The sequence below is a fragment of the Microcaecilia unicolor genome, chromosome 2, assembly GCF_901765095.1.
Source record: "Microcaecilia unicolor chromosome 2, aMicUni1.1, whole genome shotgun sequence".
Taxonomy (NCBI): Eukaryota; Metazoa; Chordata; class Amphibia; order Gymnophiona; family Siphonopidae; genus Microcaecilia; species Microcaecilia unicolor.
The window spans coordinates 221,335,078-221,407,166 of record NC_044032.1 but is presented as its reverse complement, the minus strand read 5'-3'; the positions used below and the strand labels follow the sequence as shown (position 1 = coordinate 221,407,166).

At 43.0% G+C, this 72,089-nt stretch overlaps 1 protein-coding gene across 1 annotated transcript; it reads left to right on the top strand.

Moving 5' to 3' along the window:
- Positions 1 to 22,219: 22,219 nt before the first annotated feature.
- On the top strand, positions 22,220 to 68,996 carry GCNT1 (glucosaminyl (N-acetyl) transferase 1). Its single transcript, XM_030193722.1, is given in 2 exon segments — positions 22,220 to 22,387; positions 66,525 to 68,996. A coding segment is annotated over 1 exon segment (1,281 nt). The 5' UTR covers positions 22,220 to 22,387; positions 66,525 to 66,628; the 3' UTR covers positions 67,910 to 68,996.
- The last annotated feature ends 3,093 nt before the right edge of the window (positions 68,997 to 72,089 follow it).

The following is a 72,089-nucleotide window of genomic DNA, read 5'->3' as shown; positions in this document are numbered from 1 at the left end:
TGGCATTCCTGGAAACTAGCTGTAATTTTTACTACTGGGTGTTACCCGGTGATAATCAGGTAGCGCCAACAGGTTAGCGCAGGAGCCCTTACTGCCACCTCACTGGGTCATGGTAAGGGCTCCCCTGGAAATGGCCACACTGCAAGTGTTTACTTAGTGTACAGCCATGTCCTTTTTTGGGCTTTTTACCCGCTGCAGTAAAAGGGGACTCGGCGTGCAGCAAATCCATGCACCAACCTACTGCAGGGCTCCTTTTACTGCAGCATGGTAAAAGGGGCCCTGAATGAGAATAATGACCTAATTCTTGGAAGCTGATAAAACCTCCCTTAGAAGAGAAACTATTAATTACTCAACATGGAAATGCAAACAAGACAATATGGAAATTAAAAAACCTGAACATCTAATCTCTGATTTGGAACACAAACATATAATTAAACCAAATCATAGTAATTATAAAAGCCTTCTTGAGGCAAAATAATCATAAAATAGACTGATGAGTACTAAAGCAGGACTTGATATTTTCATGAAAAAATCAGGTCAATAGTAGGAAACAATAAAGCAAATTATCTCAAAGATAAACTATCGAAAGAACTCATAACTTCTATCCACAATAATAGCAAGCATTTTCCATTTTCTATACCTTACTCTTCAAATCAGAATGTTTAAATACAGAATCTGATTTGGACACTTTTCTAAGTAATCTTAATTGTCCTAATATTTCAATTAAGAAAAAAAAAGAATTAGGCAAACCCATCACAGATTTTTAAAAAAAAACTTTTTTTATTAATTAAATCACTTTCCCTTAACAAAGCTCTGGGACCTGACGGGTTCTTTGGAATTTTATGAACCCTTTCAAACAATACTTACACCCTTGTTCCTAATTATTTTTCAAACTTTATATGAACATCCTGAAAAACAAAGAAATTTCATTGAATCAGACATAATTGTAATCTCAAAACTAGATAAAGATCCAACAAAAATAGATAATTACAGGCCCATCTCTCTTCTCAACATTGACTACAAGAATCTTACTCAGGGGTCCTTTAACAAAGGCATGCTAGCATTTTTAGCATGCGCTAAACATTAGAGACGCCCATATATTCCTATTGGTGTATCTAGTGTTTAGTACACGCTAATCATTAGCGTGCACTAAAAACGCTAGCACGCCTTTGTAAAAGACACCCTAAGCTTTTAACAATGTGTTTAAACAAATAATTCAGTTCTTTAATTGATATGAATCAAGTGGGCTTTATGAAAGGAAGATTTATAGGTGACATTAGACTTTTCTATAACCTAAATCGTATTGCAAGGCACTACAAAACACCTATGATAGTATAGCGCCCCTTAGGTTTCAGCAAAGCTTTGTTTCTTGGCAATAGTGAAGCCTGCTGGTCACAGTGGTCAGGGGTAGGATGGTTTTCCCTGAAACAAAGAACACTTCCACCCTTTGCCCCACAGCCACTAAAATAAACCACTGTTGATTCCAGATTGAGGGTGACACCACCTTGCAGTAGATCAAACTTGTTAAAGTAACAAAGGTTTGTTTTATAGCACAATGATTTAAAAAAACACACCTTGAAATGTTTCCAATAACGTTGCAAGATGCTGTATAAAGTGTTTCTCAAGTTTAAAAACACCAGTCTAAGGGCCCTGTTTACTAAGGCGCACTAGCATTTTTAATATGCGCTAAAATTGAGTGCATGCTAATGCTAGACATCCATATATTCCTATATATTCACCATTTAGGTGGTGATAAGGGCTCCAGTACTATCCCAGTGGTACTGCCTGATTACTGCTGGGTACACACCAGCACTACAAAAATTGAAATATTTTTTGCAGTGTCGGAAATGGCGCGCACTGGGGGGAGGGAACTACCGCCAGGTTGCTGTGGTAGCCTGGCAGTACTTTCATTTTAATGAGCAGAAAGCCCATGTTGGGCTTACCGCTGCTTTGTAAAAGAGCTCCTAAATCCCTTTTAAAACAGTTAAACACTTTAAGACACAGTTAAAAACCCACAGCTACGTCTTGCTAAAGTGCAATTCTAGTTAAAACAATTATTTCTCCATTTACAGGTACTGCTCCAGTTTTTGACAGGTAAGTTTTATTCCTATATCACTAATCCAGCTTTCCTTCTCAAATTGTACTTGGTACTTGTCACAGTCTGTCACAAAGTCCAGAGTAGTGAGCCCGTGGGTCACTGCCAGTGACCGGCAGCAGCAGGTGAACCACCCAACAGGAAGCGAGGCTGAACACAGATAGGCTGGTACAAGCAGGACCGGAACTAGCAGGATGGGGACTGAAGCTATAGATTAGCAGGACTGGAATAAGCAGGACTGGAACAACTGGATTCTGGAATGGGCTTGGCTGGAACAGGATTCAGGATTCTGGAACAGGATTCAGGATTCTCAGACAGGCTTGGCTGGAACAGGATTCAGGATTCTGAGACAGGATTCTCAGACAGGCTTGGCTGGAACAAGATTCAGGATTCTCAAACAGGCTTGGGAACTGAAGCTGAAGACAAACAGGGCAGACACAAGCAGGATGGGAACTGAAGCTGAAGACAAACAGGGCAGACACAAGAAGGATTAGAACTGAGGCTGAAGACAAACAGGGCAGACACAAGCAGGAAGGGAACTGAAGTTGAAGACAAACAGGCCAGACACAAGAAGGATTAGAACTGAGGCTGAAGACAAACAGGGCAGACACAAGCAGGAAGGGAACTGAAGCTGAAGGCTTACAAGACAAGAACTAGTAGGGCAGGAACAGCAACAAACGCACACAGACGAAAACGTACACAGACAAAAACAGAAGAACTCTGTTGCAAAGGCAAGTCTGAAAGTTCTCAGGTGCTTAATAAAAGCAATTACAGATGAGGTCACAGGTGAGACTTGGCAGCAGGAACACCTGGGCAAGTCTGGAGTGCTGGAACATCAGGACTGGAATGAACTCTGGAACGTGTTTGGGAAACAGAAAGAAGACAGTCCACAGCAGCCATAGGGCCCTGTCACCAGGAGGCGAGGTGAGTATAGGCATGGGATACAGTCACAACTGTGACAGTACTGAACTCTGTTTTTCCTTTTCAGGTTCCACTCTCTTGCGTTAGATACCGTGCAGCAGATGGCTCTCCACCCAGGAACCAGACAATGTCTCTGTCCAGGACAGGAACTCTGGAACACCTACTAGCCTCTCTTTAAAAAATCAATAAAAACAAAACCCTGTCTCCCTGATGTATGCTTAATAGGTCAGTGACTTCTTGGGGGGGGGGGGGGGCAGACCATGGTTTTCTAACTACTTTTAAAAAACTTTTAAAAACTTGCAGGAACACCTCAACGCAGTCCTGCTTTACAGACCACCAGGCAACTGGGAAGACTCCCAAACACACTTCATGGACTTTATCTCGAACACTTGTGTCTCCACCACAAATCGTATCATAATAGGAGACATCAACCTACACCTTGAAGATCTCAACTCAACAAACACCCAAGAATGCGAAGAATTCCTACAACTATGGGATCTCCAAAGAATAAACACACAACCAACTCACATCAAAGGACACACACTAGACATTGTTACATACAAATTTGCAAACCTTATACTAACAGACACAAAATGGACACCCACACCATGGTCTGACCACTATAAAGCAAACATCTCCCTCCAATGGCGAACGAAAAACGCACCAAACAAACAAGAACAAAAACCCTATACTACGAGAGGAAAAATAGACCCGGCAATATTCCGGCAACAGATCTACAATAATGAATGGACAATAAAAACAGATACAATCCAATTCCTCTCAGAATGGGACAACAGATGTAAATACATATTAGACAACATAGCCCCAATCTAAACTAGAACCTCACACAGGAAGAATTCAATACCATGGTTCAATGAAGAGCTGAAAAAACTCAAAACACAAGTTAGAAGGTTAGAACGCGCATGGAACAAAAAGAAAGATGACCCCACACTTAACGCCTGGAAACGACTTCAAAGGAAATACAAGACAAACCAAAAGATTATATTACAAAACTATAATTGGACTAAACTACAAGGACACACACAAACTTTTCCAACTCATGAATAAACTACTAGATACTACACCAGTCACAACAAACAGCAAAGACGCACCAGGAGCAGATAATCTCGCGAGATACTTCAACGAGAAAATCATATAACTGCGATGTAAGATACCTGTCAGTACCATCGACTATGATGACATCCTTGACTGTCTTGACCCTGACCCTGGCATCTACCCAGCAGACAGAACCTGGACCAACTTCGAGACACTATCAGAGGATATCATCTCACAAACGCTTAAAAAATTTGCCAAATCTCACTGCAAACTAGACATATGCCCAAACAACCTTATGACATTCACTCCCCAACAATTTATAACAGACATTACGAACTGCTTGAATTATATGTTTCTCCCGAGGGAGAAAGGAAACATCCTACTCACCCCCATACCCAAAGACGCAAAGAAAAGTGCCAGTGAACTAACCAACTACAGACCAGTAGCATCCATTCCCTTAATAACCAAAATAATGGAAGGACTAGTGACCAAACAACTCACAAACTATTTAAATAAACACTCAATACTCCACGACTCCCAGTCAGGATTCCGGTCTAACCACAGTACTGAAACAGCACTAGTCACTCTCATGACCAAACTCAAACAAATGATCGCAACGGGAAAGAACATACTACTCCTACAATTTGATATGTCAAGCGCCTTTGACATGGTCGATCACGGAATATTACTACATATCCTTGAGTACTTCAGAATTGGAGGCTGTTGGATTATTTGTAGTAAATAATTAGCAGATTTTAGTACACACAGCTTCAGCTTTAGAAATGTTAATTTCTTTCTTCATCTCTCTCTCATTCACCCCTGAATAATTCACTGCTGAGTCACTTTAAAGTTGAAGTAACAAAACATCTGTTTACTCACAGTTTGTAGTTAGATTATAATCAGACAGGCTTATATTTACATATTACTATACATTTGTATTATCAGCTCCTTCCATGTGCTTAGATGGTAATGGATGCTCACACCACCATAGATCCTCTCAGGTTAGGAGAGATCATGAGCTCCATGTGCTCCATGTGCTGCATGTGCTGCATGTGCTGTGTCTAAACCCCCACAGGAAGTTGCATAGCTATGTGACCTCTCTAAGTAATTCACATCAGAGGTCACAGAGTAATCACAGAGAAATAATAGGTGACAGGCAATGCATGTAAAATACAATTACATTCCAACAAACCCCTTCTCATGCATAACTGTCATGCAATTATTTATTCATACAAAGTCCAAGCTTTATACGCAGATTCACAAAATGTTCTCTGGGTAACGGTTTGGTCATGATGTCAGCTGTCATCTCACTGGTGTGACAATAGTGTAGACTGATGACCCCTTCTTTTGCCAACTCTCGCACGTTGTGGTATTTCGTTGCGATGTGCTTGGTGCGTGACTGAACCTTGTCATTCTGTGACAGTCGGATGCAGCTCTGATTATCTTCCATTAACTGGATTGGTCTCTTTTCAGCTATTCCGAAATCCAGCAAAAGTTTTTCAATCCACATCAGTTCTCTGCACGCTTCCGATACGGCCACGTATTCAGCTTCTGTAGAAGACAGACTCACAATACTTTGTTTATGACTGGCCCATGAAATTTGTACATTTCCATACATAAACACATATCCACTTGTGGATTTATAATCAGAATGATCCCCTGCCCAATCTGAATCACAGTAACATATTAGTTTTGGATTACTATTGGCTGAAATCTTTAATTTACAATCAATGGTACCCTTTAAATACCTTACCATCCTTTTAACTGCAGTCCAATCTGATTTGGTAGGTGAGCTGACCCTTCTGCTCAAAATTCCTACTGCATTTGCTATATCAGCCCTGTATGTGGTAGCTAGATATAAAAGCTTACCTATGGCTGATCTATATTGGATGTTATCTGGTAAAGGTTCTCTTACTGTTTCATCCTTCAGAAAATCAGTGATCATGGGAGTGCTTACAACTTGGGCATCTTGCATACCTAAACTTTCAATAAGCTCATTTATTTTCTGCTTCTGGCTTAGAAGATAAGAACCATCATTTTGTTTCTCAATTTCTATACCAAGATAGTATGACACATTACCCAGTTCTTTTATCTCAACATTCAGGTTTAAACACTTTACAATGTCCTTGTACTCTTGCTCACTTTTGCTTGCAATGAGCAGATCATCAACAAAAGCTAAAATGTATGCATATTGTCCATTTGTGCACCTAGTGTACAAACATTTATCTGCTTCACCTTGCTTAAATCCTAAATTTGTCAATATTTCATGCAATTTTTCATTCCAACATTTTGCACTTTGCTTTAATCCATAAAGACCTTTGTTTAATTTACACACTAGCTGTCTTTGTTTTGTATTTATGAAACCTGTTGGCTGTTCCATGTACAAGTCTTCAGTTATATCTCCGTGAAGAAACGCTGTTTTCACATCAATGTGTTTGACTTGCATGCCTTTTGAGACTGCAATGCTCAGAAGTGTTCTTATTGTCGTGTGTTTCACTACAGGTGCAAACACTTCATCAAAATCTTCTCCATATTTTTGAAGATATCCCTTTGCCACTAATCTGGCTTTATACCTTTCCACTTTTCCTTGTGCATTCCTTTTTAACTTGAATACCCATTTGCATCCTATAGCTTTCTTGCCAGGAGGTAATTTTGTAAGAATCCAAGTATTATTTTTATCCAATGCATCAATTTCTTCTTGTGCAGCTTTATGCCATTCAGCAGCTTCTTCTGCTGGCATTTTCTCAATCTCATCCCATGTTAAGGGCTCTTGAGCTTCTGCTGACTTTGTTAGGTAAGACAGTCTTGGGGGTGGAACACCTTTGTTTTCCCTGGATGAGCGTCTGACAATAGGTTGGTCTGACCTTTCCGCATCCTCTAAATCTGAGAGTTCTTCTCCAATTGATTCCCCTTCTCCAACTGTACTGTCTTCTTCAATGATCCTTTCTGTGTCTGCTTCCTCTGCCTGTTCCTCGTTAGATACAGATGAGTTGCTTTCAGACATCTGCCTTGGTATGGCATTTATATACACTGGCATGTCTATTATGGTTCTAGTTTCATATTCTGGATGATAAGGCTCATCTGGGATAATCCAGCCTTTATCAACCCTTTTGTTTTCATCAAAATATGTAACATGTCTTATGCCAACAATGCCAGTTTTCAGATTCAAAATTCTATATCCTTTGTGTCCTGGAGCATAGCCAACTAAAATGCCCCTTTCTGTTGTGGAATCCAGCTTATGCCTTCTTTGCTTTGGTATATGAGCATATGCTGTACTTCCAAATGTTCTTATGTGTGACAGGTTTGGCTTCCTACCATGCCATGTCTCATGTGGTGTGCGCTCAGCGCCTTTAGTTGGCATTCTGTTTTGTAGGTACACTGCTGTGAGAATGGCTTCTCCCCATAGTCTTTTAGGGAGATTGCTATCTGACAGCATACATCTGGTCATTTCCACAAGTGACCTAAATTTTCTCTCTGCAACAGAATTTTGCTCTGGTGTGTAAGCTACTGTTGTGATATGCTGAATGCCTTCTTGTTCTAGAAATGTGCGCATGCTTTGTGAAGTGAACTCACCACCATTGTCGGTCTGAAGAACCTTTGGTTTTCTTTCAAATTTATTGCTCACCATGGTTACGTATTTCTTCAGCATGTCTGTGACTTGACTTTTTTCTTTCAGCAAATAGGCCACACAATATCTAGAGAAATCATCCAAGAATATTAGCACAAATCTGTTATTTCCCAATGATGGGATATTAAACGGTCCACATAAGTCACTGTGTATTAAGTCCAGCACTTTATTACTCCTATTTCCTGTGTATGCAGGAAATGAGGGTCTCACACCTTTTTGAGTAACACAGTCTATGCATTTCTCAATTTTACCAGCATCTGCACTTATCTGAATGCCGGTGGCCAGTTGCTTACTGTAAAGATCCTGGATCACCTTAGAATCACGATGTCCCAGGCGGCGGTGCCAGATTTCCAGACTACATTTACCATCATTCTTCCTTACTTGCGCCATATGTGAGGCTTCACCTGAAATGTTCAGCTTATAAACATCATTATGCATAAAAGCTTCAGCATACACTTCATCATTTTTAGAGATTGTGCACTTACTGTTTTCAAAATGAATCACAAATCCCTTCTTATCTAATGTAGATACACTAAGCATATTGCAAACTGCTTGGGGAATATACAAGACATCACTTACAGGAATTTCTTTAACTTCATTAGACACTTTGCATTTTAAGAATCCAATACCTTTTGCTTGGATCTTAGCAGTCCCTGCGTTTGCAGTTTTAAGAATACCTTCCTCTGGACACATTTCCTGAAAGAAATCTTTACAATTGGTTAAATGGCATGTACTCCCTGAATCCAAAATCCAAGTACTTTCATTTGAATTATTATTTACCATAGTCAAAGATTTTTCTGCCATTAGAAAGCCCTTGTGTTTATCTTTGTCCTTCATACATTTCCTGGTTTGAAAATTCTTTAGTTCCATTGGCTTAGGTGAGCTAGAGGGAGTGTTTTGTGTTTCCTTACACCATTTAGATACATGTCCCTCCTTTCCACATGAGTAGCAAATCAGCTTGCCCTTGGGTGGAGTTTTCCCATAGCTCCGCCTTCCTCTGTTCTTTGCCAAGAAATTTGTTTCATTTCTCTCTGACTTGCTTTGAGAACACATCTCCTCAGAATCATTTATTATGCATTCCTGCCTTAGTTTTGATGTTGCCTGTTCAAAAGATTGCCCTTCAATGGCCTCATTTACAGACCTAAAACATCAAACTTCTTTGATAGTGAGGTAAAAAGAAATGCTCTTTTCAATGCATCACACATGGGAATTCCAGAAAGTTCTAGCTTTTGAAATGAAGACATAAGATGCATAATGTGATCATTACATTTACTTTTATCCCTTAATTTGGTTTCATTCAACTCTGCCAACCAAATTGGTTGCTGCTTTGCATATGTAGTTGCATACATAGTTCTCAGTTTATATAAAATGTCCTTTGGTGTATCTTTTCCCTCCACTAATATGGCTTGTTTCTCTGAGAGAGCTTCCAAAAGCATGCACTTCACATAATAGTTTGCATTGTCCCATTCAGCCATATTTTCAGCTGTTCTGTCTTGATCTAAGCATATATTTAATCTTTTTGCTCGAAGGAGACATATGAATCTTAATTCCCACTGCCGATAATTAAACTCAGTTAATTTAGGCACCTTGAGAGAATAGAACAATGGTGAATTTCTTCCCTCAGCCATTTTCTTAGCCTTCTGTCTGCTGTGTGGGGGGAGAGAGAGACAGACTGAATCTTTCCTTTAAAACTTAAGAGAAAAATGTGGCCTTTTTTTTTTTTTTGCCTGGTAATATTTCTCTTCTTTTTCAATTCCTGAGCCCTGGGCCCATAACCCTTTTGTTGGATTATTTGTAGTAAATAATTAGCAGATTTTAGTACACACAGCTTCAGCTTTAGAAATGTTAATTTCTTTCTTCATCTCTCTCTCATTCACCCCTGAATAATTCACTGCTGAGTCACTTTAAAGTTGAAGTAACAAAACATCTGTTTACTCACAGTTTGTAGTTAGATTATAATCAGACAGGCTTATATTTACATATTACTATACATTTGTATTATCAGCTCCTTCCATGTGCTTAGATGGTAATGGATGCTCACACCACCATAGATCCTCTCAGGTTAGGAGAGATCATGAGCTCCATGTGCTCCATGTGCTGCATGTGCTGCATGTGCTGTGTCTAAACCCCCACAGGAAGTTGCATAGCTATGTGACCTCTCTAAGTAATTCACATCAGAGGTCACAGAGTAATCACAGAGAAATAATAGGTGACAGGCAATGCATGTAAAATACAATTACATTCCAACAAATATATGTTTCTCCCGAGGGAGAAAGGAAACATCTTACTCACCCCCATACCCAAAGACGCAAAGAAAAGTGCCAGTGAACTAACCAACTACAGACCAGTAGCATCCATTCCCTTAATAACCAAAATAATGGAAGGACTAGTGACCAAACAACTCACAAACTATTTAAATAAACACTCAATACTCCACGACTCCCAGTCAGGATTCCGGTCTAACCACAGTACTGAAACAGCACTAGTCACTCTCATGACCAAACTCAAACAAATGATCGCAACGGGAAAGAACATACTACTCCTACAATTTGATATGTCAAGCGCCTTTGACATGGTCGATCACGGAATATTACTACATATCCTTGAGTACTTCAGAATTGGAGGCAACGTTCTCAATTGGTTCAAGGGATTCCTAATCACACGATTAAACCAAGTGACATCTAACTCGACCACCTCAGCCACATGGATACCTGAATGCGGAGTCCCACAAGGATCCCCCCTCTCGCCAACTCTGTTCAACCTAATGATGATACCCTTAGCCAAACTACTATCAAAATAAAACCTTAACCCATACATATACGCAGACGACGTAACGATTTACATCCCATTTAAACAAGACCTAACGGAAATCTCCAATGACATCAACCAAAGTCTCTAGATTATGCATTCATGGGCGGACGCATTTTGGCTGAAACTTAATGCAGAAAAAACCCAATGCCTAATACTCACCTCTCAACATAACAAGAACAAATTCACTGCCATCAACACACCAAATCTGAACCTTCCTATTTCGGACACCCTAAAAATTCTTGGAGTTACCATCGATCGACACCTAACACTCGAGAGCCACGCGAAAAACACAACCAAGAAGATGTTCCATTCAATGTGAAAATTAAAAAGAGTAAGACCTTTCTTCCCAAGGACTGTTTTCCGTAATCTAATACAATCAATGGTGCTCAGTCACCTAGACTACTGCAACGCACTACACGCCGGCTGCAAAGAGCAAATAATCAAGAAACTTCAAACACCCCAGAACACTGCAGCAAGGCTCATATTTGGTAAAACAAAATATGAAAGTGCGAAACCTCTACGAGAAAAACTGCATTGGCTCCCATTTAAAGAACACATCGCATTCAAAATATGCTCCCTAGTCCACAAAATCATTCAATGAGAAGCACCAGCCTACATGTCAAACTTAATAGACCTACCACCCAGGAATGCCAAAAGATCATCCCGCACATTCCTCAATCTGCACTTCCCTAACTGCAAAGGTCTAAAATACAAACTAATGCACGCGTCAAACTTTACCTACTTGAGCACACAGTTATGGAATGCATTACCGCGCAACTTAAAAACGATTGACGAACTAATGAACTTCTGCAAACTGCTGAAGACCTATCTCTTTAACAAGGCATACCACAAAGATCAACCAATGTAAACATACACAACTCCTCCACATATATTCAGCATTGTCTTATAATATCTGATTGTTATACTACTATCATGTTTCTTTATTATAATTTTGCCAAATGATCTTTCTGTAACACTAAATGTCTATTCTCTATGTAATTCCACTATTCATAATGGAGCCTGCAAAGAGGTGGGAAAATGTGGGATACAAATTCAATAAATAAATAAATAAATAAACAAATACATAAATAAATAATAAATATCCCTATGCTAGCTCTCCCATTAATAAGGGTCTAGCAATCTCAGTCAGCCTACTTTCATTCAAGACAGGAACCCAGTTACTCTCCACTATCAGCTTTAACAGCCTCTCACTTTTCATAGGCTCAGCCCCTTCTCTGCTTACTGCTCCTGAAGATTCCAAGCTGCTTCTTCACTGAGCCACACTGCAGCTGAAAATTATAAATCAGCTTTCTAATTTTTAACACCCCCAGCTCTCTGCCAAAGTCACTACAACTTAATAAAAAGGCAGGGCTTGCATTCCAGTGAACTCTTTTCCTAATCGAGATCTTTGTCCAAAGGCTCCCTCAGGACTCAGCCGAAAAGAATTTTTTTTTCACTTCTCTGTAGACTTCAAACAAAATAATTAAACTTTAGAGAGGTTTCATCAAACTCCATCAAGAACTTGGTTTTCAAGAAGTCCTTACTAGTCTTATCAGATTCTCCGGCTCTGGCTTTAACCTGAGTTCCCCTTAAGAAACAAACGTTCTTCTGTAAAATAGAAATCTGTTTTTTTTTTCTCTCTCTCACACACCTAACAACAGGGTCTCCCAGCTTCCAGATCAATTATTCTCTCAAAATTAGGAACTTTTTCCCAATTTCCCCCTGAATCTAACCCAGACTCGGGCACACTACCTTCACACATCACTGCCTTCTCAGTTCAGATCTAACTGCGAAAACGTCTTTTTCTTGCCCAGTGACCTCATCCATTCCAGATCCTGCACTCACCAGCACAGGATTCCATTCCAGCACATTTCTCCTGAACTGAAATAAAAACTCTTTTTCTGCACACACACTTATGCATACACACATATACAGAGCTCTACCATGCAATCACACACTTTACACATACATAGCAGCCACTCAGTAGCCACATGTTTTTCTCTGCTTACTTTTTAAAATGTATTAAATTTATTTATGATATTTATATCGCACATTAGCCCGAGTAGAACTCAGGTTCAATGTGGCTACATAACAATTAGAAAAGCATGAACATGTTCAAAATATATTAACAGAAAGTAAAATACATCATATACGGGCCCTTGCACCAAGCTTTGGGAAAAAGGGCCCTACGCTGGCGGTGGGGACGATTTTTCCCACATGCCAGGGCCTTTTTTTCTGCAGCAGGTAAAAAGACCCCAGGCACATATGACCATGTGGTAAGAGAACTCTTACCGCATGGCCATGCGACGGGAAACCCTTACCACCACCCATTAGGCAACATGCGGTGATATTCAATTACCGCTGGGTTATCACCGTGCAAGCCATTTCCGGGGATTTTCTTTTTCCCCCATGAAATGGTGTGCACTCGGGGCAGGACTACCGACAGCGGCCCCGTTGGGCCGGTGATAGTCCAAAAAGAGCCAGCAGTAAGCCCACATTGGGCTTACCGCCACTCTGTAAAAGGGCCCCATAATGTTATGAGTTAGGAACAGATAAAAAACAACTTAAGCTAGATAATTGAATTATGGAGGGAAAAAGTAAAGGGCTAGGATTAACTGGCATAGACAGGAGTAGTGGGAGGTGGGATGAGGTAAAAATTAATGCCATGAGTTTGTTTGAGAAGAGTGCTTATATCCTTCAAGGCTAGACTGAAGAAGTGAGTTTTCAATAGACTTTGGAATAACAAATAATCATCGGTACATTTGATGGTTTTAGGTAAGGAGTTTCAAATTGTAGGTAACTGGAAAAATTCAAGTATGTTGAAATTTGGGACGCAAACAAACTGGGCAACACAATAATAATGGGTGATTTCAATTACCCCAATAATGACTGGGTAAATGTATCATCGGGGCATGCTAGGGAGGTAAAATTCCTTGATGAAATCAAGGACAACTTTATGGAGCAGCTGGTACAGAGACAAGAGAAGGAAAAATTCTAGACCTAGTCCTTAGTGGAGCGCATGATCTGGTGCGGGAGGTAATGGTGCTGGGGCCGCTTGATAAGTGATCATTATATGATCGGATTTGATATTAGCTTTGAAGTAAGTATACATAGGAAATCAAATACATTAGCGTTTAACTTTAAAAAAGGAGACTATGATAAAATGAGAAGACCGGTGAAAAAAAAACTTAGAGGAGCGACTGTGAGGGTCAAAAATTTACATCAGGCGTGGATGCTGTTCAAAAACACCATCCTGGAAGCCCAGGCCAAATATATCCCGTGTATTAAAAAAGGAGGACGGAAGACCAAGCGACAGCCGGCGTGGTTAAAAAGTGAGGTGAAGGAAGCTATTAGAGCTAAAATAAAATCCTTCAGAAAATAGAAGAAAGAACTGACTGAAAATAATAAGAAACAGCATAAGGAATGTCAAGTCAAATGCAAAGCGCTGATAAGGAAGGCTAAGAGGGACTTTGAAAAAAAGATTGCGTTGGAGGAAAAAACACATAGTAAATTTTTTTTTTTTAGGTATATTAAAAGCAGGAAGCTGTCAAAAGAATCGGTTGAACCGCTAGATGACCGAGGAGTAAAAGGAGCGATCAGGGAAGACAAAGCCGTAGCGGAGAGATTAAATGAATTCTTTGCTTCGGTCTTCACCAAGGAAGATTTGGGTGGGATACCAGTGCCAGAAATGGTATTCGAAGCTGACGAGTTGGAGAAACTTAATGAATTCTCTCTAAACCTCGAGGATGTAATGGGGCAGTTCTACAAACTGAAAAGTAGCGAATCTCCCGGACCGGATGGTATTCATCCCAGAGTACTGATAGAACTGAAAAATGAGCTTGCGGAGCTATTGTTAGTAATATGTAATTTATCCTTTAAATCGAGTGTGGTACCGGAAGATTGGAGGGTGGCCAATGTAACGCCGAATTTAAAAAAGGTTCCAGAGGAGATCCGGGAAATTATAGATCGGTGAGTCTGACGTTGGTGCCGGGCAAAATGGTAGAGACTATTATTAAAAACAAAATTACAGAGCATATTCAAAAGCATGGATTAATGAGACAAAAGTCAATGTGGATTTAGTGAAGGGAAATATTGCCTCACCAATCTACTACATTTCTTTGAAGGGGTGAATACATATGTGGATAAAGGTGAGCTGGTTGATATTCCAGCTTATAATTGAAAAAGAAAAACGCCTATATTGCGACCCAAATCGGGAGATAGACGTTTATCTCACAAAAACGAATAAAGTGGTATAATCGAAAGCCGAATTTGGACGTTTTCAACTGCACTCCGTCGCGGATGCGGACAAAGTTGATGGGGGCGTGTCGAAGACGTGGTGAAGGCGGGACTGTGGCGTGGTTATCGGGCGATCAGAGATGGGTGCCTTTCGCCGATAATGGAAGAAAAATATGCGTTTTTAGCGAGAATTTATGGCACTTTTCCTGGACCCTGTTTTTCCATGAATAAGGCCCCAAAAAGTGCCCTAAATGACCAGATGACCACTGGAGGGAATCGGGGATGACCTCCCCTGACTCCCCCAGTGGTCACAAACCCCCTCCCACCACAAAATATGCCGTTTCACAACTTTTTATTTTCACCCTCAAATGTCATACCCACCTCCCTGGCAGCAGTATGCAGGTCACTGGAGCAGTTATTAGGGAGTGCAGTGGACTTCAGGCAGGTGGACCCAGGCCCATCCCCCCCCCCACCTGTTACAATTGTGCTGCTTAATGCTTAGTCGTCCAACCCCCCCAAACCCACTGTACCCACATGTAGGTGCCCCCCTTCACCCCTTAGGGCTATAGTAATGGTGTAGACTTGTGGGCAGTGGGTTTTGAGGGGGATTTGGGGGGGCTCAACACACAAGGGAAGGGTGCTATGCACCTGGGAACTCTTTTACCTTTTTTTTTGGTTTTTGTAAAAGTGCCCCCTAGGGTGCCCGGTTGGTGTCCTGGCATGTGAGGGGGACCAGTACACTACGACTCCTGGCCCCTCCCACGAACAAATGCCTTGGATTTATTCATTTTTGAGCTGGGCGCTTTCATTTTCCATTATCACTGAAAAACAAAAACGCCCAGCTCACAAATTGTCGAATAAAACATGGACGTCTATTTTTTCGAAAATACGGTTCGGTCCGCCCCTTCACGGACCCGTTCTCGGAGATAAACGCCCACGGAGATAGATGTTTTTGTTCAATTATGCCCCTCCACATGTATCTGGATTTTCAGAAGGCGTTTGACAAAGTACCTCATGAAAGTCTACAGAGGAAATTGGAGAGTCATGGGATTGGAGGTAGTGTTCTATTGTGGATTAAAAACTGGTTAAAAGATAGAAAACAGAGAGTAGGGTTAAATGGTCAGTATTCTCAATGGAGAAGGGTAGTTAGTGGGGTTCCCCAGGGGTCTGTGCTGGGACCACTGCTTTTTAACATATATATAAATGACCTAGAGATGAGAGTAACTAGTGAGGTAATTAAATTTGCTGATGACATAAAGTTATTCAAAGTCATTAAATCGTGGGAGGATTGTGAAAAATCACAAGAGGATCTTACAAGACTGGAAGACTGGGCATCTAAATGGCAGATGACGTTTAATGTGAGCAAGTGCAAAGTGATGCATGTGGGAAAGAGGAACCCGAATTATAGCTACGTCATGCAAGGTTTGTGATTTATTTTCTCCCTTCCTTAGCCCTCGCAGGGAGGGGAAAACACAAAAAATAATAAGACAGAGAACTTAGGCTCAGTTAGGCGCAATCAGTTATTATCTTTATTGATATCTTACAGAGCCAAATACAAAAAATAGTTCTCTCCCTGGAGCAGGTTGCCAATCAGCAGAGCACATCCTGAAAGACAAGGTCTGCTCAGCTAATACTGCCCCTGACATCACATATGTACTGTTACAAGTTACATTTTCCCAGAAATCATGTGATTTCAGCATAAACCAGAACCATTAGGTAGCCTTATACCATATATGGATTGATCATGTATTCTATCAGTCTCTCCTGATGTGTTTGCATGTGAACAGTCAGTGGCCATTGGTTAATTACTTATGAGTTCTGTGTCAGTTCTGCGTGCACAGCCAGAACAATACCCTTGTGTCCTCTCTCTATCTCCCTTAGCCCTCAAACTGTGTCCTTAGCCTGTCAGCAACTGCCAAGGTTACATCCACCTTATATGAAAAACATACTCAGCTGCAAACTAAATGTTATGAAGTGTCAGTTCTCAGTTCCTGAGAAAGCAATGATTGTTACACAGGATGCTGAGTTAGTAGGCTAACATGTGAGTGAGAACCAAACTGAGCAAAGTACAGGCCTTAGGCCTAGCCCTTAGGAACAGGCCTAAGCATAGGAAGCCATATATAGGTTCCATGTTAGGAATCACGGACCAAGAAAGGGATCTAGGTGTCATCGTTGATGATACGTTGAAACCTTTTGCTCAGTATGCTGCTGCGGCTAAGAAAGCAAATAGAATGTTAGGTATTATTAGGAAAGGAATAGAAAACAAAAATGAGGATGTTATAATGCCTTTGTATTGCTCCATGGTGCGACCGCACCTCAAATATTGTGTTCAAGTCTGGTCACCGTATCTCAAAAACGATATAGTGGAATTAGAAAAGGTGCAGAGAAGGGCGACGAAAATGATAAAGGGGATGGGACGACTTCTCTATGAGGAAAGGCTAAAGTGGCTAGGGCTCTTCAGCTTGGAGAAAAGGCAGCTGAGGGGAGATATAATAGAGGAGTGGAGTTTAACGGGTAGATGTGAAGCGTCTGTTTACGCTTTCCAAAAATACTAGGACTAGGGGGCATGCAATGAAGCTACAATAGAGTAAATTTAAAACAAATCGGAGAAAATGTTTCTTCACTCAACATGTAATTAAACTCTGGAATTTGTTGCCAGAGAATGTGGTAAAGGCGGTTAGCTTAGCGGAGTTTAAAAAGGTTTGTACGGCTTCCTAAAGGAAAAGTCCATAGACTGTTATTGAATGGACTTGGGGGGAAATCCACTATTTCTGGGATAAGCAGTATAAAATGTTCTGTACTTTTTTTTGGGATCTTGCCAGGTATATTGTGACCTGGATTGGCCACTGTTGGAAACAGGATGCTGGGTTTGATGGACCTTTGGTCTTTCCCAGTATGGCAATACTTATGTACTTATGTATGTATGGTCTGCCCTTTGACAGCCTTGCCTTAGTTATAGTAGGTTCCTGAAATGTGTTTAATGCATTACTGCAGATTTGTCTGTAAGTTAGAGGAGCAATGCATTATGTGTAATATAGTTCACAGCTAGTGCAGACACACTTGTTTGTTTAAATGTAATGTTGCCTGAACCTCTTCTCCTTCTCAGCCTAGCTTGACTGCCTTGCTACCTGATGGCTCTGTCTCATTGGTCTTTATGCTCTTGTTCTTTGGGCTTGGGAGCCCCCCTGCTTTTCCCCTTGTTCTAGCTTTGAAACTTTCTCCATCTTGTTTTCTATCAGTACTTGGTCTGATAAACTCCCCGAAGAGGACTTGGTTTTTTACCTTGTAAAATATACCTTGTTAATAAGATAAAGCACGTTCCAGGCATCCATTTCTGAGCTGTCTCTGCCTGTTCACCTGTTTTCTACCTCAACAGTAGAATTGTTTTCCCTCAGACTTCTACCTCCAAGCATTGTTTCAGCCCAGAATAACGAAGTCCCTGTGCTATGAAGCATCCCTTCTGACTGTGAGTACATTGATGTGTTTATGCAATAAAGAAAATATCAGAAAAAGAAAGAGGCTTCAGGGTGTGCTGGTGTGCCAAGGTTTATGCTTCAGCATATTAAGATTTTGTTAGTTTCAAGTCTTAAGAGAACTGAATAATGTAGTACCTTTTGGTGGAATACTGTATGTCTGATATATAAATATGAAATCAAAGCTGCTGAAAAACTATCAAACACAAAACCATACAACGTATCTGGAGCCAACTGAAAGCTATCTTAAAAATAATAATTCTTAGCTTTAACATTCAGTATTCTTACTGGTTAATCCCCTGTACTCAGGGCTTTATGTTATTGATATTTCTGATTCGTATATCTAGTGAAAGTAATTTTCTTTCTATTTGATACAATAGCATCCTCCTCTGTTGCTAGTTATGAATTGTTAATTATTTTATAATTTATTATTTGTTACATCTTTTTATGTATTACTCAGTTTGAAAAACTTTCAATAAAATATATGAACTAAAAAAAACATTTTCCACTGTATTTTCTGCTCCTCTTTCAGCCATGCTGGCAAGATCAAATTACTTTTTCCTCTACTCTGAAGACAGGGGGGGGGGGGGGGGGAGGGGGGGCAGGATCTGCTCTGCCCCTCCTGTAGAGTTAAACAGTGTGCCTTAGTAGGTGCTCAAATCTGCTGTTTACCTGATACAAATTCCATGTTACTTTGCCCTTTGTGAATACGGTTTCTACATAAAAGTTTGTTTCATGATAGGCTTGCTAAAAAATTCTTAAGTGTCACTTTCAGAGTGTGTTTAAGCTATTAGGAAATTAATTGGTCCACATTCCAGTATGATTAAGTTTGTTTTTTACATGATGATAGGACAAATGTGGTTCCATCCCTTTTTGTAGGGAGCCTTTCAGTTTTAAAATTAGACTAACAGGATAACAGAAATTAATTGACACTAAGCGTTTTTTTCTTAAAAACAAAGTAAGATCTGTAGATTTCTGCAAATAGCAAGCAGCCCTGACACTTAAATGTTAAAATAAAGTGTTTATACCAACAGCTAGGAGCCAGAGAAGTTAATGCTACATTTCAGCTTATTTTATATTTATTGTGACCTCTTGTCAGGCAGGTTTTGTGTCTTTTCAGACCACAGATAGGGGTACTTTGTGAAAAACTAAGGGGAACCAACTGAATAATTTGTTGCTCAGTCATCAGACTTGTGCGGCTTGTTTTTTTTATTTCTAGTTCACAGGTATTTCTGCATACTGCTGTTCATGTACCAACCTTGGAAGAAATGGTGGTTTCCCTGCTTGCTCAGAGAAAGTATGAAGGAATCTATGAATGAGGGTCTTAGGAATGAAATAGCTAGAACAGTGGAGATATGTGACCTTAGAAAGCACTTTGGGAGGCTAAGTTCCATAGGTTTCTATGGAACTTTGGGAGGCTAAGTGCTTTGAAAATGAGCTTGCCTGTGAATTAATTTCTGAGTGTCTTTTTTCTCTTTCAGACTGCAAATTACAAATTTAGGATTTATTTTTATGGAATCAGGGTTTCATTCATACATGCCATCCAGATAATTTATAAAGAAATATTTTCTGACTTTTAATTTTATTTGAATGCGCTCCAAAGAGCTTCTCTTACCAGCTGCAGAGGTAAAAGATTCTCTAAAAGAGCATTTAAGAGCATTTAAATGTACCTTCTCTATTTCTGGAATGGCTATGCTATGCTTTTATTCATTTGTGCACATATGAGCTCACAGAAACTGTTATGGTATCCACTTGGATACCATACATAATTTTAGTTTCAATAATACTCTGTTCACTTGCAGATTAAGTCCACTCCTGAATCCAACAAGACAGATCTGACATATGGCCTCTTCAAACTTTGTCTTTTGTCTGTTTGTGTGTGTTTTGTGGGACCCATCAGATACATTCAGTATAAGTGACCATTTCTGATTTTTTTTAATTTTGTGGATAGTACAATCAGTATGTAGAAGTAGTTTCTCTCCTGAATACATATTGGTTGTGTGTGAAATTTAACTAAAGTGTTCTCTTCTGAATGTCCTACTAAACACATTAACTACTTGTGTTCTGCCACTAATCAACAGTTTTAGTGAACACAGGCAGGCTGTAAAGTTTCCTTTCTCACCCTCTGTACAGAAAAAGTCTCTCTCTCCCTCTCAGAAGTATATCTGTAGCTGACACTACCTTTTACCTGGATAATATCTTTGCCCCATTTTTTCTTTATCTATCTCCCAGAATACTGATGATGTCTCTTTATTTCTCAATAATACCTAGAACCAGAATTGCCATTGGTGCCAATTTGTCCCTACCAACTTGCGGATCGGGCCTACCTGAGAAACCACAGATCCCGCCTATGAACTAGCCTTGATTTAAGAGTCAACTGAAAGTCTGCAAGTCCACACCTTTTGCTGTCCAGAATCAGAACTCTGATGCTTGCTACCACCTCTCCACGCTGCACTGCCTGCACCAGACTGATCTTTCGCTTTGAACATCTATACACTACTGCTGCAGAATGTTATTTGCTTTTTGTGGACTTAATGGACTCATTCAAATGACCACTGCCCTTTTCCTTCTCAGTACTATTTTGCCTGATGTTGTATTTCTTAAGCTACAGTATTTTGTGAATCAGTCGAAGTTTTATTTTCTGGTAGCTGCATCCCTTTTTCATGCCCCTGTTGCTCTGAGTTTTATTTATTTCTGTGTGGACCTCCCTTGCACAGCCCTCATGCTACATTTACATTTCTGGACACTCACTGGTTTTACATTTTGGTTTTCTGGGAAAGTTATGTTTGCCTGCAAATTACTGAATTACCTCTAATGTGGGAAACAAAAATTCAAATTATCCCCCCCCCTCTCTACCCCTGCCAGGTATTTACCTTTCACTTTTGCTATCTTTCCTTTGCTGCCCTACCTTTTGGAATAAAATGACCTGTAAATCCCATGCCTAGCCAGTCCTGCACATCTATCTGATTGTGTGGGCTGTGCACCCTTTGTGCCTAGTTCTAACTTGGCCATCCCCCTGCCTCCTAGTCCATTACTGGTAATTTAATTGTTTTCTCTCTAAAGATGTTTTCCCTACTTACACTCTGTCATGTCATAGTGGTTCTGTATATGTACATGCTCAGTTCTGATCTTTCCTTTAATTTGTTCTTTTGCTTTTTTTCCTTTTCTGCTTACCAACAATGGCTCAGGCCCTGCTCTGGGCAATACTGATACTTCTGTCTGTATGATGCACCTTCTTCCTAATGGTGCATGGCAGTCTCAGCCATTTCTTAATTACTCTGCTTTCTTTTCCAGCTACCTAGACCCCCTTACTGCCTGCTTGGCAGCATCTAATATGCACTATGTCTGCACTGGTAATCCTGGCCTTTCTATGGTCAAATAATTGGAGGCCTGCCCTATACCTCCTCCAACAGGGCTCACACTCTAAGTTTGTACCTGAGGCAATGGAGGGTTAAGTGACTTGCCCAAGATTGCAAGGAGCAGCAGTGGGATTTGAAGGGGCCACTTCTGGATTGCAAGACTGGTGCTAACCACTGGGCCATTACTCCACTCGTCCTGGCCTTGCCCTCAGCTGGTTTAGGCTTACAAACCAGATATACTGAAAACCCTGACTGGCTGAGTGTGTGCCCCAAGGACTGGGTTGAAAACCTCTGAAAGTGCCTGCAATGCGTGGGTAAATCCCATGAATCGTCTCTGTCGTGCGAATCTAGCGCTCAGCCTAGGGGGGCTCCGTTGCGTAGTAGGTCCTTTCACTGTTGTACGAGGCCAATTTTAGGCAGGGGGTTTCCGGCTCTGTTATTTTGCACAGCACCCTCCTCCTCCTCCCAGCTTGCATCTATCTGCTTGAGAGAACGGCAAGCGAGCAGCAGGAGGTTGCGGGGCTTGCGCTTCCTGTGCGAGTCCGTGGGGTGGCGCGCGCGTCCTCTGGCTCCCGGGCACTGGTTTGTACGTGTGTGGCGCGTGGACGCGCTTTCTAGTTTCCAGGGTTGTGTAGTAGTGGGGACGGTGCAAGTGCGACGCGTCTTCTCGTCTCTCCGGCGTCATTCTCCTTTTTCCCCCACCCGATCTGCTGCTCACCTTGTATAAATATCTGTGCCCGCCCGGGGATTCACTTGTTACTCCAGCGATAAGAAGATGCGTGCCTCAAATTAATGACTGCAGTTCCAGGTACAGAAATTTGGTGGGTCCTGTTGTCTCACTTAACGGCGGCGATCTCTCCTAATAACGGGGGGGTAAAGCTAAAGTTTTGCCTTTTTCGTGAGGTGCTACTTCCTGTTCACGTACGAAATGGGTCTTTCGGAGTTCTTTTTTTTTTTCTCTCTATTATTTTTATTTGTTTAAATAGTAACTAAAGAGGAAAAAAATGCTGCGTTCAGATGATTTACGGAAGCAATTGCTTCCGTTATCGGCGTGATCCTCATCTCACAGCATGTTTTTTTTTTTTTAAACAGTTCTGTATAAAGTATCTGTAGCGAAGGCTTGCAGGATGTTACTGGAGTCTGACTATTTTTAGCTCTGGTATCTGGGTGAGATGACTTTTCCTCGGGTCTCTTTAAAACACGGATCCTCTGGATGTTTTAGCCAGATCCCTCAGATGATTGGATCTGGGCTCATTTGGACTGTGCCGCGGTTCAGTTTTTCTGCTTATAAGGGCTGAGTTGCTCTGTAGTTCGGTGGCCCCTGTGACAGCCTAAACGACTTCCTTCCGTGGAAAGCTTTTCGTTTTTTTTTTTATGTCTATATATAAAATAGTTTCAAGCAGTTACTTGAGTGTATCGACGGCATTTATGTTTTTTCGTTTCGAGTGTGACTCCAGCCCTAGGCGAACATTCAACGTTAACCACCCCGCCCCCCCCCCCCACACACAATAATCTTTCTGCACCTTCTTCCCCTACTTGCCCAAGTTTTTGGTAGCTAAACGCAACAGTACACCCAGCATCGCCCTCACAGAAAGGTTCTGTAGAAACGCATAACTTGAGATCACACAAGCATTAAACTTTTTTGTTTCAAATGGTTTGCTATTATGTACATAATGATGTTACTATCCAAACGGCCATGTACCTGCATATTTGAAAATGTGCTCTAAATGACTCTTTTGAGATTGTGTCAGGACTTATTATTTAGTTTTGCTTGTGCTGTACAGATTGCCCCTATATGTGACCCCCCCCCCCCAAACTGCCTAATGATTAAACCGGCTGTAGGGGTTACAGCGCTTTACTTTGTATGCGGTGGTGAAACTGTGGTTTAGGGACATTGCTTGCATAGTTACACAAGATTATTATTGGGATTTATTAACCACCTTTATGAAGAGATTTACCCAAGGCGGTGTACAGTAGGTGTAGTTCCATATGTGACTAACCAATTCATACTTTTTTTTTTCCCCCTAGCAACAGTTGGCCAAGTAGTTTTCACATTTTGTAAGAGGAAGAAGCAGAACCAGTGCAAGGGTTTTGAGCATTCCAGGCAAACTTTCAGCTTTATGCTTCCCCCTTCCCCTAAGTACCCTTAAGGCCCCTAATCAACCCCTCTCCTTAATACATTATGGACTAGATTCTATATATGGCATCTGAAAAATCGGCACCCAACAGGAAGTTTTGGTAGTGGATGTACCATCAGATAGCCTGGACTTGATGGGGATTTAGGAGAGCTCAAAAGAGCTACCCTTTTAATCTCTCTCGTTTGTCTGCAGGATAAGGAAGGGAAAGGGGACTTGATATACCACCTTTCTGAGGTTTTTGCAGGTACATTCAAAGCGGTTTACATATATTCAGGTACTTATTTTGTACCAGGGGCAATGGAGGGTTAAGTGACTTGCCCAGAGTCACAAGAAGCTGCCTGTGCCTGCAGTGGGAATTGAACCCAGTTCCCCAGGACCAAAGTCCACCACTTTAACCACTAGGCCACTCCTCCACTCCATTTTAAGATTTGCAAGTTGGAATTAAAAAGAAAGGGGGGAAAGGAAATGGGACTTGATATACTGCCTTTCTGAGGTTTTTGCAACTACATTCAAAGTGGTTTACATATATTCAGGTACTTCTTTTGTACCAGGGGCAATGGAGGGTTAAGTGACTTGACCAGAGTCACAAGGAGCTGCAGTGGGAATCGAACTCAGTTCCCCCAGGATCAGAGTCCACTGCACTAACCACTAGGCTACTCCTCCACTATTAAGGAGGCTATTATGTATATATTTTAAGTCTCAGAATGTTTCTTTTCTGGGAAAATTCAGATATTTCTTGATGTTGATAGGTGGACTGAAGAGAGGTGAAACCAGTTGTAGCTTTGTGCCAGGAGGTAAACTCTATTGGTCTTAGACCTCTTTTTAAGATTTCCTTGAGAATGTGTGAGCTGGCTTGAAAAGGTGTTTGTTGTTGTTTTTTTTTTTAATCTCTTGTTTGAGGCTTTTCCTAGATGGAAGAGGTGTAGTGAAGCTGTCCGTTGGCCAGTCCTCTGGTCACATTTTGTATTTAGGATGAGAGTTCTGCTTCAAAGAGGAGGGGGGGAGGAGAGAAAAAGCTGATGTGGAGGAGTGGCCTAGTGGTTAGGGTGGTGGACTTTGGTCCTGGGGAACTGAGGAACCAAGTTCGATTCCCACTTCAGGCACAGGCAGTTGTGACTCTGGGCAAATCACTTAACCCTCAATTGCTCCATGTAAGCCGCATTGAGCCTGCCATGAGTGGGAAAGCGCGGGGTACAAATGTAATAAAAAAAAATCTGCCTTCCTATGTTTTTGGTTCTTGCTCTTCTTTAAGGAGGGGGGGGGGGGAGTCATGAACCAGTCCTAATGATAACACAAGTCGTGCTGTTTTAGCACAGGGTCTTTATGCATAAAATGGGATCTTCTGCTAAAATAGCATGATTTGTGGTAAAATAACTCGAATAACCCATGATGATAACATCCTGTAGAGGCCAACCGAAACTGCTTTTTCCAGTTTCAACTGAAACTACTACTGAAAATGGCAGCTGGTTTTTGACAGTTCTAAAACTGAAACCAGAACTAGGGGGGGGGGGGGGGGGCCCACTGGGGATTGTCAGAGCCTGCAGTCAGCAGCCCTCTGCTAAATCCATAGATTACCCTCTAGTTGCAGGAACTGCAATCACATGCTGACAACCAGGAGAACCATTTTAACAAGGGCTTCTCAACGAGTCTGGTGCATTTAGGTTCCCAATTCACTGCAGATGAAGTAAAATATCCACTGAGACAGGAACTTTGTGAGAATGTGTTTTTTTTTTTTTACACACAATCATAATTACCAGCTTTTTATGCTTACCCAAACTGCACGGGTAACTAAAGAAAATAGCATTGACATATCCTTTAATCAGTTTTATAACTAAATACAAAATGGGGAACAAGCGTGATAAAGATTCTTACTAAAATAGGGTACAGGAGTCAAGACACTGGTCTACTCTGTGGACATTATAGCAGCCTGATGCACAATCCAGACTGAAAAAGCACATGGATGTTACTGAATTTGAGGACTGTGGCGCAGATGCACAAAGAATCTGTCTGGATTTCTGATTTGGAAATACAGAGGGATTCCCAAAGAGAATTGTATGCAAATGAGCTGCTTGTTGCTTCTGTGAGCCCCATCATTTGCATGCGATATGGAGGAAGCCATATGGAGGAAGCCAGTCGGCAAGCTGAGCATGCTCAGAACAGCCAGTCACTAAGTGTGGCTGCTCTGCGCATGCTACAGATGACTGTCATACACACAGACAAGCTGTGTGTATGAAAGCTGTCGTAACATTTTTGTTTTGTTTTTTCAATAATTGCTGTGGTCTTCTGATGCCGGGAGCCTGTACTCTCCTGTGGGGGGTGCCACGGTCTGCTGATGCTAGGAGCCTGCACTCTCACCAGAGGCGGGCGACGGGCCGCGGTCCGCTGATGCTAGGAGTTTGCTCTCTCCTGCCCGGAGGGCGGAGTGGCAGATCCTGAAGCTCCATAGAGCAGATCCCCAAACTCCACAGAGCAAATGAAGGAAACTTTTTTGTTTCTCTCAAGACTGGAGCCCCTCACCCCCGGGTTCTCGCTTGTGCTCTGGGCAGGGTTCTCTTCTCTCCTGTGCTGCCCCTGCTTCCTAGCCAGGGGGCAGGACAGGGCAGCGTCAGCACAAGAACCCCTCCTGCAGCCCTCCCTCCCTTCGCAATTCATACTACTTCCAGAGCTTCTGGCGAGGAGCACCTCAGCCTAGCTGCTGGAGGGCATTTCCCAGGCAGGAGCTCTGCAGCAGGTCCTTTTCTTCTTGCAGGAGTGGCAGAGGTTGGAGTACTTGATTATGAAGAGCTGTCAGGACCGACAGATCCAGACCTCCTGTTAAAATTTCCAGGGTAAAGGTAGGGGCTGCTTGTGCGCATCGCTCGGAAAACAGTTGTGCATTGCTTTGAATGCAAATTTGTATAGTAATTAGCTTATTTTAATACCTTTTCATTCCATTTTCGTTAGCTGCTACAGTGACAGGGAAAGAGCCCAGAGAACCCTTTTGTGCATGTCTCGCTGTACTGCTCGCTAAACCAGCTAGAACCAGTTTAAAAACCACATTGCTGACTCATTAGTTTTGTGCATCTGGGCCTATATCCTCTGAAAAAATTACAATCAAGAGCAATACATTTCTCAAATTATGTTCTAATATATAAACTTCATTTCTTTGTAATTTGCCTACAACAGTATAAGCTGACCAGTACATGTGCTTGAAAACAATCACTGCAGGTTCCTTTCTCATAGAATCTAGTTTCTGCATGCCACAAGTTTTTGATTAAAACGCTGCATCTTTATCATACCCAACAGTGCCTGGAAATTCTTTAGAATTACCCAAATACCCCTGGATTCTATAAATGGTGACTAAGTTCCACATACATATCAGCATGCATAGCCGATTCGCGTGTGGAACTTAATTGGTTAATAAGCCAGTTGGCGCTGATAATTGGATGTTAAGCAATTTTTGCTACTAATTGGCAATGATTAGGATTTGCACACATAGCTCGCTCAGTGTATTCTATAAATTGATGCGCATAAAGTGGACCTCACGGGTCTCAAAAGTTGTGACTATGGGAGGGTCATGGGCGTTCTGAAAATTTACATACACTGTTACAGAATATGCCCGATCTGCGCCTAAATAAGACGTGCATTTACAACAGGTTTTAGTTGGCATAAATGCCTGCACCTAAATTTTAGTTGTGGGACGGCTGCTAACGCGTATTCTGTAAACTGCACCTAACATGAGGCGAGGTTTATAGAATAATGCTAGGCACAGTTTTTTTTCAGTGCTGATTTTTTTTTTTTTAGGTGCTATATATAGATTCTAGCCTATAGTATCAAAGCTAGAATATCTCTCAATATAAAAGGCAACCCCAACATTCTGAAGCCTCCACGGAAGTTGAGGCACCCGAGATATCCGGTGTGCCCTGGAGTGTCTGCACCGCCCTCACGTCAAAACGTCATGACGTCGAGGGCAGAGCTATAACACTCGAGGGCCGAAACACGAGGCGAACGCGAACCCCAAACAAGTAACGCAAGTAGCTCCGAGGGACGGAGGGAGGGGGCCCCTTGCTAGCGCCCGTTTCATTGCACTCAGAAACGGGCATTTTTTCCTAGTATATATAATAATTTAAATAATGAAACACCATATTTTACCTCCAAGCAAAACAGCCTCTGCACACATGTATCTTAGCTAATGAAAACTGAAACTAAAAGCCACAGTGCTTTTACAGTGGCTGACTTTGCGCCACATTTGGAGTGACAGCTGATGCAATAGCTACACAGAGAGGCTAATTCAATTAGCCTATCATCCCAAATTTACGGACTTAAATTCCTGTTAAACTTTTGTATCAAAAGCATTTATTTGGAGCACTCTAGTTGCCATATAAAATACTATGCAAGGTTATAACTGCATTACTTGAAAAAGCATTGCGCACACACAAAAATATAAAGAATAGCACCCTCCCCCTGTCAGTGGTCTAGTAGTGTAGTCAGGGTAGAAGTGATTCCCAGTGGCTCTTGCCTATGTCAGCTGTACTCTTAATGGCTGCCATGACCTCTTGGGACAGTCTTGCATACTTGCCACTAGAGGTCATGGCAGCCATTTAGAAACTAGAGCCTGTATAGCCAGGAGTGACTGGGGATCACTTCTTCCCTGAATATACCCCTAGACTGCCAGGGATTGTAAAATAAGCCTGAGAATCTGCAGACAGCCCCTGTTTGGAGGGTAGGGATGGAGACACAGGATAAAGCACCAATTTTTGGTTTCCACCAAAAACACGTGGAGGGGCATAATCGAACGCGAACGCCTATCTCCATGGGCGTCTATGTCCGAAAACGGGTACGTGAAGAGGCAGGACAGACCGTATTTTCGAAAAAATGGACGTTTTTCAGTTGGGCTTGGCTTTTTTTTTTTAGCAATAATGGAAACTAAAAACGTCCTAATCCGAGCCATTTGGTTGTGGGAGGGGCCACGATTCGTAGTACACTCGCCCCCCTGACATGCCAGGACACCAACTGGGCACCCTAGAGGTCAGTGCAGTGGACTTCAGACAACGCTCCCACATGCGTAGCTCCCTTACCACGGGTGCTGAGCACCCAACCCCCCTCCCCCAAAACCCACTACCCACAAATGTACAACACTACCATAGCTCTTAGGGGTGAAGGGGGCACCTATATGTGGGTACAGTGGGTTTTGGAGGCCTCCCATTTACCAGCACAAGTGTTACAGGTAGGGGGGATGGGCCTGGGTCCACCTGGCTGAAGTGCACTGCGGTACCCACTAAAAGTGCTCCAGGGACCTGCATACACGCAAGCCTCTAGGACTTGTTGCTGCTATATAACATTGGCACACCAGTTGACACCTGAAGACTAATCTCTCCAAAAACGTCCTTTATTGGAATAAGCACGCTTACTCACAGTTAACTGCAGATCAGAGGTTGTGCCCCACTGGCAACGAGTCTCCCTGGTACTGAGATGAGCAGTAGGTCCAAGCTGGCAGAATGGTGTACAATGCCCTCTTTCAGCCACATTCAAGGTAAGAACTAAGTTCTGTAACGTGGCTAACACGTGAAAGGGATCTAAAACTGGTTTACAAAAATGGCCACTACCTCATGGACTACCGGAAACAAAACAGGGCACACTCTGACCCAGTAAGCTCCTTGAGCAGGGACTGTCCTTCCATGTTAAATTGTACAGCGCTGCGTAACCCTAGTAGCGCTTTAGAAATGTTAAGTAGTAGTAAGCAGGGGGAAAAGCACCATGGGAGTAGAGTCTACCAACTACCAACATTGTGAGCATTTGCCACAAGCTACTGGAATCACAGAGCCCAATACCCTACACCCACCATTGTTGATGTGACTCTGCAGTGCGCATAACAGAAAAAGTGTCACACTTCACCTATCCTATATAATAATTCTCACCTCCAACGTTCTGTGCTTGGGACCGTGGCTCCTTGGCTGGAGGTGGTCTGTGAGGCAGACACGCACTGACTGACGTCAAAACAGCTGATTGCAAGGCGCGTGTTTCCCTACTCCTACTGCCTCGGAATCAGCGGTCACCCCCCCCCCGCGCTATGGCCCCCTCGAAACCCACCCCCTCCCGCGAACCTGTCGATTTCCCCCCCCCCCGGAACGCCGAAAACTGCCGCCGCCGTTGTTGTACTACCTTCCCTTCCCTTCGGTTGTTCAATCATCTTCTTAGAAAGTTTAACTCCATGCGTCTGACGTCAGACGCACGGAGTTAAACTTTCTAAGATGATTCAACAACCTACGGGAAGGGAAGGTAGTACAACAACGGCGGCGGCAGTTTTCGGCGTTCCGGCGGGGGGGGGGGGGGGGGATCGACAGGTTCGCGGGAGGGGGTGGAAGAAAAAAAAAACGCATGTTGGGGGGGGGGAGAAGAGGGTGGCCAACAACAGCATGGATGCGAGCGGGGGGGGGGGGGGGGGGGGGGGGGGGTGGGAGAGGCCGGCCCAGGCTGGCACATGGGAGAGAGAGGAGCATGGATGCGAGGGGGGGGGGGGTCATGGAAGGGAGAGAGGGGACTTGCTGGAAAAGGATGAATGGAGGCGGCAGGGGACAGAGGAGCATGGATGGCAATGGATTGGGAGGGCAGGCCTCAGGCAGAGAGGGCAATTGCTGGATAGGGAAAATGGAGGGGCCAGGTGACAGATGAGCATGGATGGGCATGGATTGGAAGGGCAGGACTCAGGGAGAGGGGAATTGCTGGATAGGGATGAATGGAGGGGACAGATGGGCATGGATGGATATGGATTGCAGGGCAGGCCTCAGGCAGAGAGGGGAAATGCTGGATAGGGAAAAATGGAGGGGCCAGGTGACAGATGAGCATGGATTGGAAGGGCAGGACTCAGGGAGAGGGGAATTGCTGGATAGAGATGAATGGAGGGGACAGATGGGCATGGATGGATATGGATTGCAGGGCAGGCCTCAGGCAGAGAGGGGAAATGCTGGATAGGGAAAAATGGAGGGGCCAGGTGACAGAGGAGCATGGATGGGCATGGATTGGGAGGGCAGGACTCAGGGAGAGGGGAATTGCTGCATAGGGATGAATGGAGGGGACAGATGGGCATGGATGGATATGGATTGCAGGGCAGGCCTCAGGCAGAGAGGGGAAATGCTGGATAGGGAAAAATGGAGGGGCCAGGTGACAGAGGAGCATGGATTGGACTCACACTTTCACTCTGACTCTCAAACAGTCACTCTCACATACACTCTCCCAAACATACACACTCCGAGGAAAACCTTGCTAGCGCCCGTTTCATTTGTGTCAGAAACGGGCCTTTTTTACTAGTTCACAATAAATATCATTGTTTTAACTAATCCATACGTCTCCCCCATTGTTTGAATAGAGCCTATTTTCCCCACCCCTTCTCTTGTTTTCTCCCTTTTGTCCTGTGGGGATCAAGTGCACCTCCACACTCCCTGTGGTTTTTCTTTGACACTCACCCGAGAGCCACATCTGACCCAGGGAAAGGCTGTCACAGGATAGAACACGTTCTGCTGTCATGGAGGTGGGTATGGCATTTGAGGCTGGCATACAGGCTGGGAAAAAAGTTTTTAAAGTGGGGTTTTTTTTGGTGAGAGGGGGTTAGTGACCACTGGGGGAGTTCGGGGAGGTCATCCCCGATTCCCTCCAGTGGTCATCTGGTTAGTTGGGGCACTTTTTTGGGATCTGTTCGTGAAAAAAAGGGTCCAAAAAAGTGACCCAAAATTGCGGTAAAAATGCCTTTTTTTTTCCGATTATCAGCTAAAGACGCCCATCTCTCCTCGGCTGATAACCACGCCCCAGTTCCACCTTCACCACGCCTCCAACACGCCCCTGTCAACTTTACCCGTTTCCGCGATGGATTGCAGTTGGAAACGCCCAAAATCGGCTTTCGATTATACCGATTTGGGCGCCCACGGGAGAAAGACGCCCATCTCCCAATTTGGGTCACAATATAGGTGTTTTTCTCTTTCGATTATAAGCAGGATAGTCAGTTTATGCAAAAACTGAAACCATGGCATTAGCCTTTTGGCCGAACCCCAAACCTGGGCAGAAAAAAGGATTTTGGGCCACTTTCAGCATGTAACTAAAACCGAAGTTGAGTTGGCCTCTAATGTCCTCCCTTAGTGGGCTGTGCATCGCAAATTACCATAATTTTGTTTTCTTTTTATATTTAGATATTAACAATTTTCTAGTTTTGTGGAATTTATGAATTTGCTCAAAGGTATTTTTGATGTTTTACATTTGATATATCTTGGTGGGTTACAATTAAGTCCAAGGAGTTAGTACCAGAAAAAAATTAAAAAATGATAAATAGACAGCAGCAATGGTTTAAAAAAAAAAAATAGAGAAAAATTAAAAGCTAAAGTCCAGATAGTTACAACAAGTAGAAGGGATTTTAAAAAATCTGTAGGAGTAACAAAATATTATATTGAAAGCAACTAGGGGTGTGTGTCTGGGGGTGGGGTGGGGTAATGACTGCAATTTGCAGCAGTGGGGGTGTGCATGGTTTTACTGCATGAAAATAAGAACCTGCTTTACAGTCTCCAGGGTAAAAGGTGTGTTTTGTATAGCAGTGCACTGATCTGCAGATAAGTGGGGTTCTGTGTCTACACTGAATAAATAGCAGTGAGTAGAAGCTACAACCTCAATACACCTGTGGAGTTTGGATGTCATTCGGAGTTCTAGTTTGGCATCAGTGCACTCTGTTGACTTTTTTTTTTTTGATACTTTAGGAAAATGTGCTGTTTTATTATTTTGGTTGGAAATAGTTTTCTTCTCTTTGCTTTCTTTTTATTTTTTTATTTTTCCTTTTCTTAAATTGGACACAAGGTAGAAACAGAGAAACATGATCGCAGGTAAAGGCCAAATAGCCCATCCAGTCTGCCCGTCCTCTGTAACCCCTAACGTCGGAGGCTCGGAGGAGGTGATCAGCTGTTCTTGCCCGTGCAGCGCCTTCACACAGAGGTGAGAGGTGCTGCACGGGCCCGGTTTCAGACGGAGGGGGGAGCGGCGGGGCACAGGGGCGGAGGATGGCGGGAGCTGTTTTTTTCTAAAAAAGCAGAAGGAGAGGAAGGGAGGGGGGGGCCGGGGCTGTCTAAAAAAAGTCACAATTTTACTGCAGCGGGGAGCAGCGTCGATCTCGGGCGGAGGGGGGGGGGGCAAGGCCGTCAATAAGGGACGTGTTTGTGTTTGTTTTGGGTTTTTTTTATGTTTTTGGCATGCGCAGAGCAGCCAGCATAATGCTTGGCTGCTCTGCGCTTGCTTTACGGGCCAATTATCGACGGTTTTAACGAAGGGTTAGAGAATGCAAGTGACCTGCAATGAGCAGCTCATTTGCATTCCCTATCCTTCATGCATAGCCGTTCCGTACCGATTCGTTATGGAATTTGGTACGGAACGGCTCTAACGAGGACTTTTCTGCATCTTGCCCATAATTCAGTAATCAGATGCTCCAAAAACACCATCAGATTAGGGTTTTTCAGTCCATGTAACAATGGTTAACACAAAGCAATCTAATTATACATGTAAAATACGACGGGGTCACATCTTTAGATGGGAAGGGCTGTTAAGGATATAGTGTAATTGATGTCCAAAGTATTTACCATATCTAATATACATAATGAAACACAATGTAGCGATGTGTTGCTTGTCACTGTAACAGACGGTGTATACAAATCAAGTTCATGCCTGTTCATTGTGGATGTCCTGAGAACCTGACATTCCGGGACTGGACTTGGGAAACACTGCGGTAGATTATGGCAGGAACTGCAAAATAAATGCCAGCTGAGGGAAAACAAAACCATTTATTTTGCAGGAGAAAAGAGACAGAATGCACTTTGCAATATCCAGAAGATAAAGAAATTTCAGGTGTACATGCTAGGAAGTGTGATGACTAGAAGCAGGCTCATTTTAGCCAGGGTTCACATTTCTCCACTCCCTTTTCCTCCCACCCCTCTCCTTTCCTACAGCCCTGTACCCCAGCTGTACTCATACTCTGTAAGGGTTATTATCATTGTGGCACATCCCTGCATGGTGAATGCTGGGCCTGGGAGATTGTCAATCATTGCCTGTGCTAGAGTATCTCTCTCTGACCAAGGGGAGGGATGGGGATCAGCTCTCTTCGGGTCTTTGCAACCCGCCTATGATAAGCCCTATCAGCTCCCTTTGCTAGTGCAAGAGGCTAAATGCTTGCAGGACCAGAAAGACATTAGGAAGAGAGAGAGAGAGGAACTGCCTGTACCGTGTGCAGTAAGTGGGGCTCAGCTCAGTTCTAGCCATACAGACTTAACATCTATGGTCTGTGTCCCAGAAATGCCAAAGAGACAATGATCAAGTATTTTATGTCACATTCATTGTTGGTTTAATCATGATTTGATAAGGAGTATGACTGTTGGACAGACTGGATGGACTGTTTAAGTCTTTATCTGCCGTCATTTACTATGCTACCTGAAGGCAAGAAAAAATCTATTCGTTGTCAGCTTAACCACTGGACCAGGTGAGGCACTGGCTCAGGGTGCCAGCGGATAAAGCGTACCAAAATCCTCAGCCTCTGACATCTCCACCAATGCCTCACTTGGTCTAAAAGTTAAGCCTTCTCCTCCCCCCCCCCCCCCCCCCCCCCCACAGTGAGTGTAGCTCCTCTGCCCGGTCTGGTGTCTTTCTCCCTCCCTCTTCTACCAAAGTCCTGTATATTTTAGCCCGTCTGTGATGCAGTTTCCGGTGGGTGAGATGCAACAGAGGGAAAATACAGGGGTGGGCCAAAAAACTGCTTGTTCATTTTGCTGCTGCCAGCAACCAAGGTAAAATATATAGGACCCTGGTGGAGGCGGGAGGGAGGGACCAGAACAGGAAGTTGTGGAGAAAAAGGGAGAAATGCTAGAATGCGTGAGTGAGGGAGAGATGCTGAATCTGTGGGGGCACCGGGGACAGAAGCAATGTGGGGAGGGGAGGCATCATAATTCCTGGATCTGGTCCTGTATCTGTTAATGCCAACAATGGGCAAATATTTAGCTTTAAAAAACCTCTAGCTTCCCTATGTTTAAACACCTCTGCACTTTTTACTGTATAAGAAGGCAACCCCCCCCCCCCCAAAAAAAAAAAAAAAAAAAGTTAGAAGCTCTGTTCTCTTTTGCAGAAAGCAAAGCAAGATATAGTGTTTATGTAGATGTGATTTGGTTGGACAATAAGTAGTTCAGGGGCAGAGATAAGGAGCAAAAAATCTAAAAGCCAAAGCCCCAGTCACACACTGAAACACAGAGAAAGCAGCCAGAAACAGCCTGCAGTGTTCACCTGTGAGTTAACTGATCAAGCAGAAAGGGGGAACACCTCTCTTAAGAAAAGCTAAACAGATTAGGGCGTGATTGAAATTCTTTCAGCTGACACCTCTTTTCCAGGTGGAGAGAAGAAATACTTAGAAATCACTGATCAGGTCTTTTGTTTGACTCTAACTTGCTGTCTGGATTTTGCATGTAATGTAAGTAACCCAGTTGTAAGGGGGAGGGACCAGTGAAGCATTTTGGAGCTGCTTGTTTTATCTAGAAGTTTCCTCCCTCCTTCAGACCTCACCTCTGTTGGAGCTCAACTCCTGTTAGATTCAAGCATTTCCATCCTTAACAATTGTTTCTGGGTGTCTTCTCCCTCCCCCTCCCCTAAGAGTTTGCTTTCAGTCATTGCAGCTAGGACTGCCTCCGAAACCCTGGCAATCCTGGACTCTAAATTCAGCCACTAGGTGTTAAGTTGCAGGGGTATTGAGACTTCTTTGCCCTCCCTCCCTCCCTCCTCCCAGCATTCACAGCTCTGGTTCATGCAGAGAACAAAAGGTCTGACCCAGAATTTGAACCCTGGTATTTTTACATGGCAGGGCACAACACTTACTGCTCAACTGGCCCCTTTTTGGAGTTTATTTATTTATTGCATTTGTATCCCACATTTTCCCACCTCTTTGCGGGCTCAGTGTGGCTTACAATAAGATATGAATAATGGAAATACATTTGTTACAATTTGGTTATGGGTTACATTGTACAAGTTATGCGAGATCATCGAAGTATCGTTAGGAATATAACAATGGGACATCAACATTGATACCTTGGAAGGAGACAATGGGAAGCATAAAGGGCAGTATTAAGACACAAAGACATATGGTGTATATATTTCTGTGAGTAAATGTATGAGTGATGTGGAATTACGGGGGTTGAGAGATCAGAAGTGGATGTATGATGCATTGATGAACAGTGAATGTGGACTCTATGTGTTTTGGCTCTTTCCGTAAATTGTTTCAAACAGATGGGTCTTCAATAATTTGCGGAAGGAAGCTTGTTCGTTAATCGTTCTTAAGTTGTGCGGCAGTGTATTCCAAAGCTGCGTGCTCACGTGAGAAAAGGTTGACGCGTGCAGCGTCTTGTATTTCACGCCCTTGCAATTAGGGAAGTGGCGGTTGAGGTATGTTCGGGATGATCTTTTAGCATTTCTGGGTGGTAGGTCTATCAACTCGGACATGTAGGCTGGGGCTTCGCCATGAATGATCTTGTGGACTAATGTGCATACTTTAAAAGTGACGAGTTCCTTAAGTGGAAGCCAGTGTAGTTTCTCTCGTAGTGGTGTTGCCCTTTCATATTTTGGTTTTCCGAAGATGAGTCTGGCTGCTGTGTTCTGGGCTGTTTGAAGTTTCCTCAGTATTTGCTCTTTGCAGCCTGCGTATAGTGAATTGCAGTAATCCAGATGGCTGAGGACGAGGGATTGCACTAGGTTGCGAAAGACGAATCTTGGGAAGAATGGTCTTATCCTCTTCAATTTCCACATGCAGTAGAACATCTTCTTAGTTGTGTTGTTTGCGTGGGTTTCGAGTGTTAGGTGGCGGTCGACAGTGACTCCAAGGATTTTTAGCGTTTCTGAGATTGGAAGGTTTAGGCTTGGTGTGTTTATCGCATTGAACTCATTTGTGTTGTATTGGGAGGTGAGTATCAGGCATTGAGTTTTTTCTGCATTTAATTTCAGACGAAATGCATCTGCCCATGTGTTCATGATGTATAAACTCTGATTGATTTCGTTGGAGATTTCTTTGATGTCTTGTTTGAAAGGGATGTATATTGTCACATCATCGGCGTATATATATGGGTTGAGGCTATGGTTTGATAGGAGTTTTGCTAAAGGGAACATCATTAGGTTGAAGATAGTTGGTGAGAGAGGTGATCCTTGTGGAACTCCACATTCAGGTGTCCATGCCTTGGACGTGGTTGAATTTGATGTGACTTGATACGAACGCAGGGTTAGGAATCCCTTGAACCAGTTCAGGACGTTTCCTCCAATGCCGAAGTATTCAAGTATGTGTAGTAGGATTCCGTGGTCGACCATGTCGAAGGCGCTTGACATGTCAAATTGTAGTAGGAATATATTGTTACCAGTTGCTATTATTTGTTTAAATTTGGACATAAGGGTGACTAATACTGTTTCTGTGCTATGGTTCGACCGGAATCCTGATTGGGCATCATGCAGTATTGAATGTTTGTTTAGATAGTTTGTGAGTTGTTTAGTTACCATTCCTTCGGTTATCTTGGTTATTAGTGGTACGGATGCTACTGGCCTGTAGTTGGTTATGTCGCTCGTGTTTTTCTTTATATCTTTAGGAATTGGGGTGAGTAAGATTTTTCCTTTTTCTTTTGGGAAGAGTCCGTTTTGTAACATAATTTACATGGTTCGTTAGGTCTATTATGAATTGTTGAGGAGCAGATTTCATGAGGCTATTTGGGCATGTGTCTAGTTTGCAGTTAGATTTGGCATATCTTTTGAGAGTTTTAGAGATGAGGTCTTCTGATAGTAGTTCGAATTCGGTCCAGGTTCTGTCTGCTGGGTGTGTTCCTTCTTCTGGATCTAGACAGTCTAGAAGAGTGGCGTATTCTATAGGACTAGCGGGTATTTTGTGTCGTAATAGTATAATTTTCTCCTTGAAGTATTTCGCAGGGTTGTCGACATCTGGTATATCTTTGCCGTTATTTGTAACTGGTGTGGTGTCTAGCAGTTTGCTCATGAGGTTGAATAGTTTATGTGTGTCTTTGTAGTTTGGTCCTATTATTGTTTTGTAATGTAGTCTTTTTGTCTGTTTTATGGTGTATTTGTATTTTCTCTGAAGTAATTTCCAGTCGTTTAGTGTTTGTTCGTCTTTCTTTTTGTTCCAAGCTCGTTCTAGTTTCCTGACTTGTGTGTTAAGTTTTTTCAGCTCTTCAGTGAACCATGGGTTTGCTTTTTTCCTATGTGATGTTCTGGTTTGGATTGGGGCGATTTTGTCTAATGTTGTACATAAATCGTCCCATTCTTGGAGGAATTGGGTGGTGTCAGCGTTTATTGTCCATTCGTTCTGGTAGATCTGTTGCCAGAATGTTGTGGGGTCTATTTTTCCTCTCGTTGTGTATGTTGTTCGCTCATGTTTATTGGTGTTTAGATGTGTTTTTCGCCAGTAAAGAGTGACATTTGCTTTATGGTGGTCTGACCATAACGTAGGTGTCCATCTTGTGTCAGTGAGTATAATAGTTGAGTCCGATTCGAATTTGTTTGTTATGATATCTAGTGTGTGTCCTTTTTCGTGAGTTGGTTGCATAGTGGGTGCTTGCAGATCCCAGAGTTTTAGGAATTCTTTGAACTCGTGTGCTTGGTAAGGTGTCATCTTCTAGGTGTAGGTTGATGTCTCCTAGTATAAGGATGTTTGAGGCAGATACGCAGGAGTTCGAGATGAAATCCATGAGTTGTGTATGGGAGTCTTGCCATTTTCCTGGTGGCCTGTAGAATAGGATTGTGTTAAGGTGTCCTGTTAGGTTTGGATGGTTGATTCTTGTCGATGCAATTTCGAGTTGTGGGGAGGTAGATTCGCCCGTGATTGTGATGGTGAATTCGGGTTTGTAAATTATAGCTATTCCGCCTTCTCTTTTTTTCCCATTTCTTGTCCAGTGGGTGATTTTGTATTCTGGTGGGCACGTTTCTAAGATGGCGGGATCTGTGGGACTATGGAACCAGGTTTCTGTGATAAATAGGAGGTCTAGTTTGTCTGCGATTATACAATCTAGTATGTCTACTGAGTTGCTTACTGCTGATCTTGCATTGATGTATCCTAGTTGGATTGAGTGATATGGTTCCAAGGGAGGGTTTGATGTGTTTATTTTTATTAGTTGTCTATTTCTTTGGTGGTTGAATTTGTTGTTGTCGTTGTTTTCCTCATTTTGTCGGTGGTGTTCATATCCGGAGATTATTCCTTTTGGTTGGTTATTGTGTCTTTGATTTGGTGGGTTGTTAGAAGGTTGTGCCTAGGATTGGTGAGTTGTGGGTGAGTCGTTATGGATGCTGTTTAGGGTGCGCATTGTGTGTGTGTGAGTGCTGTGTGATTTGTGGGTGATGGGGTTGTTGTCTAGGTTGTAAGTTATGTTTGCATGTAAGAGTAGGGTGAGACAATGGATGATTAGGAGTGTATTGCTGGTGTTCATATCTATGTCTGAGGCGCTTTGGCAGATATTCAGCTGATGTGCATTCAAGCGAATCAAAGCTTACATTTGTATTTAAGCTTGGCAGTTCAGCGCGGGCAGTCTAAATTTGCATATGGACTTGGCTACAGTTCAGGCGAGGTAGTGCTTACATTTGCGTTAAAACTTGGCAGCAATTTAATTTAGTTTAAAGCTTAGCGACAATTCAATTCTAGGCAAACGAGGTAATGCTTACATTTGCCTTTTAGCTTGGCAACAATTTAATTTAAAGCTTGGCAACAGTTCAGTGCTAGGCAAGTCTACATTTGCTTTTACATTTAAAATAAGCAGAGCAAAGCAAGCGAAGAGTTTAAATCAAGCTGAAAGCAGTGCATGCATGCAGTTAAGTTGAGCAAGCATTTATTTATTTTGTTTAGTTACGGTAGTGTTGTTCTTGTTGCTCTGTCTGTTCCCCATCCAACGGCGGCCATTGGAGCAAGCAGCTGATCTGGGGCTTGCTGGTTCCTGATCCTCGATATGAGGTCTCCGTAGGCTGCTTAAAATTCCTCGGGTCCGGTGCTGCGCTCTCGCCAACCGCAAGGCTGCTCGATCGCAGCGGCTCTCCTCGGGTCCTTAGGAAGGCGCGTGGCTCCCCTCTCGGTCGGCCACAACCACAGTCCTTCAGCCGGTCAGCGGGTTCGGCTGCGGTTCAGTGCCTGGCCAGAAGGAGAGCTCGACCTGCTCTCAGCGATCCTCCGATCCCGCTCGTCTTGTGTCCCAACTGGCCGTCGGCGCCGCGTGGCCTCAAAGCTGCTGGCTGATCAGAAGTAAGGCAGCTAAAGCAAGGCCGAACTCGCTCAGCTCCAACGTGCAGCAGGTCACATTCGTGTGGGTCTCCAAGTAGATGGGCTCTGAGCTTCGGTTCGTTCAGCAGGGTGATGTTGCGGGCAGCGTCGCGACTGCGGGTAGGTGGGAGCTTTGGTTGGCTCTCGGCGGTGGCTACTTGATCAGCTCCAGGATTCAGGGAAGCCGCGGATCTTAGCAATTCCTGCGACTCACTTGCTGCTGAGTGATTTCTCAAGATAAACTTTAAGTTATTAGGTCAATTCAGCTGCAGTTTGGTTGTTCCCTTTATTCCTGCCTCTCCTCTCCCGCCCCGAGATTCTGTCTACCTGGAGGGCTGTTTGGTCAGGCTTCCAAGAGGCTACGCGGTCCAGCAGTTACGGGCTGGTAGGGTTTGTGCTCGTGGGTGCCTCCGACCGGCTCAGCCTTGGTTCCGATAATCTGCTCCGCTGCGATTGCGGTGTCCGCTTCGCTTTTCTGTCCTGAATTCAGATTCATGATGGAGTGATTCAGTTGTCCTGTTCACAAAGTGTTATACCTGAGTTTCCTCTGTCATTCAGTTCTTTAGAAGTTTGTGGATTCAGCCTATTTAAATACAACACAACTTTTATTTTATTTTGGTCTTCTCTTGAGGCATTAACACATTCATATTGATGTGTAAACATGTCCAATTTCATTATATCCAATGTTACTTTATTTTAGCTCTTCTTGCCCCATTCCATCTCCAGTTTACAGCCAGATAATTCTCAAGAATTCCACACATTCTGAAAGTCCTACAGACTGGAAGGAGCCCAGTGGTTAGAGACATGGACTGAGAACTAGGAAAGTAAGGGTTCAAATCCTCTTTCTGCCACTGACAAAACTTGTGAGCTTGGTAAGAGACATGATGGCAGATAAGGGCCGACTAGCCCATCCAGTCTGCTCATCCTCAGTAACCACTAACTCTTCCTTTTCCTAAGAGATCCTACGTCTGTCCCACGCCTTCTTAAATTCTGACACAGTCCTCGTATCCGTGACCTCCACCGGGAGTCCATTCCAAATCGACCACCCTTTCCATGAAAGAGTGTTTTCTCAGATTCCTACACCGGGACTTACCAATTTTGTAGCCACCCTCTGGACTGAATCCATCCTTTTTATATCTTTCCTGAGGTGCGTACTCCAGAATTTCACACAGTATTCTGAATGGGGCCTCACCAGAGACTTGTACAGAAATGTTAAAGGAAATTATGGATGCAAACAAAACTGAGCAACACAATAATAATGGGTGTTTTCAATTACCTCGATATTGACTGGGTAAATGTAACTTCGGGGCACTCTAGGGAGGTAAAATTCCTTGATGAAATCAAGGACTGCTTTATGGAGCAGCTGGTACAGGAGCCGACGAGAGAAGGAAAAATTCTAGACCTAGTCCTTAGTAGAGTGCATGATCTGGTGCGGGAGGTAATGGTGCTGGGGTTCGATAACAGTGATCATAATATGATCGGATTTGATATTAGCTTTGAAGTAAGTATACATACATAGGAGATCAAATACATTAGCGTTTAACTTTAAAAAAGGAGACTATGATAAAATGAGAACGGTGAAAAAAAAGTTAGAGGAGTGGCTGCGAGGGTCAAAAATTTACATCAGGCGTGGATGCTGTTCAAATACACCATCCTGGAAGCCCAGGCCAAATATATTTCACATATTAAAAAAGGAGGACAGAAGACCAAACGACAGCCGGCATGGTTAAAAAGTGAGGTGAAGGAAGCTATTAGAGCTAAAAGAAAATCCTTCAGAAAATGGAAGAAGAAACCGACTAAAAATAATAAGAAACAGCATAAGGAATGTCAAGTCAAATGCAAAGCACTGATAAGAAGGCTAAGAGGGACTTTGAAAAAAAAAGATTATATTGGAGGCTAAAACACATAGTAAAAAATTTTTTTAGGTATATTAAAAGCAGGAAGCTGGCAAAAGAATCAGTTGGACTGCTAGATGACCGAGGAGTAAAAGGGGCGATCAGGGAAGACTGCAAGAGATTAAATTAATTCTTTGCTTCGGTCTTTCCATGCTTTATTAAAAACCCACCTTTTCCAACAGGCTTTTGCAGTCTAGGATTGGACTGATTCTGCAATGAGAGCTGTGGCATCTCTAGAAATCCCCCCACACTCGCCAATCATGCAGACACGCAGCCCTTTACTCTCTCTCCTTCACCTCGCTCTCCCTTGCCTTCCCTCCCTGCCTGCTTGTAAAGTTGACACCGGCTCCCTGGCTGTACTGCTGCCGAGGGTCAGATCAGGCAGGTCTGACTGCATGCCAAGGAAAGTGAATGCTGCTTACACCAGAGGAGACAGTTGTGGTGACATTTAAAAAAAAAAAAAAAAAAATGAAAACAACAACAAAAAAGCTACACGCTGCTTTCATACATGCAGCTTGTATGCATGCATGATAGACATCTGTAGCATGTGCAGAGCAACCACGCTTACCAATTGGCTGTTGTGCGCATGCTCAGATGACCAATTGGGTCCTCCCCCCGCTGAGCTACTCTATGCTTTTACAAGCAGCTCATTTGCATCCCGTTTCTTTTGAGCAGGTGGAAATAACGATCGGTGCTTTACGGGGCTTTGGTGCATCTGCCCCTCAGCCTGGAGTGTTCCATTTATTTTAGAGGGTGACCTTAACATATGTTTGGACTCTGTACTAGGTAGGTGTCCCACCTGTAGTTATAGAATCTTGAGAGCATGTGGAGTGTTGCAAAATGCTACCCAGAAATTGGATCTGGTTGATGTCTGGCAACTCAGGCACCCTAAGGCATCCAAATTTACTTGTTGCTCTCCATCCCTTGACACATATCCGATAAAGACTATTTTCTGACTTCAGAATCATTATGCCCCCGGGTATTGGATACCAACATAGGGACCATTAATATATCAGGTCATGCGTGTGTCACATTGGCTATAGATTTGAATGTCCCGTGTGTGATTCAGCGCTGCCTGCCTTAAGGAGCAAGGTTTTTTACAATTAACTACTGAAACAGAGGAATTTTTGTTTTAATGATTTGAGTCAGCAGAAATTTCACATACTTTGAGACACATAAAGCCTGCATATGGGGAATAATTGTTAATTAGTCAGGTAGCAAAGCTAAGGATTATATATTGAAAACTTGCCAAGTCGGGATCAAAGTTTGACCCTGTTTTAACATAGCAAGGATACTGTTCCCAACCTCCAAAAGCTTAAATTTCAGTAAATTCAAATCCGTAACAAACAGGCAGGACACAATGTCTTCATAGAGAATGCAGAGTATTATCATCAGAGAAATAGGGCCAATTATTTGAAGGTCAAGCAGAGGGAAAACAGGATCCACGCTATTCAGAAGGCCTTTAAACTTTTGAGTAAAATCAAGGCTAAACAGAAGGCTTTTCTTAGAATACTAGTAAAAAAGGCCCGTTTCAGAGAACAATGAAACGGGCGCTAGCAAGGTTTTCATCGAAGTGTGTGTGTTTGAGAGTGAGTGTGTGAGAGACAGAGTGAATGTGCGACTGTGTGATCGAGAAAGAGAGTGTGCCGCAGGGGTCCCCCCTCCGTGTGTTGGCGTCCTTCCCGCTCCCCCCCGTGTTTCCTTTTCCTATATCCTTCTCGTCCCCCTCCCAGCCTCAGGGTCGTGGCCCCCCCCCCCCCCCCCCCGGCCTGCAGGATTGTGGGCCCTCTGTCTGGCGGCGTTTTTCTGCATCATAGTGTGTATGTTTGAGAGAGTATTTGTGAGTGTGTGAGAGAGAGAGAGTGAATGTGCGAGTGTATGTGTGACAGAGTGAGAGTGTGTGTGTGGAGTATTTGTGAGAGGAAATCCCAGCTTCAGGGTGTTGGGGCCCCCCCCTCCCTTGGCCTTTCAGGATGGTGGTCCCTCCGTCGGCCGGCATTTTTCCCCCTCCCCCCTTCCTGCCCTCCCCCTTCCCTCCTCGCAGGTTCAGGTTCGAGTGCCCCCCCCTTCCAGTGCCTTTCAGGGTTGTGGCGCTCCCTTCCTGGCACGTTCAGGCAGGCAGGCTGGCTCCCTGCGTCTGTCTGACGTTCAGGCTGCCTGCCTGCGTCGCTCCCTCCGTCTCTCCGAGTTTGTGTGGGGCGATGGGAGTCCTGCGGAGTTGGGAAATGGCTGCCAAGGGGCAAGGGGAGTCAGATTGCGTGTCGCCGATGCTTGCGTCCCCGCCTGCCTCCCTCCCTCCGATGTTGTGCGGGCGATGTTAGTCCTCCGGAGGTGGGAAATGGCCGTCGAGGGTCAGAGGGAGATGGCGTTTGGCCGTTTGTCATAGCGCCGCCCTCGACTTCATGACGTTATGATGCGAGGGCGGGCCAGACACTCCTGGCCAAACCGGATATCTCTGGCGCCTCAAGTTTCCGGCTTGAGGCTTCATGGAACGTTGGAGGTGCCTTTTATTATATAGAGATTATTCCCAGTTATATAGGGGCCCTTTTACTAAGGTATGTAGGTGCTTATGCGCATCCAGTATTAGTCAGTTTGGAACTACTTCCCAGTTAGCGCATGCCCTGGGCAGTAATTCCATTTTTTATGTGTATCTGAACATCTTTTATTTTCTACCCGATTACCACCCGGTTAACGCGTGAGACCTTACCATTGTCAATGGGTTGCAGTAAGGTCTCGGGCCCAAAATGAACACGCACCAATTGTTTTGCCGCACATCCATTTTCAGCCAAAAAAAGGCCTTTTTTCTAGGCACGCTGAAAAATGGACCTATGCACGTCCAATATACACGTCTACAACTGTGCAGGCCATTTTTCGGCACACCTTAGTAAAAGGACCGCATAATTCTTGAAGTGCTGACTAACAGTCTGAGCAGTTATTAAGTGGAGGATATTAAATCTTGGTGGTTCATGAAAGTACTTGACGGTTTCACGCCAGTTTAGCTATTATTTGAGAGAGAAATTGCTGCTCCTTTTCAGCTTCATTGGCTGCCTGTGTTGGTCTGTTCAAAGTTTGTGCATAACGCCCCAGCATGGTAAAATATGCATTAGTTGCTTGAGAGAGATGAATTAATCTCTTGACTACCTTAGAACTGTTCCAGCTATGCCCCACAATGGTTCAACACCAACTTAAAAAATTAAGTGGAAGAGTGGCCTAATGGTTAGTGTAGTATGATGTGAACCTGGGGAACTGGGTTCTATTCTCACCGTGGCTCCTTGTTGTCCTGGGCAAGTCACAACCTTCTATTGCCCCAGATATAAAAACTTAATGTGAGCCCACTAGGGATAGAGAAAGTACATGAATATAATAAATGTAAACTGCTTTGGTTTTAACACAGAAGGGTAGTATATCAAATCTTTGACGCTAAATAGTGTTTTGGTAGTTTGGATGTCATGATATGAAGCAGAGGTTGTTGGTTAAGGATGATGGGGATAGTATTTGCAGTATTACAGGATAAGTTCCATTTGCTGCCCACAAACTATTTTTCTTATTGCTAACTTAAAGCTTGTGCTTTTGGGGCAGTGTCTCTAAATGGGTTGTTTTTGTGCATATCATGACAATAGCGAACCTCACTCCTGAGCCAGGGTATATGGAGTATGATCTCTGTTGCAAATTTACTTTAAAAAAAAACAACACAATTTTCCCTAGAGTTACTCTTCCATGAATCAGGTCTTTAAAAGGCTCTCTCTTCTTTAAAACCAGCCTCCCAAAACACCAGCTTCTTTTAAAAATGAAATCATGAAATTAATGACTTTCTTTAATAATCTCCTGTCACATCCTTCAGGAGAATATTGTTTCTCTGAAATGCCAAGCTCTTCAAACTCTTTTCAGAGCTCTGACATCAACTGAAATAAATTTCTAGTTCACAATGTTTTTCTCACTCCCTACAAACAGAAGTTTTCTTTCCACTTTCTCACTAAAACAATACCCTTAGTCTCCCAGACTACTAAAAATCCTGAAATTAGAGACCTATAACCTTTTTTTTTTTTTTTTCTCTTAATTTAATCTAAAACTCAGACTGCAGCCACACTTGCCTCTGTCTCTCTTCAGGTTTTCCAACTGACTCCTACAACTGAATTTTTCCTGGTGACATCACTCATTCTACCAGGCTCAGGCACGTGAAGGTTCCAACCCTGCACATGCCACATCTTCAAACATTGCAAAAATAATCTTATTCTCTTTTAAAAGACACAGACTTCTATTCCTTTATTTAAAACCAAGAATATAATGATAATCAACCTCTCTCATCACAACCATTCTTCTGAGCTCTGATCCATGCACGCAACTAATACATCCATACTTACACACAATACCTTTCCTGCAGCTAAACTGTATAGTTTTCCAGTTCAGCCACACCAGTTCTCAGCACACACATCACTGAAGGATAAATCTGATCCCCAGCACCACAGCATATCAAACAGCTACAGACTGCTCCTGACTGCCCCTGAGCCTGAAAAAGCCTCAGAGGACTAAAAGCCCCTGACTGTGTTAAACAATCTTTCCCCTGCTACTGAGTTCTGGCTCCCTGCGAGATTTCCTGACACTCTCTCCAGCCCCCCCCCCCCCCCCCCCCCCCCCCACTGGTTGCTGGGTGCCTCTGCACCAATCAGAGCCGTTCCTCCAGGTGTTTTTCGTGCCCTTGACATCCGGGGATTTTCTCTTTTCCTGACTCTGCTGCTGGGCATGTGTGAACCAATCAGAGCGCTCTTTGTGCCATTAACATATGGGCGTTGATACCCGATTCTGCTCCTTTGCCCCTCCCCTCGCGGGGACCTCACTCCTCCACCTCTGCGCATGCACGCTGATCGTGCATGCCCTGAAAACATGCCTTCCGCAGCCCTGGCAACCAGGACCACCTTGGCACCAGAACGGCAGCTTCCCCAGGTTCTCCCTGCTACTGAGCAGTAGGATTGAGCCTCTCTCTCCGACGGAGACCGGGGTCCCGCAATCCCAGAGTGCCTCCCTTTACCGGCACGGGAGCACTTCCGGTTTGCGGGTACCCACGACTCCGCCCCCTTGCCGGCTCCTGTCAACCCAGGACTCAACACAAACCCCAGGTAAGTAACTTTTAAATTCTTTGTTTAAAAAAACAAACAAACATGGACCCCTTACACTAGATGTCAGCAGACAAGTCTCCTTATGTAACTGATAGTGGGTCACATGCTAGTTGTTCCCAGGTGGTGGCAGCAGCAGATGTTGGACACTTTGCCAGCAGGAGCAGGAGAGTGGTAGGGAGCCTGCTGTCACAGTAAAAAGTATTCTTGAGAAGCAGCTGTGGCAGGTGATGGCTTTTCTTGGAAAGCAAGGGGCCTCCTGGAACATGTGGTGGTTCGCAAATTCCCTCCTGCCCAGTGTTGACTCTTGTCGTGAGACCATGGATGCTGGCAGCAGCTCGTCTTCCTGGAAAGCAGGGGCCTCCAGGAACATTACTACTACTACTACTATTTAGCATTTCTATAGCGCTACAAGGCGTATGCAGCGCTGCACAAACATAGAAGACAGACAGTCCCTGCTCAAAGAGCTTACAATCTAATAGACAAAAAATAAATAAAGTAATCAAATCAATTAATGTGAACGGGAAGGAAGAGAGGAGGGTAGGTGGAGGCGAGTGGTTATGAGTCAAAAGCAATGTTAAAGAGGTGGGCTTTCAGTCTAGATTTAAAGGTGGCCAAGGATGGGGCAAGACGTAGGGGCTCAGGAAGTTTATTCCAGGCGTAGGGTGCAGCGAGACAGAAGGCGCGAAGTCTGGAGTTGGCAGTAGTGGAGAAGGGAACAGATAAGAAGGATTTATCCATGGAGCGGAGTGCACGGGAAGGGGTGTAGGGAAGGACGAGTGTGGAGAGATACTGGGGAGCAGCAGAGTGAGTACATTTATAGGTTAGTAGAAGAAGTTTGAACAGGATGCGAAAACGGATAGGGAGCCAGTGAAGGGTCTTGAGGAGAGGGGTAGTATGAGTAAAGCGACCCTGGCGGAAGACGAGATGGGCAGCAGAGTTTTGAACCGACTGGAGAGGTGACTAAGTGGGAGGCCAGCAAGAAGCAGATTGCAGTAGTCTAAACGAGAGGTGACAAGGGTGTGGATGAGGGTTTTGGTAGAGTGCTCGGAAAGAAAGGGGCGGATTTTACGGATGTTGTAAAGAAAGAAACGACAGGTCTTGGCAATCTGCTGGATATGAGCAGAGAAGGAGAGAGAATGGCTCACGAATTCCCTCCTGCCCCATGTTGACTCTTGTCGTGAGACCGTGGATGCCAACAGCAAACTGATGATTTATGTATTGCTCACTGCTCCTCCTCCCTCCTGTGAGCATTTTTTTTGTGCTAGATGTGGCCTCTGTAACACTGCCTCGGTCAGGTGTCCTTGTTGCCCTCCTGGCCTGTCATCTGACTCCTGTATCAATGACAAAGGCTGGTTTTCATTTATAGTTGAAAAATATAGATTTATGTTCCAAGGAAGGGTGTGTTTTCTTTCATAACCATAACCAACAGGAAAGAGAGGGAAACTAATGTATAAACGAATATATAGGATAACAAAAAAAGCACCAAGGGCCTCCAGGACTGGGATAGCAAGTGAATCGTTATTATCGAACCCAACATGGGTCGTGTTTTGGCATCTATGCCTACATCAGGAGTTTGTTAAAAAAAAAATACAAATTTGTACGCAAAAGCATTATACACTTTCAAATATGTGTGCCTGTGTCGGGTGATAATAAAGATTCACTTACAATCCCAGTCCTGGAGGCCCTTGGAGCTTTTTTTGTTTTATTTTATTTTTGTTACATTTGTACCCCACGCTTTCCCACTCATGGCAGGCTCAATGCGGCTTTACTTGGGGCAATGGAGGGTTAAGTGACTTGCCCAGGGTCACAAGGAGCTGCCTGTGCCTGCAGTGGGAATTGAACCCAGTTCCCCAGGACCAAAGTCCACCACTCTAACCACTAGGCCACTCCTCCACTCCTAACCATAAATCATAATCCCTAATTGTAATATTTGTATCTGGACCTTGAATGATCAGAATCCAACCTTCCAGTCAGCTAGTGGATTTCATTCTGTTACCCACTGAAGGTCCTCCTCTTAGAAAACAGTTTGGGTTGACTGCCACCTTTAGTGCCACACATTCTTAAGGTACAAATCATAACTACTTCAGGCAGCATATTTGTGCAGGTCAGGCCTCTCCCTAATCACAGCTGCCTCTATTCTAGTGTTGCAGGCAACTGTATGAAGTTCAGATTGCTTTCTAATGAAAGAGCCCTTAGTTCCTAGCTTATAAATACCTACAAATATGCATTTTTTTTTTCTGTCAAAGATTGGTGAGCTTTAGGTATGTATAATTACTCAGGGTTATAGCTGGGACCTTCAGTGGTGCAGGAGAAATAGTTCTGCATTTCCCTGGTCTAATGGCATCATACCTATTATACTTTAGCTAACATTTGAGGTTTAATTACTTGCCTTTCCAAAGTCTCGAGGCAGGGTCAGCATTGAGGGGGAGCGGGTGGCAAACAAGGCAATTGCCCTGGGCTCCCAAGATACAGGGGGCCCCCAATCATGTCAGAAGTTGGAGATATAACCTGGTTGTGGGCTTTAGGACTCAGGCTAAAATTTCTGCCCTGGGCCCCAGCATATTTAACACTGGTCCTGACTCGAGGTCAGCTTAAACTGACTTTAAAAAAGAGATTATTGCTGATAAATATATATATTTTTGTCAGTTGTGTTAGTGCTCTTTATGGAAAATTCCTTTTTGTGTGTGAGTGGGTTTGTTTGTTTGTTTGTTTGTTTGTTTGTTTTTTTTAAATCTTGTTACATGATTGTTTTTTCTCTCCCATGATTTATTTAAATAATGCTGGACACCTTTCACTTACCTGAAGCAGAGCAAATTCTAGGGCATGGAGGGGCCAGGATGAAACACATCAGGAGTATCACCCCCCTCCAAAAAAAAAAAAAAAAATCTAAAAAAGTGTGGGAATCCTGCTGAAACTTAAGTTGAATGGGAGTCTATCTGGACTGTCTCCCATTGTACCACTTGACAGCATTCACGTCTAGCTGCACACCTGCTTTTAAACCCCCTATACAGCTTAATTCAGTTTTGCATGGTGAAATCCAATTAAGATTCTCATCTCTGGAGCCCCCCTAAGCTCCCTGAACCAGCAGCAGGATAAGCAGTAAGCACATGTTATCTGATGATGGCACATATTAGGAGTAGTGGAGAGACAGGAGATAATTTGGGGGGGGGGGGGGAAGAAAGTCATATGCTGGGAATGGGGGGGGATAGGCAGAGGATGGGGGAATGAAGTGGGGCAGGTTCTTAAGGTGGAAGAGTAACATAATATGTAACAATCTCTCTGACCTCATGTGCAATTTTCTTCAAATCAGTCAACTTACTTTCTAACCCTTCCTTCTTTCTTACTCTTCTGTATGTTTGTTTATTTATTTATTGCATTTGTATCCCACATTTTTCCACCTCTTTGCAGGCTCAATGTGGCTCACAATGTGTCGTTATTAGTAGATAGTAGAGTGAGAGATAACAGTTAGTATTACATACTAGAGTAGCAACTTTGCCTTACATTTCACTATCAATTATAATGTTCTACTACGTATTGTGTTGACATTGCAAGTAGTATACTATGCCATACTTTGTATTGTTAGTTGAATATTTTTAATGCTGTAACTGCCTATTGCTCATGTTTGATCTATTCTTACTGTACACCGCCTTGAGTGAATTCCTTCAAAAAGGCGGTAAATAAATCCTAATAAATAATTTAAAAAAGTAACGTAGTAGATGATGGCAGATAGACCTGCATTGTCCATCCAGTCTGCCCAACAAGAGGTAACATATGTATACTTAATCTTGCCATTTTCAGGGCACAGACCCTAGAAATCTGCCCAGCATTAGCTTAATTTTCAACTACTGGAATTGCCATGGAAGCCTTCTCCAGTCCAACTAGATCTATCTATCCATCATCGGGACACAGACTGTAGAAGTCTGCCCGGCACTAGCCTGCCTTCTTAACTGCTGGATTTGCTGCTTAAGCGCAGCTAAGTTGCCTTGATTTCATTCTCTTTCCATACAGGAATCTCCTGTGCTTATCCAAAGGGAAAATGCTGGGGAATGGGTGGAAGAGATAATGGGTAGAGTTAGAGGGAAGTAGAGATGACACAGGAGACAAGCTGGAGAATGTGTGACAGAGGTAAAGAGGTAGATGTTGGGGAAGGGAGGGAAGTACTAAGAGGACGGTAGGCAAGATACAGGATAAATGGAAGGGGGAAAGGGGTTGTAAGCATGAGGATGGATGCTGGGGAACAAAAGTGGAGGGGTGTTGGTAGCAAGGGGGTTAGAATGGAAAAGAAAGCATATAGTTGAAGGGTGATGCGGAGACAAGAGGAGGAAGAGATGGGAGACAAAGAAATGGAAGGTAGAAAATGGAGATCAGGGGTGTAGAGTATGTGGTTGCTGAAAGATGTGAAAATAGATATGGAGGAGAAAAGAGAGAGAGGGTGAATTTTGGTCCTTGATGGACTAGCAACAGTGCTGAGTGGTGGTGCTATGAACTCAGTAGTAGGGTATAACTGCACACTCTCCTGCAAAAATGGAGGGAAAACTGCATCTTGGTCTGCCCCTGATAGCTTGGACTCCCCCCCCCCCCCCCCCAGCACTATTGCCCTGATTCCTCTCCCTCCCTCCAAATACAGTCTTGCCTGGAAGCAAGTTAAATTGTCCATCTGAACATCCTGGAAGGAATTTTGCAATCCTCAGACGTAGTTTTAATTATTTCTGAGGATAAAGTAGTGTGGTTGCTTTGTTAGAAATAAATAAATAAAAGGAAAATAATGGTATCCCACCTTTGAAAGTTTGTCCAAAAATGTATTGTTAGTCCGATAAAGGAAAAAAAAGGTAAAAGTATTGCTTTTTTATTTTCCTTTCCTTTTCTTTTATTTCTAAGGAATACGTAAACTATTGGATTACTTAATTTTATCATGGAAATTGCGCACAATTCTTTGCAGATTAACAGGCACTGAGATCAGTCCAGTCAGAATACTGGCATTCAGTATAGCCTTTGTGTCTGGTGCTCTGATGTTCCATTTGATTTGTGTTGGTTTCTGTATCTATTGGTTTCTATATTTAGCTTCCTTACATGGGAGTTGTAGATAATAGGTGAGGAAGGGTGGTTCCAGGTATTGAAAATGTTAAAGCGGTGAAAGCAGTTACTGGATTTATACAGTGTATGAAAATGTATTATCTTTTGCTCCTCACACAGAGAGGAGTTTTGAAGTTCAGTTCAAACCAGAATACTTTTACCTTATTTTAGCTGATAAATTTCCTATCGTCCTCGTATTTATTAGAAAACTGCGCTTTAGTTCATGTGAATTTGGGAATTCACAGAAATCCATAATAGGGGGTCCTTTTACCAAACAGCAATAAAAGGTGGCCGTGGTGGTGTCAGCACACAGGATTCCCACGTGCTGAGGCCACCTTTTACTGCCATGGGTAAAAGGTATAATTTTCTTTATAGGGCCAGTAAACGTCCATGCGTTAACAAAACACATTGGTTCACAGCCATTTGCTGGAGGTGTCCTTACCACCTTCCTATTTAGGAGTCGGTGAGGGCTCCAGCGCTAACCTGGAGGTAACCGGGCAGTGCCGATTACTGCCAGGCCCAGTGCTAGAAAATAAAAAAAATAAAAAAATTACTAGCTACTTCTGGGCTTTTGAGCGAGCTCGGTGGTAGAGCCAATTTCCCATGTGTAAACCTAGTGGTAATCCTACCACCAAGTAGTAAAAGGTCCCCTAAATTCTTACCAGCAAAACCTTTGGCAAGCTAAACAGCTAGACCTTTGGGTCTGACTTTTTTTTTTATTTATTTAAGGACACCTGATCTACTACGGTCTCTTTTGCAACCTCACTATCAGGATACCCTATCTTCCCTGTTTTGGTGATATCTTGGAAAGATACCTTATCCCGAACCATGCGCTTTTGAGTGACTGTCGGCCTCCTCCCCCCCCCCCCCCCCCCCCCCATTTCTACTTTAAAAGCTGCTCTATCTCCTTTTTAAATGCCGATGCCAGCAGCAGACCCAAATTATTGAAAGTTTGAATTGTGACCTTTTGGTTTAAAATTTCACAATTTTGACTGAGGGAGGCAGGATTGATTTTGAGGTCTGGGGTGTTTTGGTGTCTTTTTTTCTTTTTTTTAATGCCACATGTAGAGTTCTCCAACAATATTTTTTTGTTGTGTCAGTGTGGCTCCCAAATTTTTATTTGCCACTGGCTAAATTCACGATTTTTCCTAACAGTGCTATCCCTCCAATTTCTAACTCTTCTTGTCACAGTCCCCATCTCTCGCAGTCATTTTCTGTATCCTTTGCCTCCCTTGCTTCTTCCTGCTGCTTCTCACCCCACCATCTCTATCTGCCAGCAGCAGCTGTGCTCAACAAAAATATAATTAGAGACTCTGGAAAATGCAAACTAGACATCTGCCCAAGTAACCTCATGAAATCAGCTCCTCATCAATTCATATTAGACTTAACGAACCACCTGAATTTCATGCTACAAAACGGTCTTTTCCCAAAGGAAAAAGGAAAAATCTTACTCACCCCAATACCCAAAGACACAAAGAAAAACGCTAGTGAATTAACTAACTACAGACCAGTTGCATCCATACCACTAATAACTAAAATAACAGAAGGAGTGGTAACCAAGCAACTCACAAGTTATCTCGACAAGTTCTCAATACTGCATGATGCCCAATCAGGATTCCGCTCGAATCACAGCACAGAGACAGTACTAACTACCTTACTGACCAAATTTAAGCAACGGATAGCAACTGGCTCCAATATACTCCTCCTACAATTTGACATGTCAAGTGCCTTCGACATGGTTGACCACGGAATCCTATTACACATTCTTGAATACTTCGGCATCGGAGGCAATGTCCTAAATTGGTTCAAGGGATTCTTAACTTCACGCTCATACCAAGTCACATCAAATTCAACCACATCTGCTGCATGGACACCTGAGTGCGGAGTACCGCAGGGATCTCCCCTCTCACCAACAATTTTCAACCTACTGATGACCCCACTAGCAAAACTTCTATCAAACCACAACCTTAACCCTTACATATATGCCGATGATGTAACGATATCTATCCCTTTTAAACAAAACATCAGCGAAATCTCTAATGAAATCAACCAAAGTCTACACATTATGAACACCTGGGCAGATGCATTCCGACTGAAATTGAACGCAGAAAAAACTCAATGCCTCATACTAACCTCCCAATACAATACAACAAAATTTACTACTATCAATACACCTAAACTAAACTTGCCAATTTCAGAAAATTTAAAAATCCTCGGAGTAACAATCGACCGCCACCTTACACTGGAAACTCACGCGAACAACACAGTAAAAAAGATGTTCTTCTCCATGTGGAAGCTGAAAAGAATAAAACCATTCTTTCCAAGATTTGTCTTCCGCACCTTGGTACAATCACTCGTATTAAGCCATCTGGATTACTGCAACTCATTATACGCAGGCTGCAAATAACAAATAATGAGAAAACTTCAGACAGCCCAGAATACAGCGGCCAGACTCATCTTCGGAAAACCAAAATACGAAAGTGCAGCACCACTACGCAAGAAACTACACTGGCTCCCACTTAAGGAACGTGTCACCTTTAAAATATGCACATTAGTGCATAAAATCATTCACGGTGAAGCCCCAGCATACATGTCCGACTTAGTAGACCTGCCACCCAGAAACGCCAAAAAATCATCCAGAACTTTCCTCAACCTCCACTTCCCTAAGTGCAAAGGCCTAAAGTATAAAGGACTACACGCTTCAACCTTCTCCTACAAGAGCACGCAACTCTGAAACGCACTACCACGCGGCCTGAGAGCGGTCCACGAGTTGACAGACTTCCGCAAACGATTGAAGACCCATCTCTTTGACAAAACATACCGCAAGGAGCAAAACATATAAAACCCATAGATATCATAACAATGCCTCAAGATATTACCCCACGTACTCCACGTCCCCGTACCCTCCCACTCAATATCTACCCACAGATAAAAACTGTCTACCCCATCGCTCACTTGCTATTATTTGATCAGCGTAGCAACTCCCCCACACCACATCCTTTAGTTTCCACGCCCCTAAGGCGACTGATCTGATCTTGTCATCCTTAATTTGCTCACAATGTAACCCATAATCGAATTGTAATGTAATGTAAGAAACTGTATTCCCATCATTTACAATGTATTGTAAGCCACACTGAGCCCGCAAATAGGTGGGAAAATGTGGGATACAAATGCAACTAAATAAATAAATAAACTCCATGTGCACTGTCCAGTGCTCTTGAGAAAGTTTGCTGCACTGGGAAACTTTTGGGTGATTGGTTGTCCTCCGCTTTCAATGGATGGCCAGCATGGGGGTGGTAGAGGTCACTCTGGGCTGGTGATCTCTGTGCAGCAGGAGTCCTTCATCCCCAAAGTCCACCACAGGTAAGCAAGCTTACAAAGGGAGGAGAAGGAACTGCTGGAGCCCTGGAGGGGAGGGGGGGGGGGGTTTGGTAGCTCAGATTGCAAGGCAAGCAGGACATCCAGGATCCCCCAAATGACTAGCATTATGTGAAGGGAGGGAGCATGTAAGTGAACAGTGCCTTTTGCTTCACAGTGGTGTGAGCACTGGGAGCTCTGATGGGAAGTTTTGGGTTTTTTCGTGTACGCCATAGGGGATTGTGGCACATTACCGTTGTGCTTCCAGCCCTCGCCCAGGACCCCAGACTGGAGTTATTTATTTTATTTAGTTATTTTAGTTATATTTGTACCCTGCGCTTTCCCACTCATGGCAGGCTCAATGCGGCTTACATATACAGGTACTTATTTGTACCTGGGGCAATGGAGGGTTAAGTGACTTGCCCAGAGTCACAAGGAGCTGTGCCTGAAGCTGTGTGTACACAGGGCGCATTGCATGCTACTGACCGAGGTTTCTACAGGGTCACCTCCTGACACTGGGCAGCATTTGCTGTGATTAGCAGCTTGAGAGAGAAGTTGCCAGAATGAGGCTTTGAACCCTGCTGGCAGAAATCTGAAATACCAGCTGCTATTCAGTGCTGGTTAGAAGATGTCTTGTTTCCCCCCTCCCCATTTTGTTTCAGTAATTTCTGCATTTTATAGAGGGTGGGCGTAGATCCTGCTTTATTGATATTTAGGACAAGTATTTTTATAGTAGGTGTCAGTTCATATTCAATATTCTCTATTTTAAGATTTATTTTTTTATTTATAGTACCCCACATTTTCCCACACATGCAGGCACAATGTGGCTAACATAAGTAAAAATGACAGTACAATAAGAGAAATGGTAAGAGACAGAAATTAGTCAAGGAAGGGGAAGGGGGCATACCAGGTTCAGGGCTAGGTAAGTGGGGCTATTGATTTTGAGGAGTGTAAGTTGAGTAGACCATTCCAAATAGGTGGGTTTTCAGCAGCCTCTTGAACAGTTGGTGATCCATTTGCAGCTTTAAGTATTTCGGCAGGACATTCCAACTCTTGGGACAGGAGTAATGGAAAGATGAAGTGAAGATCTCCTTGTATTTGACGCCTCTGCAATTTGGGAAGTGCCGATTTAAGATACGACCATTTATCTAGATCACTACCTTGTTTTCCTACTAATATTTTGTTTTTTCCTTATTTAACTTTAATTGATGTCGCATCCAGTTTCTCAATAAGGGGCACATTGTTGCACCTTATCAGTATTAAGGTTGTAAAAGTGATAGAATGGTAACTGTAGTATCATTTAGCATAAATAAGTTTTAAAGCCCGATTTATCCAAAATATGACTCAGATAATGAAGAAAAATATTGAAAAGTACTAGGGACAGTGGGGAGCCCAGTGGGAACACCACAGGGCAAACTCCAATTGTCTGAGGCTTGGCTTAGATTAATGCTTGTAAACGCTAGATCAGTGAATTAGTCTGTCCAACTCCCGCCCACCCCCTAGCACATCTCTTTATTTATAGTCTTAACTTATAGTCATTCTAATTAGGATAACAAAAGGGGAGTTTTAATTACTTTCTGAGAAACAAACACTAAATAAATCACACAATATACCATGTAATCTGAAGGCTTTTTATATTAATCTATTATCCTTTGTACCTTAAGAAGTTTTAATTAAAACACAATAATACTAAGATGCAGACAGCAGTCTAGCAGCGAGTGTCACATGTATAATTATCTTCCAGTTGGTGAGAGGTTATTTGTATGTGCTCCATGCAAAGAGCTCCTAGCTCTCGGAACAAGTCCTTTCTCTTGAGGGCAGAGCCATAGCCAGACCTTGACTTTGATTTTGACTTGGGGGGGGGGGGGGGGGGGGGGGCTGAGCCCAAAGTGGGGTGGAGCACATTTTGCCCTGCCTCCCCACTTTTCTCTGCCCCTACCGCAACCCCACATACCTGGGCTGGCGGGGGTCCCCAGGCCCTGCTGGCAGGGGTCTTCCTGTGGAAAGGCTCTGTGCCACCCTGCTTTCCTGCTCCAGAGAGCATGCTCGGTTTTGGTGAGATTGGAGGCAGGGTAGGCAGCATGGCAGCGAGTGTCGCCGCGGGATGGCACCTGCTGGTGGGGCTTGGGAACCCTAGCCAGCCAAGCCAGCAGACGTTGGGGGCCTGAGCCCTCCCCCCATTTGGGTTCAGGCCCCCAAGGCCCCCCATGGCTATGCCACTGCTTGAGGGTAGAGGGATCAAGTTGGGGGGGGGGGTTGCGCTATATTTTAAAGAGGGAATTGTGTCAAAATAAATATTCTACATGAAACAGGTAGCAGTATGGATTCCTTGTGGATAGAAAGTCCATGTGTGACGGGAAGGAATATACTGGTAAGGATGTACTACCATTCGCCAGGATATAATGAATACATAGATGAAGAAATGTTTACAGAAATTAGGAAAGCTGGCAAATTGGGCAACATTATAATAAAGGGTGATTTCAATTATCCTAATATTGACTGGACCGGATGGTATTAATCCCAGAGTACTGATAGAATTGAAAAATGAACTTGCAGAACTATTGTTAGTATATAAGAACATAAGAGTAGCCATACTGGGTCAGACCAATGGTCCATCTAGTATCCTGTTTTCAAAACAGTGGCCATGCCAGATCACAAGTACTTGGCAGAAACCCAAATCTTGGCAACACTCCATACTACAAATCCCAGGGCAAGCAGTTGCTTCCCATGTCTGTCTCAATAGCAGACTATGGACTTTGTTCAAACCTTCTTTAACCCCTCTAACCGGCCTTCTCACCCTCATCCTTTCATTCTATGCCTGCACGAAGGCCTGCTGTATCCCATTCCCAGCCCACTCTAATGCTGACTTCTGTTTGGAATGAGCAAGGACTCACAGACCTCCTACATGAACACAGAGTGAAAGTCCCCACTCTGCTTTTTCTCTTAGCCACTCATCCTGCATATGAGCTTAAACCCTGATGCACATAGGGAAGGAAAAAAGTTAAAATGCTGGATAGAGAGGCAGAGGGGGGTTCAGGGAATGCTGGACTATAGTATTAGGAAGAGAGGGGGCAGGGAAATACTAGAGAATGCCAGGGAGATCTTGGACTGTATAGGGGAAGGAGAAGAGAGATGCTGGACTACGAGGTGAAGGATGGCGGAATAGAGGGTCAGGGAGATTTGGAGTGAAGGAGAGAAGGTAGATGCTACCTGTGGGGGGGGGGGGGGAAGGCTGCATGACGGAAGGAAAAGAGAGATAGGTTGATGCTGCACTGTGGGAAAGAGGATGAAGAGATGGCCCAAAATATGTTGGATTGAATGGGGGAAGGGGAAGAGAGAGAGATGGGAGATATTGGTTGGGGAGAGGGTAGAGGAGACACAGGAAGGTGCTGGACTGCAGGGGGAAAGGCGAAGAGAGAGGAGAGATGCTGGACCAGTAGGGGTATAGGGGGAGACAGGAAATGCTGGATCACTGGGGGTAGAAGCAGAAAGGTGTTTATCTATGCATGGGGGATCCTGGACTGTGGGATGAGGTAGAAGGCAGGGAGGAGATGCTGGGCTGGAGCAGAAGACTGAGAGGTGGGGGTGAAAACAGGGAGACATCAAAGGTAGAAAAAAGTGGTTTATTTTAAATGTATTAATGGAAACATGTCAGCTTTGGGAAATACATATCTCTGATGTACAAGCAAAAATGCATTAATACTGCCTGCCGCCTCTTATTTTTTCAGTAGTACGTAATGCTCACAGGGTAATGTAACTGAAACGTTTTGCTCACCAAAAAAAAAAAACAAAAAAAACTTTTGCTCATGTCAGCCCACCAGCCTTTAGAGGGAACTTAGAGTATGCTGTACCTGAGTGTAACCTGCCTTGAGCTCAGGTTTGCAAATGGTGAATTATAAATTTAAAATCCAAATCCAATAGAGGGAGAGATAGGTGAATGGAAGAAAGAAGGAAGGCACAGAGGGAAAGGAAAGAGAGGACGCATGAAGTGCTGTAAAATTTATGCAGAACTGCACAGAATCTAGCTTTCAATCTGGTAGGGAACTGGGGAACCGTGTCTGTAGCACTAGTGTCATAAGGTTTAGGGATGGGCAGCCAGAACAATTTCATTTTGTGTCATTTGCCTAGAAGGAGAGCATCACCCTGGTGAAGTAGGAAGTACTCCTGTAGCCAGGACCTGCCCACCAGGGGATGTACTATCCTCTCGCACGGAGAATATGTCTCCAAGTGCTGACCGGGAGGGAAAGTTTAGGACAGCTGTTGTAGTTGGTGATTCGATCATTAGGCATATAGATAGCTGGGTGACTGGTGGACTTGAGGATCGCCTGGTGCGAAGGTGGCGGACCTCACGCGTCACCTAGATAGGATTTTAGATAGTGCTGGGGAGGAGCTGGCGGTCTTGGTACATGTAGGTACCAGTGACATAGAAAAATGTGGGAGAGAGGTTCTGGAAGCCAAATTTAGGCTCTTAGGTAGAAAGCTGAAATCCAGATCCTCTAGGGTAGCCTTTTCTGAAATGCTACCCGTTCCACGCGCAGGGCCCAAGATACAGGCAGAGCTCCGGAGTCTCAATGCGTGGATGAGACGATGGTGCAGGGAGGAGGGTTTTAGATTTGTTAGGAACTGGGCAACATTCTGGGGAAGGGGGAGCCTATTCCGAAAGGATGGGCTCCACCTTAACCAGGGTGGGACCAGGCTGCTGGCATCGGTATTTAAAAAGGAGATAGAGCAGCTTTTAAAGTAGAAACGGGGGGGGGGGGGGGGGAGGCCGGGGGAGGCCGACAGTCACTCAAAAGCGCATGGTTCGGGATAAGGTATCTTTCCAAGATATCACCAAAACAGGGAAGATAGGGTATCCTGATAGTGAGGTTGCAAAAGAGACCATAGTAGATCAGGTGTCCTTAAATAAATAAAAAAAGTCAGACAAAAGATTGCAAATTAATACTGTCAAGTACTAAGCATCATGTAAATAGGAACAAGCAGCATACTTTGAAATGTCTATATGTGAATGCCAGGAGCCTAAGAAATAAGATGGGAGAGTTAGAATATATTGCACTAAATGTAAAATTAGATATAATAGGTATTTCTGAGACCTGGTGGAAGGAGGATAACCAGTGGGACACTGTCATACCGGGGTACAAATTATATCGTAGTGATAGGGTAGATCAAATTGGTGGAGGGGTAGCATTGTATATCAACGAGAGCCTTGAATCAAATAGATTGAAAATTTGTGCAGGAAACAAAACACTTCTTGGAATCACTGTGGATTGAAATTCCATGTGTAAAGGGGAAAAGGATAGTGATAGGAGTGTACAACCGTCCACCTGGCCAGGATGAACAGATGGATGCAGAAATGTTAAAGGAAATTAGGGACGCAAACAAACTGGCCAACACGATAATAAAGAGGGATTTCAATTACCCCGATATTGACTGGGTAAATGTAACATCGGGGCACGCTAGGGAGGTAAAATTCCTTGATGAAATCAAGGACTGCTTTATGGAGCAGCTGGTACAGGAGCCGACGAGAGAAGGAAAAATTCTAGACCTAGTCCTTAGTGGAGCGCATGATCTGGTGCGGGAGGTAATGGTGCTGGGGCCGCTTGATAACAGTGATCATAATATGATCGGATTTGATATTAGCTTTGAAGTAAGTATACATAGGAAATCAAATACGTTAGCATTTAACTTTGATAAAATGAGAAGAACAATGGAAAAAAAAACTTAGAGGAGTGACTGCGAGGGTCAAAAATTTACATCAGGCGTGGATGCTGTTCAAAAACACCATCCTGGAAGCCCAGGCCAAATATATTCTGGGTATTAAAAAAGGAGGACGGAAGACCAAACGACAGCCGGCGTGGTTAAAAAGTGAGGTGAAGGAAGCTATTAGAGGTAAAAGAAAATCCTTCAGAAAATGGAAGAAGGAACTGACTGAAAATAATAAGAAACAGCATAAGGAATGTCAAGTCAAATGCAAAGCGCTGATAAGGAAGGCTAAGAGGGACTTTGAAAAAAAGATTGTGTTGGAGGCAAAAACACAAAGTAAAATTTTTTTTTTAGGTATATTAAAAGTAGAAAGCTGGCAAAAGAATCGGTTGGACTGCTAGATGACCGAGGAGTAAAGGGGACGATCAGGGAAGACAAAGCTGTAGCGGAGAGATTAAATGAATTCTTTGCTTCGGTCTTCACCGAGGAAGTTTTGGGTGGGATACTGGTGCCAGAAATGGTATTCGAAGCTGACAAGTCGGAGAAACTATGAGACATATTTTCAAAGCACTTAGCCTTCCAAAGTTCCATAGGTTTCTATAAAACTTTGGAAGGCTAAGTGCTTCGAAAATATGCCTCTTAATGAATTCTCTGTAAACCTGGAAGATGTAATGGGGCAGTTCTACAAACTGAAGTAGCAAATCTCCTGGACCGGATGGTATTCATCCCAGAGTACTGATAGAACTGAAAAATGAGCTTGCTCAGCTATTGTTAGTAATATGTAATTTATCCTTTAAAATCGAGTGTGGTACCGGAAGATTGGAGGGTGGCCAATGTAACGCTGATTTTTTTAAAAGATTCCAGAGGAGATCGGGAAATTATAGAACGGTGAGTCTGACGTCGGTGCCTGGCAAAATGGTAGAGACTATTATTAAGAACAAAATTGCAGAGCATATTCAAAAGCATGGATTAATGAGACAAAGTCAACATGGATTTAGTGAAGGGAAATCTTGCCTCACCAATCTACTACATTTCTTTGAAGGGGTGAACAAACGTGGATAAAGGTGAGCTGGTTGATATTGTGTATCTGGATTTTCAGAAGATGTTTGACAAAGTACCTCATGAAAGACTCCAGAGGAAATTGGAGAGTCTTGGGATAGGAGGTAGTGTTCTATTGTGGATTAAAAACTGGTTAAAAGCTAGAAAACAGAGAGTAGGGTTAAATGGTCAGTATTCTCAATGGAGAAGGGTAGTTAGTGGGGTTCCGCTGCTTTTTTAACATATTTATAAATGGCCTAGAGATGGGAGTAACTAGTGAGGTAATTAAATTTGCTGATGGCACAAAGTTATTCAAAGTCGTTAAATCATGGGAGGATTGTGAAAAATTGCAAGCGGACCTTATGAGACTGGGAGACTGGGCGTCTAATTGGCAGATGACGTTTAATGTGAGCAAGTGCAAAGTGATGCATGTGGGAAAGAGGAACCCAAATTATAGCTACATCATGCAAGGTTCCACGTTAGGAGTCACGGACCAAGAAAGGAATCTAGGCGTCGTCGTTGATGATACGTTGAAACCTTCTGCTCAGTGTGCTGCTGCGGCTCAGAAAGCAAATAGAATGTTAGGTATTATTAGGAAAGGAATGGAAAACAAAAATGAGGATGTTATAATTCCTTTGTATCACACTATGGTGCGACCGCACCTTGAATATTGTGTTCAAGTCTGGTCGCCGCATCTCAAAAAAGATATAGTGGAACTAGAAAAGGTACAGAGAAGGCCGACAAAAATGATAAAGGGGATCGGACGACTTCCCTATGAGGAAAGGCTAAAGTGGCTAGGGCTCTTCAGCTTGGATAAAAGGCGGCTGAGGGGAGATATGATAGAGGTCTATAAAATATTGAGTGGAGTTGAACGGGTAGATGTGATGTCTGTTTACGCTTTCCAAAAATACTAGGACTAGGGGGCATGCAATGAAGCTACAAGGTAGTAAATTTAAAATGAAGCAGAGAAAATCTTTCTTCACTCAACGTGTAATTAAACTCTGGAATTCGTTGCCAGAAAATTTGGTAAAGTTGGTTAGCTTAGCAGAGTTTAAAATAGGTTTGGACAGCTTCCTAAAGAAAAAGTCCATAGACCGTTATTAAATGGACTTGGGGAAAATCCACTATTTCTGGGATAAGCAGTATAGAATGTTTTGTACTTTTTTGGGATCTTGCCAGGTATTTGTGACATGGATTGGCCACTGTTGGAAACAGGATGCTGGGCTCGATGGACCTTTGGTCTTTCCCAGTATGGCAATACTTCTGTACTTATGCCATATTGTTTCTGGGAATGTTCATTTTATTCTTTTTCATTTGGCCATTTTGTCCTCACTGGAGCAAAATTCTTGAGTGCACATTCTTTTGGAAGGAGCGCACACTCTTTTCCCCGATAGTGGTTCACGACACTCGTTCGTAGATGTACAGTGGTTTATTGGGGGGGGGGAAGTGTGCATGCTTTCAAAAGAAGAGTGCACTGTTAGCGGCATATGAAAAACATGAACTGGGGGGGGGGGGGGGGGGTTCTGCTCATATTCATTCCTTCACGAAACGCAATGACAGCCCATCCCTGGCAAAGGGCAACAGGGACTACAAGACAGGAGAACCACACAAATGAGATCAGAACAGTGGCTATTAGATTGTAAGCTCTTTGAGCAGGGACTGTCTTTCTTCTATGTTTGTGCAGCGCTGCGTATGCCTTGTAGCGCTATAGAAATGCTAAATAGTAGTAGTAGTAGTAACTCGACTACTTCAGCCACATGGACACCTGAATGTAGAGTCCCACAGGGATCCCCCTCTCGCCGACTCTATTCAACCTAATGATGATACCATTGGCCAAACTATTATCAAACCAAAACCTCAACCCATACATATACGCAGACGACGTAACGATCTACATCCCATTTAAACAAGATTTAAAGGAAATTTCCAATGACATCAACCAAAGTCTCCATATCATGCATTCATGGGCAGATGCATTTCAGCTGAAAATGCAGAAAAAACCCAATGCCTAATACTTACCTCTCTATACAACACGAACAAAGTCACCACCATTAACACACCAAATCTGAACCTTCCAGTCTCGGACACCCTAAAAATTCTTGGAGTTACCATAGATCGACACCTAACACTTGAGAGCCACACGAAAAACACAACTAAGAAGATGTTCTATTCAATGTGGAAACTAAAGAGAGTAAGACCTTTCTTCCCAAGGAATGTCTTCCGCAACCTGGTACAATCAATGGTGCTTAGTCATCTAGACTATTGCAACGCACTCTACACCGGCTGTAAAGAGCAAATAATCAAGAAACTACAGACAGCCCAGAACACTGCAGCTAGACTCATATTCGGTAAAACAAAATATGAAAGTGCTAAACCCCTATGAGAAAAGCTACATTGGCTCCCACTTAAAGAATGCATCACGTTCAAAATATGCACTGTAGTTCATAAAATTATTCACGGAGACGCACCAGCCTACATGTCAGACTTGATAGACTTACCACCCAGGAACGCTAAAAGATCATCTCGCACATTCCTTAACCTGCACTTCCCCAACTGCAAAGGTCTAAAATACAAAATAATGCATGCGTCAAACTTTACCTACTTGAGTACAAAGTTATGGAACGCACTGCCAAACAACTTACGAACTAACCAACTTCCGCAAACTACTGAAGACCCATCTCTTTAACAAAGTATACCACAAAGATCAACAAATGTGAACACATACCACTCCTCCACATATATTCAGAACTGCTCTACAATTTCTACTTGCTATATAGGTGCCACCTATATGTGGGTACAGTAGGTTTTAGTGTGTGTGTGTGTGTGTGGGGGGGGGGGGGGGTGACGTATAAGTGGTAGCCCCATCCTTGCGTACACCGCCTTGTAAATATGTATTACATTCATTAAGTGGCTATTTGGAGAATAGCGCGTAGGCAGTATATGTGCATACATGCATGTTGTACAAGTCATTATTCTAAACACTTGCACTTGTAATGTGAATGTAAATGAGTGCCTAGTTATAGAATTGCCCTTTAAGTGCTTAGCACTGTTTAATTGGCTGTTGTAAGTGTGAATGTTTTTTAAATATTACATAATGTTTTTATTAAATGTTATTTTCTTTTGTAGATTTTATAGCTTTTGTGTAACTTATTATATACTTTGTTTAAATGTTGGAATCTGCTTTGTACTGCCATATTGGCTCAATAGATGAATATTTAGTTCTTAAATACATAGACTGAGATATTAAAATAATATGAACCTGTATTGTAGAACAGAACCTGTTCTAAAATACAGGGAAATGGATGTTTATGCGCTGGTTACGTGCAGCATAAACATCCATTTAAAGAAAGAGAATAATAAATATAGACGTTCAGTAAGCTTGTTCATAACTGGTTTTGCTTCTAAAATCACAAAAGTAACTGGTTATGTATCAGTACATAACTGGTCTTCTTTGTGATCATAGAAACATTGGTTTTGTTCCCATCATAGTCACCTGTTTGGCATTTGGGAGTCTAAAGAACCACTGAGGAAATAAGGGGGCGACCCCCCCCCCCCCCCATCCCTCCAGTGGAATCCTGCTCAATAGTAAATGGTCACTAAATCCTGAATGTATTTGGCAGTAGGTGTAACTCCTGATATAGATCTTTTAGGGTAGACGTTTAGTCCCCTTCTGAATTGGTGCCTAGATTCTTCATATGTCACCGAAAAAAATTGGTGCTGTAAGAACCACGCTTAGCGCTATTCTATAAACCTCACCTAAAGTTAAGCACATTTGACTAAATATTAGTTGTGGCCATTTACGACAACTAAACTGAATGGGCTGTGTTGGTCTTGCTGAGCGACAACCGCTAGTGCAGCTTTGTTAAAAAGTGGAGGGGAGGGGAGGGGGGGGGTTAATGATCTATGCGTGTGAATCCTAAGTAGTGCCAATTAGTACTGATAATTACTTGTTAGCATCCAGTTATCAGTGCTGATTGGCTTGTTACCAGTTAAGTTCCATGCACAAATTGACTGTATATGCTGATTTGCTTGCCGAACTCTAGTCGCCATATATATAGAGTCTGGGGGTAAATTGTATGAATTTGCCATGCCCTTGCCCCATCCAAGGCACGCCTTGGTCACACCGCCTTGCCATTTGTGTACACTTGGGTCTAATACATGCATATCCCAGACTTAAAGGTTATCTTGCATAAACTTCTAAGTGCCAGTTAATGCACATATTAAACCTGAATGGGGCTCATGAAAAGAGTACCTTAATGCATAATTTTTGTCTTTCAAGTAATAGAGCTTTTGATAATGGCTTGCTGTGTGAAGGAAGACTTTTTAAACAAAGTGTTTTTTTTTTCTCTCCTAGATACCGGGGTACTGACAATTGCAAGCAGTATACTTGGAAAGCTGCCTTGTTGAAGGTTAGCAAAAGGTCTTTGCTACAGTTGAGGAAAGCAGTTCTTAACTGAAATGCTGAAAACACTCCGCCGTTGTCAAGTGAACTGGCGCAAGTTTCTTCTGGCTGTTCTGTTAACTCTAGTAATGCTTTCAGTTTTCAAGCTTCATCAGAAACAAACCGTCCTAGATCGCCGACACTTGAAACTGAGAGGAGAAGATCCTTACAGTTTTGTAAATTGCACAAAGATTTTAAGAGGAGATGCAGAGGAAATCAAAAAGCAAAACTTGAGCTGATAACAGTGAAATTTAGGAAACCGCCCTCGTCTGACAGCATATGACTATATTGATATGACAAAAGATTGTGATTATTTCACTAATAAAACGCAAGTACATCCTGGAGCCTCTAACCAAGAGGAGGAGGCGTTCCCCATTGCTTATTCAATAGTGATTCATTATAAAATTGATACGTTTGAGAGACTTTTACGATCAATTTATGCACCTCAAAATTATTACTGTGTTCATGTTGACAAGAAATCTACAGATAGTTTTTTGGCTGCGGTTAAGGGAATTGTGTCCTGCTTTGAAAATGTTTTTATTGCTAGCCAGTTGGAGAATGTAGTGTACGGATCTTGGGGAAGGGTACAGGCTGACCTCAACTGTATGAAAGACCTCTATAGGAGAAGCACATCCTGGAAGTATTTGATCAATCTTTGTGGTATGGATTTTCCCATTAAAAGTAACCAAGAAATAGTGGAGAAGCTGAAAACCATGAAGGGTGAAAACAGCCTAGAAACTGAACAAATGCCTTCACATAAAGAGGTGAGGTGGAAAAAGCGACATGAAATTGTGGATGGCTCTGTGAAAAACATGGGAATTGACAAGGATAGTCCTCCACTTCAGATTAAAATTTTCTCAGGCAGTGCTTATTTTGTTGTCAATAGGAAATTTGTTGAATATGTTCTAGAAAACATCAATATTCAAAAATTCATTGAATGGGCTAAGGACACGTATAGCCCTGACGAATACCTATGGGCAACTATCCAAAGAATCCCTGACGTTCCAGGATCAGTTCTTACCAATGAAAAATATGACATTTCTGACATGAATTCTGTTGCTCGGTTTGTGAAGTGGGAATATTTAGAAGGAGATGTGTCCAAGGGAGCACCTTACCCACCATGTAACGGACTCCATGTCCGGTCCATCTGTGTGTTTGGAGCAGGGGATTTGAACTGGATGTTGCGAAAACACCACTTTTTTGCCAACAAATTTGACACAGATGTTGACGCCATAGCCATCCAGTGCCTGGAGGAGCATTTGCGAGACAAAGCACTGCAAAGGCAAACTCAGTCTTGATTTTTGTTCTGTGATGTGCAAGGTGTGCACGGATAGTGTACTAATAAAGCTGTCATACAGCTACATTTTAAAAGCAATTCAGCAGACAAAATCATGTGCCTCATCACCAGGGATGGAAAATGTATTTATAAAACTTTGGGCACCAGCCAGAATTTTTAGAAGCCAGGATACAGTTTTGCTTTAATTTATTCTATTTTGATTTTATTACTTTGTGTGTGTGTTTAGTAGCAGACTTGGAGGGGTGGGAGATGTTTGTTTTGTTTATTCTTGGTTTTCAGCGATCTCCGATTTTTTTTTTTTTCTTTCTTCCCTCCTCACTCTAGTTTTTGTATGCAGCGCCCATATGTCCCATCTCCCAAAGTTTGCTTCCTGTTCATATAGTGTTAGCTTAGGACCTCAGGCTAGTCACAGTACTGTGGACTCCATCGGATCAGGATGCCATCTCTTCCTCTGTATGGCCTGGTAGCTGGTACTCTGCAGGCAGAAGCTAGTAATGAAATTTTGGTTGGTTGCCTGAGATTTTTCAGCCTATGACTTTTCACACATTTAAAGGAGTTAAGCTTTTTTTTTTTTTGTGGGAATAGTGTTGTAATACGGAAATACAAATGAAGTGAACACATATCTGATGCGCTGTACAGCTGGAAATGTGTTGGAAGCTTGCCTGAGAGACTAGTCGCATTCTGGGAACCAATGTTTTCTAACTTGAAGATGCTGACTGGTCAAATTTCTGATAAGAATCTTTCTGGAGGCGATAAGCTGTCCAAATTGGACCTTTTTCTGTATGACTATTTGCCTTTAGATGTGTCCTAATTTTGTGCCTCTGCTGAATGAGAGATTATAGCCCGAAGCTGGGTTATGGGAGAGGGCTAGTGGAACTCAGGGACTTCACACTGCTCAGCTGCTTTAAGAAACGATTCAGTGGGAGTTTACAGGTTTTGCTGAATACAACTTTTTAAGGCCACGCATACATATGAAAATGATACACTTCTTTAGATATCCATCCTTAGGCTGGAAGTTTTGTTAATAAGGTAACATTTTGCAGATTGATTTACCAATGGTGACAACTTGTTTAAAAAAAATCCTCAGGAGTGAGACAGTGAGGCTCATTTTCAAAGCACTTAGCCTCCCAAAGTTCCATAGAAACCTATGGAACTTAGCCTCCCAAAGTGCTTTGAAAATATGCCTCTTTGTATCTCCTAAAAACTTTAAGTTAATATAATAGACAGTCATCATGTATTCTGTTTTCAATGCTTATCTATTTTCTTTTGTGACTCAAAACCAAATGTCGTAACTTAGTAAATGAGCTTTAATTGGGTTTTCTTTAGTTGTTACTATTGGCTGCATTTCTGTGAATGGGAGCAAGTCTTTGGGTTGACGAACCTGCCTGTAGACTTTTCAGTGTGAGGTGGGTGGGGGTGCCCTGTTCTATAGATTGCACTGCACAAGAGTTAGCTGATTTTTGCCTTCAGGTACTTTTTATCTAATTTCTCAAGGCAATGGGTGACTGTCTTCCTGGGTTGGGGGGTTCAAACCCACACAGACTTGTGTCCTGGAAATTAAGCTCCTTTTAGATTTGAGTGGAACCTCTACATGCATGAACACAACTTTGTAGCATTTTTAAAGTTGTTATACCAAATCTAGTTGGGCACATGTTTATTTTCTGGAAAAAAATATTTCTTTCAAGAACAGATACAATCACAGTTGTAATTGAAGTACCTTACAGTTAATAGGTGGACACACTTAATATGATGATGCACTGTTCCAAGTCAATACTTGTACCAGTTACATTTATAAAGGTATTTTGATGGGTGTTCAGGTTTTTTTTTTTTTTTAACTTTTGAAGTCATTCTATGCAATAGAGCACAAGTCATTTTTTTCCTGTTATGTTTCTTCTCATTAATGTCCTGGCCATTCATTTTTCTCGGTGAAAATGCTGTTTTTATATTCGCAGCATTTATGTGAAAGAAGTTCAGCTACAAATTTTGTGTTATGAGCAGGCAAATACATTTTAAAAGTTAGCCATGTTTGGGTAACTTATTTATTTACTTACAAGTGCTTGATATACTCTTTGTTGCAAAGAAAAAAAAATCCATTTCCATGTGTAAAGCTTGTGTTACATACAGAAAATGATGATTATAAAATTGCATGAGGGGATATGCTTAAAAGTGTGCATCTACGAATGTAATTACACCAGAGAGACCAGTTTTATATAACGGCATACATTCACATTTATGAAAAAAATTAGAAACAACCTGTTGTAAAATTACTCTATCTTAAAATTAGAGAATGTTAGTGCAGGCAAAGCTGGATAAAAGATTTTGGCACTCAGGGCCAGATGCATTTAAGGTCCTCAGAAGAGCCCTTCCCTTACCGATTCTATAGCGAATTGGTAGGGAACGGCCATGCATCAAGGAAACGGAATGCAAATGAGCTGCTCGTTGTAGCTCACTTGCATTCTCTATTCCCTCAGAAGCCAGTCAGCCGGTCGAGCATGCACAGAGCAGCCAAGCGTTATGCTGGCTGCTCTGCGCATGCCAAGGACGTCTCTGCCAAGGCACACCTTCTCTCCCTGTAAGGCATCCCGCAGGCGGCAAACTGCATCTGCAAGCCGGGGGATCGGGGAACCGATCTTCAGTCTTCTACTTTCCTCATCCGCAGTTCTGAACCTCTCAAGCGCCTCCACACCGTGTCATCAAACTCGTAGCTGGCAGCTATCGGCGGCTTCTGCTCCGGCCGCCTTGCCCCGGGGTGTTAGCAACACGTCCAATGCCCCTCCTGGTCTCTCACAGCCAATAACAGTGCGTTTAGCTGTCACTGGTGTCAGCTAAACGCACTGTGATTGGCTGAGAGAGACCTGGAGGTGGGACATTTTTTTCCCCGATTTATTTTTTTTTTTTGTTAAATTTATAGAAGTTTTTAGAGGCGAATAAATCCCGCGCAGCCCCAACGAGAGGTACAGACCTCCCGTTAGATTTTCCATGGTTAGGCAATCGGAAAACGGTAGTGCATCTCATTACAATACGATTTATACACATTGGGGTACTAATTTGTTCATCTGCATTCCATTTTCGTTAGCTGCTACCGTGATCGGAAAATGGCTCGGAGAAGCCTTTTGTGCATGTCACAGTTTACTACTTACACATTAATGGCTCGTCAAGTTTAGTGCATCTGGCCCTCAGAGGTAGGAGTAGAGAGTAGTAGAATTTTGGTGGTAGTAGGGGAGGGAGATTTCACACTGAAATCAAAAGTGGGAAATGAAGGACAGCTGGACAAGCCACTGGTTCAACCAATCCACCTTATTCTTCAAACACGTATGGAGACTTGACACGGCGACCGTGTTTCAGCACACACGATGCCTGCCTCAGGAGTCTGCTGGTGTGGAACTCAAGACCATGCATCAATGAGTAATGATGGTAAGAGCTAAGAGCTCTGTATGGGTCTTTAAAAAGACCGTGTGGATATTGACAATTCTCTGTCTTTTAACATCTATTCACTATAAAAGATACAATGCCAATAATACAGCAAACAGTACAGACAATCACATACAGCATCAGAGTACCATCATTACTCACTTTTTTTCCCACTTTTTGCACGTCCTGTTGGTCCTCCGTGGGATTTTTCTTCAGTTACCGTTGGGTTCCAGTACACTGATGTCAAAGCCAGAATGCCACAGCAGTGTCCCTTTGAAGCACTGGTGGTAACATGGTCCCAGTAGCAAGCAGAACCAGGCTTCCCTTCAGCCCAGATAATTAGTGTCCTCAAAATATAGGGCCCTGTTTACTAAGGCATGCAAGTGTTTTAGTGCACGGTAAAATTTAGCATGCGCTAACGCTAGAGACAACCACAGTGTGTGTTAATTTTTAGTGCACGCTAAAAATGTTAGCGTACCTACAGCACAGCTTAGTAAACAGGGCCCATAGTGTCCTAGGCAGTTCCCTCTGCTTGAAACAAGGCTTGTACCGGGCCCAGAGCAAATATACATGCAACCTGAATCAACATTTTCAGAGCTTTTATAGCAAAATAAAATTGTGTCAATGATTTTATTGTCACAAGAGTATTGAAATCTGATATAAATTAAACTGAAACTACAGTTAGCACTCTAGTGAAGTTTAAAGTTTAATTCAGTGGGCTTTCTCACTTAAAAATCCTAAATACATAAAATTGATCTCTGATAGAATGA